The 70,587-nt window shown below is 53.9% G+C and overlaps 1 protein-coding gene across 1 annotated transcript; it reads left to right on the top strand.

Moving 5' to 3' along the window:
• Positions 1 to 15,866: 15,866 nt before the first annotated feature.
• Positions 15,867 to 67,988, top strand: TMEM132E (transmembrane protein 132E). The gene is made up of 9 exons (XM_079135414.1): positions 15,867 to 17,459; positions 55,449 to 56,379; positions 57,202 to 57,348; positions 57,623 to 57,815; positions 58,433 to 58,576; positions 60,691 to 60,896; positions 63,596 to 63,884; positions 64,803 to 64,994; positions 65,867 to 67,988. The coding sequence occupies exons 1-9, from the start codon at positions 17,393 to 17,395 to the stop codon at positions 66,914 to 66,916; spliced, it is 3,219 nt and encodes a 1,072-aa protein (XP_078991540.1). The 5' UTR covers positions 15,867 to 17,392; the 3' UTR covers positions 66,917 to 67,988.
• Positions 67,989 to 70,587: the final 2,599 nt, after the last annotated feature.

The following is a 70,587-nucleotide window of genomic DNA, read 5'->3' as shown; positions in this document are numbered from 1 at the left end:
CACTCGGTTCACATGTCATCCCACCCACGGTAGACCTGTATGACCTATGTTGAAGCACACAGAGAACAATAACAACAGATTTTAAAATATTGTAGGTGGACTAGTACACACACTAGTTAAAAGACCTCACAGAGACCCAATTGTATACTTTCAATCACATGCCACACACACACACACACACACATACACACACACACACACACACAGGGGCATACACGGGCATTTGATACTCATTGACTCAGAACCTGCACATCATCCAGTGATGGCAATGATGCTGATGGTGATGATGGTGGTGATGATGATGATGATGGTGATGATGATGGTGATGGTGATGGTGATGATGGTGAAATGTAACAGGGGATACTGTGCTAATGAGAACCTGGCACTGTTCTAAGTGATTCCATTATACTTTATCTCATTTAATTACCATAGCAACCATACGAGGTAAGCATTATGATTACCTTCACTTTACAGTTGAGGAAACTGAGGCCTGAAAATGTCAGGTCACTGCCCCAAGTTGCACAGTGGGTAAGGGAAAAACAGAAGTTGGCTCCAAAGTCCTGCAGAGTTACACAGACATTGCCTTCTCACCCTGGTCTGCTCCTCTCCAGTAATCTCCGCCTGGCCTCCAGGACCCTTGAATGACACCAGAATTTTTCCATCTGACTCTTGCTCTGGGCCTTTTTCATCGACTCCATCAAAACCTCTTCTCTGGTTTGTACTTTTTTCTAGGCATTCAGGCCTTCCCCTTCATCTAAGGTACAGGAAAGCCAAGGAAACTAAAGCTGGGTTTCATTCCCAGTTCTGTAATTAAAGGACCACATTATCCTGGCCAAGTTCCTGAACTTTTTTGGCTCCCACTCTGTCCATCTGTGAAATGGGAATGACTGTCTCCCTCTGAGGGGTTGTTCCTAGGACTGGACATCTTTGTGAGCATGAATGGCCTTTGTAAATTGTGAATCAGATATTGACAGCAGCTCCAGGGAACTGGGAAATTCACAAAAGCATTGGCTCTCAGATTTTGGGTTCAGAGTAGCACTTGGATCTTTGCTTGGTTTTCTTGGGAATATTCACAAACCCCAGAATTTTTCTGAAGAAAGTGCTCAGGGAAAGACAGTCCTGGGGCCAGAAGAGGCAGGCCTTGGAAGAAACCTGGCCCATAACTTTTTCTAACAATGAAGTAAAATTACATCTCAGTCAGGATCAGATAATTTATGCTTCAGTAACAAATAACCTCTCAAAATCTCAGTGACTAAAAGCCACATGACTTCTTGCCTATATCATATTCCCAGTCAGCAGGGGACTTTGCTCATGGTCATCCCTGGGCCCAGACTGATGGAGCAGATAACTTGCATGCTGCTAGTTCCTCTACCAGAAGGAAAAGAGAGCTTTGTTGGTGAAGTGCTTGACCTAGAAGTGACATTGCTAATTCTGCTCACAACATCATGGTGGTCAAACTAACAGGAAGAACAACTGTACCATTCAGGTAGGTAAAAGGACTGCTGTAAATAATTAGATGACAGAACTCATGAAAGAAGTAATTGCTGAGGCCCAACACCAAGCAAGCACTGTGCCCTGCAGCTGGAGCTCCCAGGGTGGGGACCAGCCTGCAGTGGCAGGTAAGTGTGCCCAGTCCCAGAACAACATTCGGTGGGGATAAGAACTATGAAGTCCTGGAGCTGTGGATTTGAATGCTGGCTTTGCAATTCAATTTTGTGTAACCATGAAATGAACCTATTCTCTCTGAGGCTCATTTCTTACTTGTAAAATAGGATAAACTCCCTGTCGAAAAGGCTTTGAGGAGACAGCAGCTATGAGTGCCTCTCGCCATGCCTGGCACATAGAGGGCACTCCATACATGGAGGTTGATCATTCCCTGAGGGCACAGGCATGGAGGAGGCACCCTACACACCGGCCCCGCCTCCGAGCTGGCATCTCCCAGCTCCTCAGTCTGTGCACTGTCTTTTGCTCTCCCTGAGTTTCTGCAGTCCTTCCAGGCCTTGTTTGAGGTTGGCACATCCCTTGCTGGTGGTTCCCATCCCTGTGGAAGGAGAGGACAATTCTGATTACCTGGAAGAAAGATGATCCAAAGAAAACCTCAGCAATACACCTGCATGCTCATTAACAAGGAAAGCAGTCATTGTTGAAACCCAGGGACTGGAGGATGAAAGAGATATTCCCAGCAGCAATGGATGGCATGCTTCTCTTGATATTTCCTTCCTGTCCAAAACTGGTTGCCACTGGCCCTGGAATCACTGGTGAGCAGCCCCAAGTTCGAGGATCTGGAGAAGAAGGGGGTTCTGCCCTCCTCAAGTCCAACCCTCCCCAGCCTCATCTTCTTTCCCTATTTTTTCCCTGGAGCATGTACACACATCCCCATAGCTCCAGAATCACAGATAAGTACATAACTATGGCCCAGACTTCTTTCTTGAGCTCTGAGTTCCTAGGTACTTCCATGTCCAAGTACAAGACACCCCAAGTTCAGCCTGTCCAAATCTAACTCATCTGCTCTCCTGGCCCACTGCAATCTGGTCTTCCTCCCAGGTCCCCAATGTTAACACATGAGCACTTGAAGTCATTCATTTATTCAGCACAACTTCAATGCATCCTTCCTGGCAGGCCCTGTGCCAGGAGTTGTGGGCGGAGAGATGAAAGCCATGGTCCCCACCCTTGGCAAGTTCTCAGGTCTCAGGGGAAAGAAGAATGAGGTCCTAGCTCTGCAGGGACATGTGGGAGTAGAAGAGGGAGCTGCGGGCACTGCAGAGGCAAAAGGTGTTCAGGAAAACTCCTCAGAGAGGCAACCAGAGGGAGGAGTGCCCTAGGAACAGGTGGGAGGTGGCATTGCAAGCAAAAGGAACACAGAGAACACTGTCATTTAGGGCTAAAACTTCTCATGCAAACCTGGAGGAAAGGAGATAGTCGGGTACTAGGTGCAAAAATAAGCAGGGGACAAATATTTCGGCATCACTGAGCTGTATCTTCTACTAATAGGGACTATTATTGGCAGGAATAGACTCCTCTAATAATGGGACCATTATGTCAGGAAGAGAGTGAATGAGACAGGTAGTCTCACCAGGGAGAGAGGGATCTCTGGAGAATTCCCCAACAGAGCTCTAGTTCCATCATGCTGTAGTTCCTAGGAAGCCCTTTCTCCTATGACTTCCTCTTAGCTTCTGCTTCCTCTTAACCTGTGCTGGAATGACCCTTAAGTCCATGAACTCTTCCATGAACTCCAGTTCTTCTGGAGCCTCTAGTTGCCTGCCCTTGAGTCAAGTGCACCCCAGGTCCTGCCAGCTGGACCGCCGGGAGGCCTTTGGCTGCCCCTGAAAGAGGATTAGCACAGATGATACTGAGGGGTGGGGGATTCTGTGCTGCAGTAAGTCCAGGAAGCCTTAGAGGAAGCACTTGGACTTTCTGCTGAGAGTAATGGGAAGCCACAGGTGGAAAGATGCACTGAGTACTTAGCCATATGGAATCTACCAGAATATCTGGGGAAGGCAGTCCAGGAGACAAGGGCCTCTGGAGCAGAGTGCATTAGTAGGGGCTAGTTGTTAAATAAAGTCCAGTTCCCAAACTTACAGAAAGCAGAATTTACCCATCCCCACTATTTTGTGTAAGTAAATAGCCAGGATCTTGCTCAAGGTCACTGTTGGGTGCCCAAGCTAAGCTTGGGTTCAATCTCCAGTGCAGTGTTGCAGAGACTGTGGCTGAAAGCTGACAAGGGCCACAGAAGGAAAGAAGCCGTTTTCACCTTTGCAAGGAATGGGAGCCCCCACCACAGCTGCCTCCTGCATGCAGCTGTCACCTCCACATCCCATTTTTCCATGGCCAGAGGCAGGCAAAATCACAACTGCACCAGTGCTGTGAGGACCAAGCAGTCGGGAGAAAGAAGTTCCAAGAGGAGCCCTAACATTCTCCTGGTGTGTTAACTAAAGCATCCTACAGCCCACAGCTCAAACACACAGAGTCATGCAACCCAAGCACCCAGGACTGCCTGTGGAGGAAGAGCCCTTCAGAAACACTTTGAGGCTGCACAGGCTTCTCATTCTTCAGCCGGTTCTCCCCCTGGAAACCCAGGTTGGGGTCTGGAGTAGAGACCACGAGGCAGAAGGAGCCACTGGGTCCTGCTCAAAGTCTTCCCTGTCCTCTCTGGGCCTTTTGCCTCTAAAGCTCCTCTGATGTACTCTATCCCTTGCTGCTTTCCATCTTGGTCTCTGTCTCTAGTCATCTCTGTATCTTCATGGATCTTAATGAGTCTTTCCTCTGGGTCTTCCCTGGTCTCTCTGGTTCTCTGTCTTTGTCTCCATGTGTCTATGTCAGTGTCTATCCTGTCTTCTCCTCTGTTTATATGGCTCTTTTTCTGTGGCACCATCACAGACTAGCAGATCATAAAGGACTCCTTAGATATCATCAGGCCCAGACCTGTGCTTGCGAAACTGAGGGAATTAGGGGCCGTACGAAGGAAGGGAATTGCCCACGAGCATCTATCTTGTCTTGTACTAATATGGCTGGAGCCTCTCTTATTTCTCAAAACTGGAATGTTCCTTGCCAGTGTGTGCTGATGCCAACTAGAAGGAGGAAGCAGGGAAGAAGGATGATGGTGATCTGATAGCAGCTAACACAGGAGGCAGAACTGGACCAGCAGAAAAGAATTCAGTTCTAGTGAGGGTTGTCTGTACACATGCCACTTAACTTTGAGCATGTCACTTGCCATTTCTGAACCTTAGTCCTCTTCTGTGAAATGGAGATAACTAGAGCAACACTGCCTGCTTCGTAAGCTTTGGTTGATCTCTTACTTGCAGAAGGGTGTGGTAGCACTTTGGGAATAAATTATAAAGCATCACACAGGACTGGAGGGCAGGACAAGGACAATGACTAACAACTGTAGATAACAATCATCCTGATGATGATAATAATAGTGGTGATGGTGATGATGGTTCAAATGGTGATGGTGGTGTTGGTGGTGATGATGGGGATGACGGGGATGATAGCAGTCGTGATGGTGGTGAGAGAGGTGATGATAATGATAACAATGATAGTGATGATGACAATGATGGTGATGATGGTAGTGATGATTGTGATGGTGGTGATGGTGGTGGTGGTGATGATGGTGATGATAGTGGTTGTATGGTGGTGAGAGAGGTGATGATGATGGTAATGATGGTGGTGATGGTGGTGATAATGGTGGTGGTGGTGATGATGGAGATGATTGTGGTTGTATGGTGGTGAGAGAGGTGATGATAATGGTAATGATGGTGGTGGTGATGGTAGTGATGATGGCGATGCTGGTGATGAGAGTGATGATGATGATGGTGGTGGTCGTGGTAGTGATGATGGTGAGGGAGGTGGTGATGATGGTAATGTGTGATGATGATGGTGAGGGTGGTAGCAGTTGTGATGGTGGGGATGGTGGTAATAGTGATCGTGGTGATAAGAACTGATGATGGCGACTTTGGTGATGACGACGGTGATGATGGTGGTAGTGGTTGTGATGGTGAGGATGGTGGTGGTGGTAATGGTGATGGTATTGATAGCAATCCCAGTGATAAGAACAGTGATGATGGTGACATTAGTGAGGACGATGATTGTGTTCACAACGACAAATGCAATGTCCTGAGTCCAGCCTCCTGGTACTGAGGTGCAGAGCAGTGGGTACGTTTGGAGAGAGAGTCCCCCTCACCGCTCCTCCAGAAACAGCTCTCCACTTCATATTAGACCAGGCCTCCAACACTCTCACTTCACTCTGGATCTCAGATCCAGGTTCCAGCCCACCATCTCCCCCAGTCCCTGAAGGTGCCACTGCACACTGAGCCTGTGTGCATCCCCTCCCTCCCTGCATCCTCAGCACCACCCCCTGACCACCTCCCCAGCTTGTTCTTTCCCTCCACTCCTCCACGCAGGCAAAGAGGACAAGCAGACTCCCTGCAGCTATTTATACCAGGGATACCTCACGTTCCGCTGCCTTGGCCGCCTTCCATTCTGCACCACCCTGCAGTCGCCTTTCGAAGACAAAAAGCCAGGTGGACAGAGCCCTGCCATCTGCCCACACCAAACTCTTCCTCAGTTCCTGGAATGGAACCACTGTGGGATGGAAGAGAGTTGCTCGTGGGGTACCAGGCCCGGCTCTCGACCTTTCTCCCCAACAGGAGAGTGCCCTCTCAGTCTCTGGAGTCTGTGAGAACAGCTTCCCACTATGCAGAGGTGGGGGTGCTGTTTAGTGGCTTCTGAACTGTGCTGCCACCCTGCCAGTCCTCAGCAGGCTGGAGCCAAAGGAGCGAAGCCATAGGTGGGCAGCATTCTCTCTGCACACTGGGTAAACACACTCTCTTCCTACAGCCTCTTCCTTAGCACAGGGAAGGGACCAGGACCAGTCGGGGGATCTGAGGAAAGAGGAGTAGGAAGAGCAGAGCCATCAGACAATAGAACTAAAAGCTGAACTGTGGAGCCCCCATATCCTTGTCCCAGTAATGCCACTCATTTGGCATGCCTCAGTTTCCCCTTTGTAGAAGGCAGAGTTCCCAACAGATTCAGAGGCCTTCTGGGTATCCTCACTGCAGAAGTGGGCAGACCTCATAGCCTCCCATTGCCCTGGCCTCCCCTGGGTCACTCAACAGATCCCCTGCAACTCCTGCTGCCGTGGCTGCATCTTTGACAGGCACCTCTCTGGAATCCATCACTCCCTGCAGAGTCAGGCCCCAGCCCCTGACATTCCAATCAAGCACTTCACTCTGACCTTGGTTGCGTCATCTCGGCTTGGAATAACGTCATCTGTCTTCCCCAGACGGACAGAGCCTACGGGCCAGGCAGGGGGACCAGCAGCCCTCCCATGATGAGCTGGCCTCATCACCACAGGGACACATCTCAGTCAAGGGGAACTGCAGTGCTCTCAGGAAGAAAAGCCATCCGCTTTCCCAGGGACAAGCACTCATCTCTGCAGAGACAAACAGCCTTGGTAGCCACCAAGGGAGCCCCATGTTTCTCCCACTGCCCTCCCCATTAGTCAGCTGTCACCCATCATTTGGAAACTCCAGAATCCAGGTGGCAAGTGGAGGGAAGGGAGATCAAGGTCAGGGTCCAACAGGACTTGGTTAGATGTGGGGGAAGACCCCTGGCAAGGGGGCCCTTGCCTGACAGGGGAGATTCAACCCTTCCATTAGGCAGCCCCCAACCTGAGAGGGGAAGGGGGCTCTGCCCTGGAACTTCCTCCAGACTGATGGGACACAGCCTCATCTGCAGGATGTCCCAGACTGAGCAGGGAGTTCCACCCTTGGGAACCCCCTTTGTGATGGGGAGACTCAACCCTGCTTGTGGGGAGCATCATTTGAGAGACTCAAGCATGATGCAGCCTGTCCATGACCTTGGAGGCAAAGCACCTGCCTTGGGAAATGCCATCTGAAGGGCAGACATGGAGAGTCCCCCACCCCCGCCAGCACCCCTAATATGCAGGGGAAGAACAGCTAAGTCCCTCCATACAATGCTTCCTAGAGGAACTTTCATGATCCTCAGGCTGACCTGGCCCGAGTTCAAATTCCTACTGTGTACCCTTGAACCAGCGATTCAGCCTCTCTGAGTCTCCTTTCTTTACCTGGAAAATGGGAACTTGCCTTGAAGTGAAAATGAGGCCAAGCGGAGCATCTGGCACAGGGAGACTCTCAGTAGAGGTGGAGGGATATGAATCAGGCTGTCCCACAGGCCAGGCAGAAAGGTGGCCAGAGCCAACTCCAAGATCTTGGTCCACAAAAAGGGAAAGAGAGCAGACCAAGTCCCACAGGGTAGTAACCAGCCCAGCATCAGGGAACAGGAATGGAGCCCCCTACCTGCCCTGCCACATCCTCGAGCTACCATAAGATGGCACCGGGACCAGATGCCCAAGAGGAATGTTGAAGTTGACCTGGGGATTCAGACTGTAGGTACAGAGACAAACAGAATTCTAAAAATTAGAATCTCTCACCCTAGAAGCAACAGCAAAATTGCCTTGGACACCCCCACCTCCTAAGAAGTGCTTCTGAGCTGGCACTCTTTCCTTTGGGGGTTATTTTTAGTTTGTTTTCTCAGTAATGATTCTTTTGGGTGGATTTCAGGGTTGTAGCTGTGTGCTCTCTGGGAGACAGGAGCGGTATCCATACACACACACACACAAAAAAAAAAAAAAAAGAAGGAAAAAAGAGGCTTGTTATTCATAGTAATTCAACTGGATTTGTAAAGTTATTATTAAGCATTTGTCACCACAAAAGTTGCTTTGATTTGGCTTTCCTTGGTACTATTCTTCCTGCCCAATTTTGCTTCCCTGCCTCAAACGGCAGGCCCAGAGCGTGCAATAGTCTGTCCAGAGCACACAGCAAGATGGAGATGACTGTGCGGGAAGAAGCACCCTTTGGGGCTTGCATCTCAGAGGGGGAATATGGTAGGATAATCACGGTAACAAGCATTCACACAGCACACGCCACGAGCCAGTGCAGCTCCCAAGTGCTGAGTAACTGTCAAGATCCCCATTTACAGATAAGAAACTGAGCACCAGAGGTTAAATTAGTTGGCCAAGATCACACAGCTGGTAGACAGCAGACCCAGGACTTGAACTTCAGGCCATCTGGCTCCAGGAGTTGGGTTCAGAGTCATCCAGTAGAAGCCCCGAGGAACCACCCAAGACTGGTGGAAACGGGGCCTCCATAAGACCAAAGAGGATCCATCTCTCTGTTCTGAGCTGCAGCCTAGAACATTGCTTTGTATGGCTTGAGGAGAGGAATGGGGCCACAGCCAAGGAAATCACTCTACAAATACCCCTGACTCCCTTTGGGTGTTTCCTGATAGTGGTTTCTGGATTGGTCATTGGAAGTTCCCGAAGATCAGCCCCAGAGGTACTGATAGTTGGATGTGCTCTGAGCAGGTGAATTGAACACAGGCTTCAGAGGCAGATTTTGGATGGAATCCCAGCTCCACCCTTTTCTGGCTGTGTAGCCTTGAGCAAGTTACTTTGCCTCTCAGAGCTTCCTCTTCCTTCTCTCTAAATGGAGATAATGTTTACATGTCACTCGGGATTATAGTGAAGTTTCAAAGGAGTAATGAATAGAGTACCCAAGACAATGCAGGACACTGGCCTCCAAAGTATTGCCTCTTTTTCATTCATTCACTCGCTAAACATTTAGGAACATTTCTTTCATGTATGGAGCTGTGTTCAATGTTGTGGGAGGTTTAAAGGTGAACAGAATATAGTCTTTGTCCTTAAGGATTTTATAAGTGAATAGAGGAAGCTAAGACAGAGATGGGGTGAATTCTAACTATGTGGCAGACAGTGATTGATTTCATCTGGGGGTGGTAGAATCAGGCTTGGAAGAAAAGCCTCTGCAAAAAGATAAGGAAGGAGGAACAGGTGTGTCCACAGCAAATGCTTGGCAAAGGGCTCCAGGGAGAGAAAGGCACAGCTCGTTGGGAAGAGGATCCAGGTGAAGATAGGCTGGGAGGTTGTGTCCAGCCCTTGGTGCAAATCTGGGGCATTTGGAATCAAGCCCGCAGGCAGTGGGAAGGCGTAGATGGCTCCACAGCAAGACGAAGACGTAAGTGATCTGAGAATTAGATTTGGGAGGTGGGGCGGGAACCTGAAGAATTCCCATCTTAAGAGAACGGGAAGGGGAACCTGCTTTTGACTCCAGTTCTGACATGAGAGCCCAGTTAAGCCAGGGGAAGTACCCATTGCTGTGACATCCCCTAACGCACACGGATACCCAGATGGCTTAGAACGACTATCCAGATGTAGAGTGACAGGGCTCCCCCTCCCAGCAGAGTTGGCCTCTTCCACAATCCAGGCCTGGCTCCTCCCTCACCCTCCCCAGCAGCCTTGACTGTCACTCGCCACCCAGGGCTTAGATAGTGCCAACCCTAGGGGCCAGACAGAGTTGGCTCGACAGCTATGTAGGGTCATAGACAGCAGCTCAGGAACCTCTGGGGAGCAGGGAGGCCCAAGCTCATCCTCTCCTGCCTGCACACAGCAGCCAACTAGCAGAAGTCATAGTAATGTCAAGAGTCTGCTGCCATTTAGTGTTCTCTCTCTCTCTCTCTCTCTCTCTCTCTCTCTCTGTTTGGCGGGTGCTTTGCCCTGGAATTAAGTGGAGCTGGAAGGGGGATGGGGTGAGGAGGAACGGAGGGGGAGAGCAGCATCCAGCCTACATGGCCCCGGTCCAAATCCTCCCTTGGCTGGGAGCCCAGGGTGGTCTCAGCTTACTGCCCACGTGTGCTGGAGGGAGGAAGGGAAAGGGAACAGCCAGGGTCAGAGTGGGGCATGGGTGGGAGCTGGAAGGAGTATACTGTCTAAAGAGGAACCAAAGGTGGAGATTTTAATGAAATGAGAGTAAAAAAGACCCGTGAACAGACGGTTCAAAGGGCCACTTATTTTGCAGGAGTTGGGGTGCGTGTGCATACACATGTGCTGCTAAAATGCTTTATAAGCCTCCCAGAGTCTTTGGCCTTTATGTGTGAAGTTGTGACTGAATATAGCAGCTCAGAGCATGCCTGCCAGCCCAGGCAGGTGCCTCTGTGCCTGGGGACGGTGTGTCTGCATGCCTCTCCAGCCTCCTTCCCCAGCTGTACCCCAGTTCCAGCCCTGCTGAGATCCAGCTCCCTCATGCACCAAGCTTCCTGTACCAGGCTTATGAAATATACTCCCTCTTCCTGTACCTCCTCTCTGTTCCTTCTTCTCACCACTCGTCTGGTCAGAGGCAAATCGTCCTTCCCTCAGTGCAACTCAAAAGTCACCTCCTCCAAGAAGCCTTCCCTTGTCCAACTACACCTGTAACCTAGGTTGAACTAGATGTCCATGGCCCCTATACTTCCCTCTGTGGCAATAGTCACTGTCACCACATATACTGTCACCATGTATACATGTGTACCCTGAGTCTGCCTTCCTGTCCCTCCCACCTGCTGAGCTCCCTGAGGCCAGGGCCCATCTCACTCATCTTCAGAGCTCTGAGCACATAGGAGGTGATTGATAGTTCATTTTTCCATGATCATTAACTGAGTTCTAAATAGATGTCAGACCAGGAGCATAGATAGGATGGGGATAACGTAGACTACCGGCCTTCCTGGGTCTCTGCATAAGATTGGTTCCCAAGTCTACAGCAGAGCTGAGCCTGGTGGGGAAATTCTAGGGTGGGCACAGTGTGGGGCAGGGAGCCAGGCCATCCGATGCAAGGTTATATTCCTGTCTGAGTTGGTGACTGATTGTGTGACCTTGGGCTCATCACTACTTCTCTTTGGACTGTGGGTTTGTTATCTACAAAAATAGAAGCAGGGAGATTCTGACCTATAATCCTAAATTGCAAACAGGACTCCATGGGTGGGGGCAGGATTTACTATGTAGCAATGACTGGGTGCTCAAGATGCAGAGGGAGACTGGGCAGAGGGTAATGTACTTGGGGCTTGAGAGAGATACGTTTAAAGCAAGGCTGCAGAAGGAGTGATAGGACCAGGATGTTAGGTAGCCATATGTTCCAGTGTGCCCTGAAAGGCCCACTTAAGGCTACCGTTCCAAGGTAAATATTAATAGCACCCCCTTTGATTCTCAAAATTATCCCAGTTTGGATGATCAGTTATAGTCACTGTTTTGAGCCAAATTGTGTACCCCTAAAATTGACAAATTGAAGTCCCAGCTCCAAATAACTCAGAATGCAATTGTATTTGGAAATCAGGTTTTAAAAGAGGTGATTAAGTTGAAATGAGGTCATTAGCATGGAGCCCTAATCCAATACAACTGGTGTCTTCACAAGAAGAGGAAGAGACACCAGGGATCCACGAGGACACATAAATGACCATGTGAAGACACAGCAGGAGGGCATCCATCTGCCAGTCTAGAAAAGAGACTTTGGAGAAACCAACCTGACAACACCTTGATCTTGGACTTCCAGCTTCCAGAACTGTGAGAAATGAACTTGTTTAAGTCACCCAGTCTGCCATATTTTGTGATGGCAACTGAAACAGACTAGTATAGATACCTCATCTTTCAGAACTGGAACCAGGTGTCCACTTGGAAAACCTGTGTGCTGGTCATTATGCCTGCTGCCCTTAGCTGCTGTCATTCTGACCTGTGAGTCAGCAGTGGTCCTGGAATCTGAGCTGGGAGGCAAAGGTCCAGCAGCAGGGTAGGGGCTGGGTGACTGTTATGCTAGCCAAATGTCTGCACAACTGTGTGCTAAACTGGATGTAGATCTAACGGCATGCAGGTGTGAGTCTGGATGCCAAGAAAAAGAGGTGAGAGGCCAAGCTTCTCAGGTCAGTACTGCAGAGATCACTGCCCTCTCTTCAGAGGCCCCTTGCTGCCAGAGACTCTGTGCTGACCTCCTTCACACATTGCCCTCCCCGGGTGGAATGTCCTGTTTAAGCCTAGAGTTCCATAAGCATGTCCAGGGAGAGATGGTAGCCTTGTCATCTAATAATCCTGAGCCATTACACATCATGTAAAAGTGTTAAGTGGGCTACATCACTGAGCTCTGGAACCACATTCCTCTGGTTTTGAGTTGGAGTGCTACTACTTTCTAACTGCATGACCCTAGGCAAAGGAACTTCCCTTCTCTGAGCCTCAGTTTTCTCATCTGGAAATGCCAATAATTATAGTTTCTATTTAAGAGGGTTGTAGTGAGGACCCAGATAATGTATGTGAAGTGCCTGTCATAGTGCCTGGCATATAAAAAGCCCTCATTAATGTTTGCTATTAGTATTACTAGGTTCTCAATATGGGATTTTTGAAGCTTTTGAACTTGTACCATCTGGGTCTTGGCTGTCTTGTTCAACCTATGCATTCTAGTGCCTAGCACAATGCTTTACACATAAAATTAGAGTTCAATAAAAATTCAAAGTATTTAATAAGGTGACTGAATTAATAGGCCTTTATTTTTGCAGCTATAAAATGAGAGGACTGACTCAGGGCATCTGGAGCCCTCCTCGAGCTGAAGAAAGACCGGGACTCCATAGCGGTCCCAGGAGCATCCTCTTAGTGATGTCCCACATTGGCTTGTTCTACCTTCTGTCAATAGGCATCCTGAAAGACAGGGGTGTGCGAAAAGGCATGCTGTGAAGATCCACCGTGGGATAAGGTGGGCAGGGGAGGAAGTAGGTTCCAGTTTCAGTACGGGCCCTTGATGGGGTCTGGGGGCAGAACTCCGCTAGCTGTCCACCTACTTGGAAGGAGGCTAAGGCTGTTCCAGGCATCCCAGAAGCCAGAAATTGAGACAACCCCTAACCACTGCCAATGCCTCTATCCAGAAAGACTCTCCACCCCAACCAGGAAGGGAAAGCAGAAAGGAGATAATAGTGCCTTAAGTTAAGAAGGTGCTTATTTGGCATGGCTCCTCCCTCCAGCCTGGGCTCCACCTGGAACTGCTTCCACTGAACTGCCCCCTCTCCAGATTCCAGTGGCATGGTGGTTGGGAATCCATGATTAGGACTCACAGGTGAGGCCAAGGGCATCTTTTTGGTCTGGTAGGAAAGGCAGAGGGAACAAAAGACTCCCTCCACAGGTAAAGCACCTGTGAGATGGGAAGAGTGGCAGTAGTTGGCTGTATCCTCCTCATACCAATTGCCTTCTCCCTGAGTCCTGGAATGTGCACTGCCAAAAGGAACAGTTCACAGGGCACTGATGTTGGTATCATTGGTTATTCCAGTTTCTGGGTGGGTACCAGCAGTTCTTTACTTCTCCATGACAAGGAGGAGAGAGATCCAGCATTTGGAGAATGATCGCAGGGTGATATCAGACATAGTCCATGAACAGTTGGTCCATGTAGGAAGTACAGAAAGAACAGGCTGAAATCATGTCCTCTAAAGAGCACAGGGGTCACCCTCACCTTTCCTGATATGGACCTCTGTCTTCTCTATAAGATGAGCAAAAGCACATAACTCCAGGTGTCACAACTGTATTCAATTATAAGCTTAGCATCTGCCTTCCTTCTAGAATGTAAATTCCACTAAGTTATAAGCTTAGTGTCTGCCTTCCCTTTAGAAAGTAAGTTCCCTTCTAAATGTAGAATGGGGACAAGGGCTAGTTCTCTCTTGCTCACTGTTGTGCCTATAATGTTTTTAATGTTGGTGATATTCACAGTACTGTTGTGAAAGGGAAGAAGAAGGGAAAACTGAGTTAGGGGCAGGGAGAAGAAGCCTATGTCTGAGTCCCTGTATACCTTGACCAGAACACTGTGCTCAATTTCCAGAGTGGGCTGAATCACTGGCCCTCCAGCTCCTGTGCAAGTTGCAAAGAATTGTGAAGAAGGGAAGTTTGGTCCATATCTCTGTGGGAAGCAGTCTTGTCTCTTCCCTCTGGTCACACTCAGATCCCATGTCCTTTCCAGTCAGGTGGATGGGCAGGGGTAGAAGGATCCCACTTCCTTCCTCCCTTCTTGGAGCCCTCTCCTGCCTCAGAAGGAGGTTCTCTCCCCCTTTTCACACACACACACACAGCCTGAATGCTGGCTTGCCTCTGAATGAGATGGTTAATAAGCCCTTGGGTGACATTAATTGCCATCAGGCATTGGGGGCCTCCTAATGAGAATCAACTTCTTTGACTACTCCAGCACCTTCCATCCCCAGGGTCTCCAAGAGCCTAGCCAACGCTCTTCACAATGCATCTCCAGCTCCAGACAGATGTGGGAGTGGGGGAGGGGTGAAACTGCTCCTGCAGGCAAGCTGAGGCAGGGACAGACAGCAGCCAGGGAAGAGAAAGCCTATTTTCCAAAAACAACATGTCACTTTACTGGATGAAAAGGAAACTCAGGGTCAAGAGGGCTAAGGGAGATAGGGTCTGGAACTGAGCACCCCATGCAGCATTATTCAGACATATCTTACCCCACACTCTCCATCTAGTTGAATGCAGAGGTATGGAGGGGTAATCTTCAAGACCCATGCCCCCCAAAAGGGGAGTATAGGACTGAAGACCCTTTTCCTCCAGAGTAAAGCAGGATTGAGATCAGGCCTCTGGGGGTTAGGGCATGACGCCCAATGATGCCAAAATCATTGCTATTGATCCAATGCTTGATTGACCGTTGACGGTTGACTTGTCGGGTCTGATCTTGGTTGTGAACTAATGGAAGGGCCCTGATGGTGGGAATGAACCGCCATCCATCCCTCCCCCTCATCAGCAAATGCCTGGGTGAATGTGCAATGGCAGTTCCTCGCCCAATCCCCAAGCCCCTTTAAAGGTTTACAAAACAACCTGTAAGCTGACAGTCGCTCCTCTCCGGCCCCATCCCCCTACTGCCAGCCGACTGGGTCTACCCGGAGCTGCGACCCTGGCACATCCTGGCACGAAGCTGAGCCCGAGAGCTCCTCGCGACTCAAGAGGAGCTGGGCGCGGCAGCTAGGCTGATTCCCACCGGTGCCCTGGAAAGTCCCACACAGACCCTGGTGGCGCGGGTAGGGTGCCCCCTACCCGCGCCTCTGGTAGAACGACTGTAGAACACCTCCGACGCCCGGCGGGGAGCTTGCATCTTTTGAAAAGGGACATCGGCGACTGCGGTGGCATGTTCCGTGGAGAAACGCAACCGCTGCAGTCGGCCAACCTCACTCGGGTCCCAGCGCTAGCCTGCGTCAGGGAGGAAAAATGAAACGTAAACCCGAGGAGAACGGAATCGCTAGGTCGGCTCTTGCCCGAGTCTCATTAAAGAGCCGCGCGCGCCCCTAGGCTGGGAATGCGGAATGGACACGTGGACAGACGAGGGAGAGCTAGGGCGGGGGAGCCTCCGTGGCGCGCGAGCCGTGGGCCGCGCGCTCCAGGGCCACGTGACCACGGGGAATCTGGGAGGGGAGGGGAGAGGAGGGGAGGGAGGGGAGCGAGCGCGCCAAGCTCTGCGCCCGCTACTGCTCTGGTGGGCGCTGAATCCCCGACCCGGGAGGAGGGTGGCGAGCGCGAGTGTGTCTCCCGAGTGTTTTACGGTGGAGCAGCCGGCGCGAGCGCCGAGGAGGCGGTGGCGGCGGTGGCGACGGCTTCGTGCAACTGTGGTTCCCCTGCCTCCTTTTCCTTATTGCTCCTTGATTCTTCTACTCCCCCTACACACGTCCATGGGGAGCCGGCCCCCCTGCTGGCACCTCTCTGCTCGGCCTGATAGGCACCAGCTGCCGCCTCCCCGGCCCGGGGCTGCGCAGGTGCCGTGTGCCCTGGCCGCTGGCTCCGCGCCGATGTCTCGCCACCCGCAACCGGGACTGGTGCGGTGATCCTGTCGCCCAAACTGACTCCCAGAGAGCGAGAACCGATGCCCTGCTGCACGGAGACAGCGGGCGAGCGGGCGTCCAGGGGCAGGGCGGGGGCGGCGGGGAGAAGGAGGCGTCGGAGACTCTGAACCCCGGAAAAGTTCAAGGTTTGTGCAGGTCCCCCCAGGGAAGGCGAGGAGCGAGGCGGGGTAGTGCACCTCTGTGCTGATACAGCGAGACCCGCGAGGGGAGGCCGGGAGCTGCGGTGGGTTGGTGGAGCCCCTCTCCATCCTACAACATTTGTGGTCTGGAGACTGGAGTCGATGCTCTGGGTAGGAAGGGCTCGGATCAGGGCGCATTAGCTGGCTTTCCCGCTCCCTCGTTTCTCTAAGCCCCATCTCATCTCCTATGGGGCAGCCGGTCCCGGCCGCGCCACCCTAGCCCCAGACACCGAGCCGCTGCCGGGCCAGGAGGCGCAGGGCCTGCTTGTGATGAGCGCGGGCCCTGGTCGAGACGTGCGAGAGAGCACTGGAGTCCAGGAGCGAACCCTGCGAGGGGACAAACATCTGGCCACCCGCCTCGGGCATTCGGTCTGGGCGTCGCCTAGGGTGGTAGCGATCCACGTCGCCCGTCTCAGTACTGCACGGAAACTTTTCCTTCTCTGGATGGATTAAAGTTGCCTTGATTTTCTCTGCGAAAGAAATCATTCATTTGCACCCGACCTAGGATTTTTATACTGGGGCTGCTGCAGGGCTCTTGGAGGAAGAAAGCTGCGCTCTCCATGTGGGGTTACCAGCGAAACCAAGGAAAACGGGGCTTCTGTTGGAAATCTGCACCCTCGTGCGAGTTCAGATTCAAGCTGGGCCGCGGGGCCAGGGAATTCGGCGCTCGTCTCTAGGCAGCCCCCGGGACGTCCGCTGCCACCGGGCCCCGGGACTGCACGTGCGGCTCCCCCCTCGCCACACAGATCCTGCAGGGGGCACCAGCTGAGGGAGGTGGAGGCTCCTCCTGCCCGGAGCTGCGCCCCCACCATCTCCGAGGGTGTAGCCGGCGGCGCCTGGGACGCCCCCTCCCCGCAAAGTGTCCCCGAATTGCGCTTCCTGGCCCCCGAAGCTTCAACAGAGACAGCGGGACGCCACTGTCACACTGAGTTGGATTTGACCAAGCCCATCCTGGGGCCAAGTCATCGTCGACTGTTGCCCCCTCGGACCCCTTCGGCCCCGCCTCGGCCATGGCCCCAGGGATGTCGGGCCGCGGCGGCGCCGCCCTGCTCTGCCTTTCGGCGCTGCTCGCCCACGGTAAGTGTCGCGGCGCAGACTCGGGGGTGAAGATGCGGCGGGCGCCACTGGAGGGGGCACAGGGAGGACCGGAGAAAGGAGAACCCCTATCGCCACCCCCCCGGACTCTGCCGCCGTTCCCAGCCTAGCATCTTCGGCTGCAGCTTGAGTTATCGCCGGCCCCTAAGCCCTCTAGCGGGAGCTGAGGCTGGAGATCCGCCGAGGGGACCGAGCCCGGCCCAGGAAAAGGGGTTGGGTGAGGGTTCGTTCCATTCCTCTCCGGGGTAGAAAGAAGGGTCCAAACCCGAGAACCTGGGGGCGTGTCCGTCTACGGTAATCTGGAAGGGTCCGCTAGATCACATTCCAGCCTCCCCACCCGCGGTTTCCCCTGCAGCGGGCCGGGCGGGGGGAGCTGTTGGGATCGCGCGGTCGCATCTTCTCCGGCCGCTGGCGCGCAGGCGGGTGCGGGGCCGCGCGGCCCGCTGTCTGGCTTCCTGCGGCGGTCCTGAGGAAGGGAAGTGGACTGACAGGGCCCGGGGAGCCGGCCGCCCGCGGTCCTGTGAGCTGCATCTAAATGGCCGGCTTAGCGAAGCCGGGAGGTGGGGGTCTGGGCAGCGGGAGCAGGCCGGCGGCAGGGCGCGCGGAAGGAGCGGGCTCCGCGCTCTCGCTTTCTGCAATCTGTTGCGTCTGCTCCCCAGGCTCGCCCCGGGCTCCGCGGGAAAGGGGTGGGAGAGGGAGGGGCCGGACTGGCGCGCTTTGGCAGTGGGACAGCGGGGACACGGGTGGGGACAGAGGATCTCTGAACAGCCCCCCAGCGTGGTAACCCAGACCAGACGGAAGGTGGCTGCGTCGGGCCTTCCGCAAGCTGGAGACGCTCCAAGAGGCTAGGGGCGCTGACCGAAGGGAGAGAAAGAGGACTGAAGGGAGGAGAATGGAGAAAAGCGGCCTCTGCCCCTTCCCAACGTGTATTCAACAGAGCTGGGACACATTTCCCCAACCAGCAAGGGCGGGGCGGGGAAGGTTTCGATGATGAGGGCGAGCCTCGGACAGGATGGAGAGGGACTTGACAAGGGGGAAGTGGCTTCTCCACTTTGGTGAGGGACCCTCCATGTGCGGTGCTCAGCTTTTGCCCAGAGCTACCCAGTCCCTAGGAGCCTGCCCAAGCCCCCCATGAGTGCGCCCAAGGTCTCTATCTAGCGGCCTTGCTCACCCTGACCTGGGTGCATTCACAAGATTGAAAGAATAAGAATGATCTCTGAATCCAAGGGTCCTGGGGCTAGGAGGGGGAGGGGAGTCGGCTGACCGCCCTCTATGGTTGGGGATTGGTTGTTCCCCGAGGGAAGTGATTCCAGGGGCTGTTTTGCCTTCAGTTCTTTATGAGAGCAATGGGCAGGGCAAGGGCCAGCCTTGGGTAGGTGGAAGTGGGTGAGGCCGCTGGGAGTGCAGCCAGGAACCAGAAATCTCTGCCTGCCAGATTTGCAAGACTGAAGGTGGGGAAGGGGAAGAGGTGGACTCCTCCGTCCACTGGAGCTGCATGGGCTGCTGGTGACTGGCCCTGGTGAGCATGGAAATTGGAGTGCCCAGCAGGAGGAAACCTGAAAGCTCAGGACGGAGTTTAGGCATGGTTCTTCCCATCTTTGCATTTTGCTGTCAGACTTCCATCCCGAAATCCAGTTAAGGCCTCAGGACAGCTCAAACACTGTCCTTAGGTCTCCTCTGTCCACCTTCCTAAATCTCGGCACTAAATTTCTTTTCCCCTTTGTCACCTGCCAGCATCCTGGCTGCTTCCTAAGCTCCAATTCCAGGTGGGCCTTGGCTCCTGCCTGCAAACACCTGGGAGTGTTTGCTCTCTGCCTCCTGTTTTCCTTAGGAACCCGGGACTTCTCCCTGCAGGTGGTCAGAGCAGTGGCTTTTTCTTCTGTCAGTCCACACAGCCACTGCTAGCACAGTGCCAGCACTCATGGGGCTCAGGACCTGGCTGCAGGAAGAAAAAACTTGAGGTGGGGCAGGCTTCCACCTCCTGACCGTCCGGCTACCTTTCCAAGCTCCTCTCCTGAGACCCGGAGCCTCTTCCCCATCCCAAGCCTTAGTGTCCTCTTCCTCAGGGGAAGATGCTTCAAATTTGGGGATCCCCCAGATGGGAAGGCCCGAATAAAAGAAACCTCTCCCCCCTAAAGAAAAGGTCCCCTGGGCCTTCCTTCTCCAAGGCTACTGATGCCCATTCTGCCAACCATTTCCTCTGTTAAGAAAGGTACATGAACTTGATTTCACTTCAAGCTAATTCATGGTTGGGTTTTCTGGGCTATCCCGATACTGTGGGGTGAAGGGGCAGTTGCAGTGTTTCAATGCCTGGCAGGCTACTGGGGCTACAGGGTTCTGACTACAGCCAGACTGGAGGCAAGTAGCCTGGGTTTCTGTCTGACTCTGGCACCATTGGACAGGGTGACCTTGGCCTGCCTCCCTAGTGTCCCCACCTTCCACGGGCCCTGTGGTCTCTGGCCCATCCCTCCCCTCCTCTCCTTCTACCAGGACTGCTGGGCAGAGGCACCCACTCCCTTTCAGGGCCCAGCTCAGCTCAAAGGGTTGGTGGTGGGGATATCTAGATGCCCCTACACCATGGCCAGTGTGAAGGCCTCTTCCAGAGATCATCTCTGAAGGCCACTTTCTTGTATGTGCCTTTGGGGAGACTCTCCACCATTTTAGTTTGAATATGCGTTTGGGAGGACCAGGTGGTGGCTAAATCTGTTGGAGAGCTGATCATATTAGTTGCCTTCTCAGTCAGCTTCAGTGGCTCCCCACTGACTGTGGGGTCAAGGGTACACCGTTTGCCCTGGTGTCCCGCATCCCTCTTGATCTTGTCTCGGTCGACATCTCCCTGTCTGTGGTACTCCCCTCTCCATCCTCCATGTACCTTAGGAGGCATCGCTCTGCTCCACTCTCCTGCCTTTCTGCTTTGCACTGCAGGTCCCTCCATCAGGATCACCCTTCCTCCAGAAGTCCTTGCCTACCCTTCAAAGCACAGTTCAGCTATCACCTCCTCCAGATGTATCCCTAGATTTCCCACTGACTGCTCCCCAGCAGCCCTCCTGCCCCAACGGAAGTATTGGAGCTGTCTTGGTGCCGCCTCTGCATATCCTGCTGCCTTTCAGGGACTGAGTCCAGACTGGGCACACACACAGGAAGCATGTGCACAGGCGTGTTTACCTCCTGACTGTCCCCACCTTCTTTGAGGACAGGAGTCCTGTCTTCCATGTCTTCTCTTACTTCAATGCTTCACACATAGTAGGTGCTCAGAAGAAATGGATGGGGTGAGGGAGAGAGCTGGGGCCGAAGAGGGACAGAGGAAAAGACAGGCAGATACACCAGGAAGAGAGCAAGAAGGAGCAGGCCCATGCCATGCCCCTTGAGGGGCACATACAAGACACTTGCATCATGCGTCTCAGGTGTTATGTTATGACATGGCCTCCGGATAGGAATTCCATGTCCCCCATTGCTCTGAGTGCATGATCCTGAGTGCATGTGGTGTCTGGCCCAGCAGCCTAGTTTCTCCTGCAGGTTATGTCCACGCTACCCACTCCACTCTCCTGACCCAAACTGGGAGCCCCTCTAGAGATGCAGAAAGATAGGGCAGGCACAGGCTGGGGCGGCCCTGCTGCTGGGAGCAAGGCATATGCTGCCTCCCTCCTCCCACATCCCTGTTGCTCCTGGCCACATGGAGCCCTGTGCCACCACACAGCCTTGTTAATGTTTGAGGCCAGTAGGTGGGGATGTGTTATAAACTTGGTGGCAGAAAATGAGCTTTATTGGAATCTATTCTGAGGAGGGCTGGGTGCTTGGCTGTGGGAGGTACTGCCCCTGTGGACTCAAGGCATCTCCAGGGCCACTGCTGGGGGCCAGACAGGCCCCCACAGACCCCTGAGGCTGGGGGCAAGTGGGATGCTACTGCAGAAACAAGACCGTGAGAGGTGCTGACCCCACCACCAGGGTCTGGCCCACTGCCTGGGGCAGGGTCTCTCTTTGTTCCCTACACATGATGTAATGACATCCACACACTGAGCCACCACAGAGCCACCGCATCCAACCACTGTGTGGCTAAAGAAATAGATGCACAAAGCCAGGGGCTGATCAAGGTCACCCCCCAAGTTAGTTCTGGAATCAAGACTAGCCCAGAGCCTAAACAAGGCTCATGGATTGACAGCAGGCTCCACCACCCCAGTCATCCTCCCTCTCCTCAGCCTCTTCCACAGCGGCGCTTCTAGTCTTGAGCTAGCCTCTGGTCGAAAGCAGTCGAGGCAATCAATCATGAGTAGCGTTCTTAATAAACCTGACCAAGCACTAAAAAAGAAACACAGAGAGGTTGGAGTCTCCTTCCCAGCTCCCTATCAGGAGCTCCAAGTCTGATTGCAGAGACCAGACAGCCCCCTATTCTTGATATTCAAAGCAGTTTGAAACCACAGACCTCAGGATGCAGGACACCTGGGTTCAAACCCTGACTGTCATCCATTTGCTTCATAGCCCCAGGAATCCCACTCCCCCGAAGACCTCTTTTCCTCCTCTGCCAGAGCCGGGAGGATGAACTCTCCAAACCCAGTCCCACCCTTGCTTGGTGATGGAGAAGCCCCTTCATGACACTCATCTTCCTAGCCTCCCTGCAGCAGATGCTAACAAGCCGAGATGATTCTCCTCCCCGCCCCTTCCCCAGGGTCTTCCTTACTCCTTCCTTGCCCGAGCTCAACACGGAATTTTAATAAGAAATTAATGAACCGGTTGTGTGCGTGTGTATTTTTAAGAAAATAAATGTCTTTTCCTGTTTTCCTTCTCTGTCTTTTTAAATGCAAAGAAAGGCAGGACTTGTTATCAGCCATTCAGCTGGCTCTGCCATTTCCAGCAGTCCCCAGGATGAGGCCCTGTGTCTCGGAGCACCAGCACTCAGCCAGCCGCACACCAGTCTCTGGAGGCAAATGGACAGTCCAGGGGAGGGGGCCCTGCGACAAATGAGGCCAGCGTGGTCACAGGGGGACAAGCCAGCCCTGCGAGCGCCCCCAGCACCCACAGGCTGCGAGTCCAGAAGTGACCTTCCCCTTTCCACTCTCCCGTTTGCCCCCTTCAGCCCCCCCTCCCTCCTACCCACCTCCCCCACACACCCCGGCACACCCCGGGCTCTGCTGGCTAGCAGACAGCCCAGCAGGACAGAGTGGAAAATGGAAGCAATTACCTAGATAATTCAGTGCTTATTGCACAAATGAATGAATGCAAGAATGAATAATTCAGTGCAAAAAAAAAATGGGGGTAGAAAAGATAATTGAAGAAAATCTCATTTTTTTGCCTAAATTATCTAAATAATTATCTGCCTTTGGAAAGTTCTCCTTTTTATCAAACTCGAGTCCTTTCCACTGCATTCTCACCCACACCTATGGCCTATGGGGATGAGCAACTGGAAACTCTTCCATACATGACTTTCCTTTTGAGTTCAAACTGGGAACGTGTGTGGACTGGCTGCTGTGGGGTCTCTCGGCCTATCTCTATTTCCCTGGGCCCATCTCTCATGATCCTAGGGGCCTAGAGAATAATGTCCCCTTATCGCTTCTCGGCCTTTTGGCTAAGATCAAGTGTGGAGAATGATGTCCCCATTGTCACCAGGATGGATGAATGTCTCTTAAAATGATCCAGGTTCCCAGAGGCATCTCCATCTAAAGACTCCCAGGCCCAAACAACATTGGACACTACAGAGCAGCCCCAGAGAGTGCAGGCAGCCAGGACACCCCTTCCCTTACCCTCAGGCCCCTCCCCAGGAACGTAGCCCTGCAGGGCCTTTAAACAGAACCGGTCATAGCCGCACTGGGTGGCCGCCTCTCTGTTTTACTGAAGGAGAGGAGAGGAGGTGGAAAGATGTCTCCTGCCCTCAGGGAGCACCCATTTGACAAGAGGCAGCCTCATCTTCACAGAGGCTGAGGAAGGCAAAGCTCCAACCCTCACAGGTGGCCTTTGTCACCTGCTTGCTGAAGGTCTGAAGGGGAGAGACTACCCTTTGCCCAGAGATTGTAACCCCCTACCTTGCAGGCCTCCTGCCCCGGCCCTGAGCCCTGGGGGCTGTGGGGAGCCTGGCTCTGGCCCAGAAGTGAATGTATTTTTGGCAGCTTGGTTCAGATGATACAGCAGACTTGTCACGGCAGGAGAAAGGTGTCGGTGGGAGCCAGAAGAGAGGCGCATGCTCAGTGCACACCTGCTCAGCCGCGGACACACACTGCCTAATTGAGAGTTCCAACAGTCTCTGCAGTTCAGATCCACTTGATGCTCATAGTGGCCTCTGTGTGATGGCAGTCCTGTGGTCCCCATTTTGTGGGGGAGGCGTACTGGGGATTGAACTTAGGGGCACTCAACCACTGAGCCTCATCCCCAGCCCTATTTTGTATTTTATTTAGAGACAGGGCCTCACTGAGTTGCTTGGCACCTCACCATTGTTGAGGCTGGATTTGAATTCATAATCTCCCTATCTCAGCCCCCCCGAGCCACTGGGATTACAGGCATGCACCATTGTGCCTGGCCTGTGGTCCCCATTTTACAGAAGGCAATGCTGAGGCTCAACAGAGCCCTGACCACACTGCTTTTGAAATCAGGTTTTCTGAGCCTGTACAGGGAGGTCTTTTTACCATACCTGCAAACAGGGACTGAGCACAGGCGTGAGCCACAGAGACAGGGACCATCTCCCTAAACCAGGCACATGCCATGTGGGCCCCTCCAGCCTCACCTTGAGCTCCCCTCCTCTCCCCTGGCTGCTTTTCCTGGATGAATCATACTCTATTCCAGTCAGAACTTCTGCACATGCTGTTCCCTCTGACCAGAACACTTTTCCACCCATCACCTACCCACAGCATGACCACCACCAGAAGGCCATGCTGATTCTCACATGAACAGATTTGCTCTGGTTTTAATGGGACTTCCCCATCGGCCCCGAGCTCACATAGGCGCAGACGGTGCGTGATGGCTTCCCGGTCACTGCACACCCAGGGATGTCTGACGAGAAGTAAGCATTTGATGATCAATCAGATGAATTCATGAACATGCACGCAGACACCCCCACCTGTCAATCAACAAGTGTTCAGCTAGGGTGCTTAGTTGTCATCAGTGGACATAACTAAATCCCTGCACTCAAGGAATCTATATTGTGGGGGAAGGAGAGGCAGAGGTGGGTCATGAATATATTCAATAAGTACATTATATATGTTAGAAGGAAAAAGTAGGGTGAGAGGAATTGGGGATTCTGAGGAGCATGGGTGTTGGGGAGAGCTGTTTAACTTTAAAGTGTAGGACTACTTGATAAAGCATCACTGAACAGAGACTGGAAGGAGGGGAGGAGGTGAACTAAGTGATAGCCACACATCTGCACCCGTGACAGACTGAGGGCGGAGGCAGCAGCCAGTGTCAGAGTCCTGGGGCACGGACTTGAGGATTCAAGGAATAGAAAGGAGGCCAGAGGGGTGGATCTTCCAGGGATCAAAGGTCCTGGTAAGAAAGCGAGCTTTGTAGGCCAAGAAAGATGGGGACTGTCTTGGTGGAGCCCAAAGACCTGCTGTCCTCATCTCTGCAGGGCATTTGGGATGCTAAGCAACTTCCAATTTCTTTCACAGATTTTAATGTCTTAACAAATTATCTCCATTTACAGAAACTCTGCTTTGGGGGGTGGGGGACATACCTATGCTGTGCCTGATCTGCTACCACTCTTATTTGGGGCGTGATGTTCAGGAAGACTAGAGGCTCTTGAGTTCAAGGACAGCAAAGCCCCATTGCCTCTGAGTCCCTGAACAGCCTGTAGTGACTGGGTTACCTGCTGCTGGGACCTCTCTACCTGTCCCTGTTTTACGCCTGAAGGGGTCTTGGTTGGTGGCCTTTCTTCCTGCCACCAGCAGCCTGCTGCTGCATGACCACTGCAGCCCACACCTCATAGCCAAGGAGGTGACCTGCCCAGGGGTGACCCATACTGTTCCCTACCCCCAACAGGCTCATGGGGCCTTTGTCCAATAGGAAGGAACTCTTGGATTGGAAATAGGAAAAATTGCCATTTTCTCAGCTGCCAGCACGGCAGAGAAATGATCTCAATTTTCTGTGGTTGTTCTCGGCAGGAGAAAAACTGCCAGCAGCCAGCCCATGCATGAGAGGTCTGAAAGGCTGGGGACAGGAGGCAGGAGCTGGAGGGTGGAGGGGTGAGAGGCAGTAGGGCTGGCCGAGCCAGGTGGACATTCTCAGCCTCCAGCCCCCGCTAGACACACACCTGAGTCTGAACAGCCATACAACTGTCTAGCTATCTTAATAGTCAATTATTACTGAGTGCCTACTGTGTGCCACTCCGTGCAACCTGAGTTGCACAGTAAGCCTGCTGTGCTCGTTTGTGGTGGAGACATCCATGGCCTCCCCCTCCCCCTTCGCCCTTCCCCTGCGCTCAGCTCTAGAACCAAAATGCTCATCTTCATCCAACCCTGTGTTGTTTGGGGCAAGTTATTTAACCTCTCTGTGCTTCTGTTTTCTCATTTGCAAATGATTATGAAATTATCCCACTTAGAAGGTTGTTATGGTGATTCAGTGTATTAGGACATGCCAAATATTTAGAGTCACACTTAGCACATAGTAAATGTGCAAAAATGACAGTTGTCAATATTATTGTTGTTAATTTTATAAGCACCATGTTGAGTGTAAAGATGAAGGAAACATGGTGCCTGTTCATGAAACGCTTCTAACGTGGCGTCCCAGGGAGGCGAGCTAGGTCTGCAGAGATTGCGGTCAAATGCAGAGCCATAGGCACTTTGGAAGGGGTTCAGAGTGTTGTGGAGGGAAGGAGGGAGGGGGAAGGTCCATAACTGTTAGAGGAATCAGGGGAGGCTTCAAGGAAGAGGTGTCACTCCAAGAACCCATGACTAGGTTCAATAATCCTGCTTTCTGAAAACTGCTCAGTCAGCATCTCCTGTGTCTGATACCCTAAGGAGGACAGAAACATGGGGCAAAAATAGTTACTGGCCTTAGAGCATTCAGAGTCCAGGTTGGGGTCAGCCAGGGAAGCTGGTGGCAAGACAGGACCTGAGGCTCTCTGCCCGGTAGCGGGTTGGTAATTCTTTACTAGATGATCTCTTAAGACCTCTCAGAACTGTGACCTTATGGTCAATGGAATTTTGGGGAGCCCTGGAGGTTGTAGAGGGAGGGGGAGGGAATGACAAGATCAGAGCAGGATTCTCAATAATTATTGGGTCAGGGGTCAATTTGCTGATTGGTGCAAAGCTGAAGGAAGTTGGTGCAGCAGCTCCTCTGGGAATGGGGGTCTCAGAATGGGAAACCATGAGAAGTCATCCAAGATACGACTGCACCACAGCAAAGAGCCTGCTTTGGAACCAGGGGTAGGGATCTGAGTGTGAGAGCCTTCTCTGCCACTTGGCAGTAGCCTGACAGCTCTTCTGCTCCTTGGTTTCCTGTCCAGCAACCTGGATTTCCAGAACAGGGACACCAGACCCCACCAGGAGGTAGGAAGGGTTTGTTCCCACACACAGCTGGCCAGAGAGCTGGCCAGAGAGCTGGGGAGAAGCGAACAGTCAGGTAGAGGGAGAATGGCCGGTGGGGTGGACCAGGCTTGTCTGAGGTGAGTCCTGAGGGCTCCCTGAGGTCAGCAACACTGTGGACCATCAGTGGCCACATACTGAGCCGACTGTGCAAGGCAGGGCCAAACCTCTGCTGCCCTGTCAACAGCCGCATGGGATGGGCAGGCTTCTCTTCCATGTTGACAGATAGGGAAACTGAGACAGAAGAGTGGCATGCCCGTGGCCACCTGTCACCTGCCAGAAATGGAGGAGCAGGCCCTGGGCCAGGACCCTCAGGAGCCAGGCTGCAGGAGCAGGGAGGCCTGGGCTCCATTTCAGAGAGTCCCTATGACCCAGACCTGACCTGGCAAAGGCATGGGCTACCTGTCCCAGCTGTGTGAGCCCTGCCTTAGGGGCTACCATGGAAGCGGGGCAGACATCAGGGAGCAGTGGCTTGGCCATCCAGGTACTGGACGTTGTGGTCCGAAGCCACAGTCAGGGGAATGTCCTCCACCCCAGTAGGCTGCAGAGACACCAGGAATGTGGGCCGAGGCCTGTGGCTGCTTTCTGGGGAGGGAAGGAGGAGGGAGAAAGGAACAGGGGCCAGCAGCTGGCCACTACTCTTAAAATCCAGCAGCACGTTGCTAGGAATCATCAAGGAAACAACAAAAAAAGAGAGATCCCAAACAAAACAAAAACCCAACCACCAGAAAACAGCTCTCCGGGAAGCCTTTGGCACTGTCTAAATGTGCTTCCCGGCAGCGAGGCCTGGCTCCAGGCAAGAAAGGAAGGAAACGAACCTTGGTTCACCTGTCCCTGGAGCAGGCACTGACCTGTGCTCTGGGTGCTTCCACAGTGGACTCTGACCTGGGGAACAGCAGGTGACAGAGGACACCTTCAGCCCGCCACTGCAGAAGGGGACGCTGAGGCTCTGGGAGAGAGACGAGGCAGACAGATGCTCACCACTGGCCCACCCAGTTACACTGTGGCAGGGCCAGGATTGGAGTCTACTGGTGTGATCCCAAATCTACCCCCATTCTCTGGCACGTGGCCTCCTGCAGCCTTCCTGAAGTCCACACCCTGACAGGTCCCTGGGGCAGGTCTGCCCTCTTGGCTTCTGGCTGACTGTGGGGTGTGGAATGAGGAGGGGCAGATCCTGTCTCTCTGCCACTTATTCTGCCTCTTATTCTGCCACTTTCTCCAGGACTCCTGGTTGGACACCCTTGCCCCTGCAGGGTTGGAACTGCCGTGAGCGGTAGGCAAGTCCCTTATGCTCTCCAGGCCTTGGCTGCTAAAATAACAAATGCACTTGCAAATACTGAGCCTCTGCCATGTGGGCTGCCCGCTGCCATTTGCCATCCAGGATCTCAGGGTGGAAACCAAGGAGCAGAAGGGATGTCAGGCCGGAAGAGCTGTCAGGCTACTGCTAAGTGGCAGAGAAGACTCTCACACTCAGATCCCTACCCCTGGTTCCAAAGCAGGCTCTTTGCTGTGGTGCAGTTGCATCTTGGATGACTTCTCATGGTTTCCCATCCTGAGACCCCCATTTCCAGAGGAGCTGCGGCAGCAACTTCCTTCTGCTTTGCACTTCTGGATCTGCTCTGTCCAGAAGAAACAGAAAAGGAGCTGGCGTCTGATTTGAAACATTTGTATTATCACATGAGAAAAAGAAACAGATGACACTGATTTTAATCATTTATTTTAACCAACATTTCTGAAGATTTGTGCTTTCACCTCACATTCCTCACGGGGCCATGTCTTCTCTCCTATTCAGTCCTTGGGCTCCTCGCTTCCACCAGCAGCATGTCTGGGGTCCCGTGAGCCACACTCCACTCCATAGCCACATGGGGCCAGCACTACAGGCACAGGGCTGGCCGCTGCCCGAGACCCTGCCACTGTCTCCCCTGGTGTTGTGAGCTGGGCCCACGCCCCTCCCTGCAGTCCTTCTTGGAAGTCCCCTGCCCTGCCCAGAGCCTGCGCACCCCTTCCCAGGGCTGGTGTGGTTCATGCTGGCCACTGTAACTCCCAGCCAGGCAGGCAGCTGTGTCCAGGGCTGGGGAGGAGATGCCCAGCTTCCCCCTCCCTAGAGACCACATCCCCCCACTTGCCAGGAGATCCTGAAAGCCACAGGTCAGTCGAGCCCCATTTCTGCTCAGACTCTTCGCCTCACAGGAGTGAGAGCCAAAGTCCTTACTCCAGCTCACAGGCCTATATGGGTGTCCCTTTCCAGACTCTGCCTCTCCACCCTGCTGGGCTCCATTCACACTGACTTCTTTGCTGTCCCCAACATGACAGGCACTCGGAGACTTGGTCTTGCTGCCCCTTTGCTTGGCTTTCTCATCTGGTGTCCTCAGATGCGTCTTACCAGGCCAGCCCTGCCTGGACACCTCTGTCCCCTCACTCCTCTCCCTTTTCCTTCATGTGGATATGGGTATGTGTACACTGACCCCCATTGGAATGGAAGCCCCCGTGAGCAGGGGCCACGTTGGTCTTATTCACTACTCTGCTCCAATACCTGAACCAGAGCCCAACACAGAAAAGCTCAGCATGTATTTATGAAATGAAAAAAGTAAATCATGGAGGTGACTTCTTCTCATCCTCTTGCCCTTTCCACCCAGGGAGCCACTATAAAGACAGATTGGTAGCTAAATGGGTGACAGAGACCAGAGGTGAAGAATTTATTCCTGCATTCACTCATTCAGTAGCACTTTGGTCCACCAAATCCTAGCTGTGTGACCTTGGGGAAATTACTTAACTTCTCTGTGACTCTATTTGCTCATTTATATGACGGGATATGAGGATTATGTTCCTCGTGGAGTTGTTAGAATGAATACATGAGTTAATGCAGGTTCAGGACTTGGGACAGTGCTTGGCTTATAGTATGTGTTCAATAAATGGTGGCTATTGTTTTATTTAGTGCATGTTTTTGAACATTTCCTCAACACGAAGCACTGTGGCAATGCCAGGCATGTGGTAATAAAAATCCAGTGCCTCTTGACATGTGGCAAGGATAGCAAGTAATGCCAGTGCAGTGAAATGCCAGGGTGGCAGAGGTGACAGAACACCTGGACTCACGGAGACTTTGGAGTGGGTCAGGTGGGGTTCTTGCCATTTTGCAGCAACCACTGCCAAAACCTGTGTGAACTCCAGCAGCTCCACAGGATGACCATTTTGTCCAGAGTCTTCCTCCTCGGCTTTTGCACTGTGCTGGGAAAGAATACAGCCTGGGAGTCGGGGGCTTCCACAGGGACCCCCCTCAGCCAAAGTCACTTCTGCTTCCTAAGTTGAGATGGGGACTCGATGGGTTGATGACTTGATGCTCAGGAGCCATGATTAATCCTAGCTAGTAGGAGAGAATGGTATGACTGCGTCACTGGAACTAGCCAGTGGAGGGAAAGACGGAGCTGAGCCTCGCGGTGCATGCCGGGTGCTGGGGAACCACCCTGCAGGCCGTCTCTCTGGGCAGTGGCACAGAGGGAGACTCAGGGAGGCGAGGTTCCTAAACTCACACAGGGAAACTTACACAAGGAAGCAAGAAGGGGACTTCACACCCCTCACCTGGAACCATCCCTGTCTTAAAGAGAAGACTAAGCCCCAGAGAGGGGAAGGATCTTAACGCAGGCCACACAGCAGTCAGGAGTTACAAAGCCAGGTCTGAGACCCAGGTTCCTGACTCCCAGGCCAGCCACTAATTTTGAACAACAGTGTTGGGGGCGGGGGGAAGAAAATCACTGGTCACAGGTGTGAGTACACATTCACCCCAGCTTCCCCTGGGGCTCTATCTGGGAGATACACCCCAACAGGCATGGTGTCCTCTGGGGTAACCAGATTCCATCTTCAGCAATCACATCACAATGGGGACTATGGGAAAAGTTCGCTAAACGTGTGACCAGTTTTCTTATTTTTTCCCTGTACTCCCCTCTCTATGACCCACCCCTCCCTTTTGACATCGTGTGCACACACACACAAAATACCTGTGCTCCCCAGGCAGACCTCTGATCCTGCTCAGACCTCTGATCCTGCCTAGCCAAGGCCAGTTATGTCCTTGTCCAGCCTAGAAAGAGCAATTTCTCCTCTCCTGTCCGGGGTGTGGGCAGGGGAGCAAGCATCTGAAGCTGGGGTTCTGGTCCTTGAAGTTCCCCACCCCTCCCCACTGTGATCAAGAGAGGCGGAGCCCTTGGCTCCTTAATAAAAACTGCACATGCCTCATTCCCTGTAAAGCTTCCTAGATGAAATGGGTAATCATGATCCCCATTATCTGGATCAGGAAACTGAGACTTAGAGGGGGAGGTGACGGCCCAGGTCACAGACAGGCAGCGTGGAATGAGACCACACCTCCAGAGACCGTCTTTCACTCTCCCTGGGCTCTAAGCACCTGACTCTGGGGTGATGGGTCCCAAGCCCTGCCGCTGACCTCCAGTGTCATGGAGGAAGTCATACCCATTCAGCCTGGTCCCAGGGCCATGCGCTTTGCCCATGTAGGGTGCCCCAGACACAAAAGGAGAGACTGAGGCCTGGAATAGCCAGTTTAGCCAGTGGAGCTGGCTCCCTGCTCCATGTCTTAGTCCTCTGTCTAATACATGCTCCCGCTGATCCCTTTCCATGGTCCCCAGCTATTCCTCCAGTCTCCTAGCCCTGGCTTGTGGGGGGCCAGGGACCACAGCCCTGTGGCTCCTCCTCCCCCACCCCTCTGGGAATCTAGACTCCTTCCTCGTATCCCTGCAAAGCTGATTTGCATAAAACCATCCCTGGGCCCTGCCTTTAAAAGTCTTCATCTTTTCTCTTCTCCCTAAACGGCCCCTAAATGATTTCTGTAAATTGCTCTAAGTAGCTCAAAAAAAAAAAGAAATAATAATAACTCAGCGACGGGCTGCCTGACCGGAATGTCGATGGCTCTCCTGCCGCCTGGCCACAGCTCCTGGCTCCTTCCCACAGGGCTCCTCTGCTCCAGGGCCAGAAGTGGGAGATCCACCTCTCAGCCTGAGCCTGGCCTCCTCCCTTGAGCAGGGGAATGCCAAGGTCAGGGCTGTGACCTCCATCGGACACAGGGGACTCCTGGAGCAGGAACATACCCGCTTCCCCTCCGCCTCCCCCAACACACTGGGGACTCCCAGGGACGGCCGCACCTGCCCTATCAGTCTGAGGACTCCTCCAGAGAAACCTGCCTCTCTCATCAGACTAGGGGCTTCCCAGCAAAGGCTGTGCTTACCCCATCAGTGGGGGATTCCCTGCAGGGCTTGGGGGACAACTGAGACCCCTCCTTCCTCGTTCTGCATCACAAATTACAACAGAGCCGGTTTCTTCCATCCAGTTAACAATCTAGGTCCTGACTGCTAGACTGAGATCTCATTCATTCATTTGTCCTACAAAGCTTTCCTAAATACCTACTGTGTGCCAGACTCTGAATGAATATGTGTCTTTCTGCGGAGATGGTCCCTTTGAGGAGATCCTGCAGCCAGTGATCCCAGACTTGGCTTGATTCTCCTTGGGGCTGGCACTGAGCACCCCCATGGACAAGAACCCAGCCACAGCCCTGGCCACCACCAAGATCTTCTTGACCATGACCTCTGTTCAGTGTGGGCTCTGACAGAGGCAGGAGAGTCCCACCAGCTCTAGGGACTATGAGACTGCGTCCCAGCCAGGGCTTCACTCTCCACCCCCACCCTGCTGTACGCTGGCTATGGAGTTCCGCCATCACCTAGCCACTGGGGGCTGAGATGAAGAGACCTCTCCGCTAGCAGCCCAGCCCCTAGAGTGACAGTGCAGCCTTGAGCAAGACCCTTCCCCTTTCTGGGTCTCAGTCTCCTTGTCTGAGATATGATAGAAGTGGATGAAAGCAGTAATTTTTCTAAAATATTTTTAGCCAGAGAAATATATAACATATATAACACATCATTATATATTTATATAATGCACATAGGTCATATAAACCATAAGTGATACAGATGAAATCAGAGCTGTTGGTTGAAGGGAAAGTGGAGGTACCACTTTTCCCTATTACCTAGTAGCCTTTGAGGCACCCCCAAGGAGCCCAGCTGGCAAATGCTTGGTCCCTCCCCCAGACAGCCACTACTATGCCACTGAGGGGCCTGGGTGGTGCTGTTGATGGGGGCAGGCCCACACCTCTCTGCCCACTATTCCCTGGGACCCCACTCTGTTTTCAGTGGGGGTGAAGTCCAGGAGAAGAACTGGCTCTGGTCAGGCAAACCCAACCAGCCCCCAGAAGGCGGAATCGTTCTAGATGAGGAAGAGCCATTAGTCATACTCCGTGCACTTGATTTGATGTGCCGGAGGAGGAAGGAGGAGAACAAACAGACACAGCCCAACACTCCCTCTCTGATTTAATTGGAACCCAATTAAGTGAATAATTGTTACAAATGTGAAATTACCTTCCACAAACTTGGGGAAGTGGGCCTGTGCTCAGCATGATGGCTGACCTGGGCTGGGCCTGGACTGGCAGCTTAGGGTTTTCTGGGGGTGGATGAGTGTTGACCCGAGGGGCTCTGCACCTCCCTCTCTGTGCTGGAAGGTTCAGCCAGCCCCTCAGCAGCACCTGCTGCTTCAGGAAACGTGCCTTCAGGCCTCCAGGCTCTACCCAGATCCTGACATCTGCAGCCCTTTCTCCACCCTGAGTCTGTGCTCACACTATCCAGAGCTAACAGACGATGGTCCAAGGAAGCCCATCTGAGCCCATAAGTGGCAATAAGTGAAAATAAGTGGCACACTTATGAAATAAATGGATGCACAGACAGGGATCCCAAGCAGAGACAGACAGAGAGACCCAGCTAGAACACTGCCAGCCTTAGGCAAAAACCTAGATGGAATGGGAGCAGGTCCTCGGGCTGTCCAGAGCAGGTCTCTTCTGAAGAAAGAGAGATGGGGCTTTCTTCACAGCAAGAGGGTGTGTGGAGAATCAGAGCATGGAAGATGAATTGCCCACATTCGGGGGCATCCTAGAAGCCTGCAAAAGGAACACCCAGCATGATGCCCACTGACATGTCTCACCAACCCCCACTTGCTGGCCAGCGGTCAGTCACATCCTCTTGGAGTGTGCCATGTCCTCTCTGGGGTGGTGGGCTTATCTGGTGGTGACCTCTGCACTGTGGCTGTTAAGATATAAACCCCTCTTTGATGGCCCATGCAAAAGGAACGACTGCTGCTACCGCCATGTCACAGGGTGGGCTGGGGAGTTTCCGAGTCTGGTGATCTGTGGATGGAGGTGGAGGACAAGGCGATACTTATTGTAAGAAACAGAACAGGTCGGACAGTGATTCTCCATCTTGGTTGCATGCCGAGGAGTATCTTTTAAATGCTGGGGTCTGGGTTCCGGCCTAGAGATTCGGAATTTGCTCCCAGATGATCCTCATGGGAAAGCAAGATGGAAACCCACAGCCAGAGCAAGGCTGTCCCAATACTGCAGAGCAGGTACAGTGGGACCCACACAGGCCTTCTGAATTAGCATGGGGGAACCCTGTGACTGTGGCACTGGGACAAGTCTAGGGAGGTTCCCTGATGCTGGGGACTGCACAGGGAGGAGGACATGGAGACCCCGGGGGCCAAAGCATAGGACCATGGGAAGAAGGAGGCAGGTCTAAGGGTGCTGAAGATGGGCCTGTCCTAGTTATAAATGATTTGGATGGAAACTGTTCATTTCCTGCCTCCTCTGCCTCACTTGGTCCCCTGCTCTGGGACCCAGAATTCAAAGTATTTCTCTTAGATCCCAGATCAGTCGCACCATATACAAAGTAGAGGATCAATAAATATTTACCAAATTATGGGTAAATATCTGCTTGGTGGGCTAGTCTGGGAATATAAATACTGGTAACTACCACAGGTCGAGCATTCTTAATCTGAACACCTGAAATCCAAAATGCTCCAAACTCTGAAACTGTTTGAGCATGGACATGACAATCCAAGTAGAAAATTCCATGCCTGACCTCACACGTTGGGTCATAGTGAAAATGCAGGGGCACTGAAAATAATTGTGTAAAATTACCTTCAGGCTGTGTGTATAAGGGCCTGTAGATGAGCCATCAATAAATTTCATGTTTAGGCTTGGGTCCCATTCCCCAAGATACCTCATTATGTATATGCAAATATTCCAAAACATATGCAAAAAAAAAGAAAAGGAACCAGAAAAACACTTCTGGTCCCAAGCATTTCAGATAAGGGATATTCAACCTGAGCTACTACTGATGACTCCTGATAATATTGTTTCTGTAAGGAAATGTGTTGAAATGTGTTTCCAAGTTCTAAGAGCCAATTTCCAATGAACTTTTGATAAGCAGTCCGTTTATAAGTGGAAGTAGGTGCGTGTAGAATGTGGAGTGTATCCCCAGCACCGCAAAAAAAAAAAAAAAGAATGTGGAGTGTGTGTGTGTGTGTGTGTGTGTGTGTGTGCACACGCGCGCGCACGCGCACGCCCGTGCACACATGCGCGTGTGACAGAGACAGAGATGTTCTGCATTCAATAAAGCTAGTTAGCAGGGGTTCCACCCTCAGGAGCATTCTCTGTGGTGCATTTGGCACCTGGGTTGAACCTAGTACAGCATTCATGGAGATGGCCAACTGCCCTGTTGTCAGAGGAAAGAGGGGAAGGACCACAGAGAGAAGCAGCTGGGAGAGGCCAGAGAAGGGCTGAGAGGGTAGGACAGTCAGAGCAAAGCCCAGGAGACATGGGTTGGATGTCTCTGGCAGAGCTGGAGCCAGATGGAGCTGGGAAGTGCACAGAGGACTGGGCCTTTGCACAGGGCTCAGAGGAGCATGCAAGAGTTCCTGGAAGATCAGATTCCAAACAGGAAAAAGTTGGGTGCCACTGGAGAAGGGAATCTATGGGGCAAGGCCATGAGGTCACTGGGAATCTGATCTGGCACCCAGACTCAGAACCACTCACCAAGTGCATTCCATCAGTGTTTGCTGTGGGAAGCAAGAAGGTGTCCACCAGGCAACAGGCAGGAATCAGAAGGCCACTGGGGTAGACAGAGGCCCTCCTGCCCTCTTGAAGTGTAGACCCTTGGCAGGAATAGCCGACAGGAATCCTATGGGGGAGTGTCACCAAGATCCATTGAGGCTTGCAACCTTCTAGGGGTTTTCAGGAGGTCCCCGTTGACCCCGCCCCAACATTGGTAAGGAAATTGGTGAGGAGTTGAAAGAGGGATGCAGAGTAGCTCAGGAGGCCCAGCAAAGTCCACCCTTTTGTCCACCTCTAAAGCCCAGGAGGTGGACAGTGTCTCAGTGGAGATCCTATGGGCAGTGCCACTGTGCTCCGGGGAGTCTCTCTCCCAGAACTGCAATTGAACTCAGAATGAGGGGCTCAAAGTCCTAGGATGGGCTGTCAGCTCTAAGGGGAGCTTTGGCCTCTGGTCAGAGGCAGTCTTTGTCCCCAAAGCCCCAGCCCTACTTCCTGTAGATGGAGGACACCAGAGAGACTGCCATTCACAGGGAAGATGACCCTGATGGCCTTGGGGGAGGGGGCTGTCCCTGACCACACAGGATGACAGTGATTAAATGGACCAGCAGCTGGGCCATCGGGGCCCTTCCTGCTGCTAATTTGGGTCAATTAAACCAATTTGTCTTTGTTGACTCCAAGTCCCTTCTCCATAATGGCTCTGGCCCCTCTGGGGCTTAGAAGGGAAGAAGGAGGGAGGCAGTGCCCAGGCTACAAGGCTACCTCCCCACCCCCATCCCAAAGCCCCAGGCTCAGGAACCTTCCTGAACCTGTGACCCCTCCTATTGTACTGGGGGCCTCCACAGCCGATATGAGCAATAAGGACCCCTTCAAAGAGGACACTGCTCCAAGTTAGCAGAAGAGAAAGGATCTGAACCCAGCCTTCTGACTCAGGGTCCAGTCCTCTTCTGTGGATACCATTTGGCCTCAACAGTTTCTGCAAGGCACTGGGTCTTGGATCTGACCCGGGTAACCCTGCTACCACAGCCTCCTGGAACATGGTTTGAAAAACCACCTCCCTAACTGGGCAGTGGTATGTGCCTGTAATCTTAGACTGGGAAGGCCAAGTCAGGAAGATCACAAGTTTTAGGCCAGCCTTAGCAACTTAGCAAGGCACTGTCTCAAAATAAAAATAAAAAGGACTGGGGATGTAGCTCAGTGGTAGAGTGCTCCTGGGTTCAATCCCAAGTATAATAATAATAATAATAATAATAATAATAAAGAACAACCACTTCTTTATCCCATCAGGCCCCACCTTGCACAAAAGAAAGGGTCTTTAGGGAGAAGCTAGTTGCCTTCTGGAAGCAACAATAGTGCTTCTAGGAAACTAGGCCTACTCTGGAGTGTCCTCTGGGCTGTGGGACCCTAGTGAGACAGCCCCCTGGCCTGCTCTAGTCCATAAAGTGTTGGTCAAGCACAGATCAGAGGCCAGACTGACACATAGCCCTGTATTCTCTCATTGCGGGCTTGGGGGACCCCTTCACTTCTCTGGGCCTCAGTTTACCACCTCTAGTGCATGGGGGATAAAGAGGAGGCTGGGCTGGGATCCTGCAGCTCACACATTTGAAGAGTTGGTGGAGCGGGAAGGGCTCTCCTCTCTTCCACACCTAGGAAAGGGAGCCTCCCTCTCTCCCTCCACCCTGGACAGGTGAGAGCAGGACATGCTGTCATACTGGAAGACTCCCAGGGACCAGGAAGATCCGTAGCTTCCCCGTGCCCCTGCAGAAAGCTGCACCATCCCATGGAGCCAGACTGGCAGAGGGAAGGCATCTTCTGGACAAGCTGCGATTCTCGTGCAGAAGAGAATCTGGGAGCGGCGCACAGTGGGCTCAGGGCTCCATGCTTCCCTGTGAACCCCACAGGATGGCTCCCTTAGTCCTTCTTGTGATCAAGGGCAGAAGACCAGAAAGCAAAAAGGGGGTCTGAGTGGGATGGAAGCAAGATGTTTGTCACTGCACAGAGAGATGGGATTTGCTTCTCTGGAAGTCCTCCTGGTAGCATCCATCAGCCAGCTGTGAGTGAGTGGTGGGTGGTGGCATGGCCTCCTCGGGAGACCTTCCTGCAGGCTGTGTTCCTCAGCCTAGGCTCCCTTGCGTGGGCTGGGGTGGCCTCCCTGTGTGAAGTCTCCTGTGTGATCACAAAGCAGACCTTGATGAGGGAGGGTCAGGCTGTGGGATGGTGATGATATAGGAGACCCTTGCCCCCCAGGCTTCTCTCCTGGAGGATGCACCATGTTTCAGGTCAGATGTGTGTGACTTCACATTCCCCAGCTGTGGGTGTTGGGGCCCCAGAGCAGGAGGCTGGAGACTGGCAGGTTCACAGGCCACAAGAGCTGCCAGGGCTACAGGGGACCCAAGGAAAGTGCTGCTCAGCCCCCTTCCTCTTATTACAGGCGGAGACTCTGAGGCCCAGATGTCCCTGGTCCCCTATGCACTGAGCAGATGTGCTCCGCAAAGGCCAGCAGATGACTTCCAGGCTCAGCCCAGCATTGCCTTCTGGTCACAGTAATAAACCTCTGGTCCGTGCCAGGTGCCAGGACAAGGAGATGGGTACTGTGGCCACTTCTGCACCCAGCAGACAGAGCCACAGTGGGACCCAGCCTGCCTATCCTGGCCTGGTCCCTGGAGGGTGTGGTCTGCGGCATGGTCCTACTCCAACCCACTCTTTCCTGGGGGTGTCCCAGGTCCAACCCTGCCCGCCCAGCCTCAGGACAGCTCCTCAATGCCCGCTGTCCCGGGTGAAAAGCCATGGGCCTCTCCCTGGGCTGTCTCAGTCACTCATCCACCATCTCCTTGGGTTATTCTACAGATCCGCAATATGGTCATCAGCAAGACCCTCAGTCCCCGCCCCCTCACTCCCCAGGCCTGGCCCCTCCTGGCCCCCTGCCTTACATGGTGAAGCCACACTCCTTCCACCCCAATGCCAAGCAGGAACCCTGCCCACCCCCCTGCACCGCTCCCTCTCCCCCCATCTCCCCACTCCCTGGCCACCAGGTAGCTGATCTGTGCTGCCGTGAAGTGACAGCAACAGTGGCCACCTTGTACCAAGCACACTCCCGGGGCCAGGCGTCAGTCCAAGGGCTTCGCATGTTCAATCCATTTAATCCTCACAACAGCAGCACTTTGCAGGCCCAGAGAGGAAGAAACCCACCCAAGGCCACACAGCCCTGGTAGGTGTGGCGTTGGCTCTCAGGACGGGTGCTGGCCTCCTTACTGTCGCCACCCTGCTCAGCCCTGCCAGCCTCCCCTGGACCATGTATGGCACCCCAAGTGCCCATGCTGGTCCCGGTCTCCTCCCTGCAGGCCACTCCCCAAGAGAACTCTTCCTGAATGAAAACCCGACCGAGTCATCCGGGCCCCCCACCGGCACTTGCCGATGTGGAGGGGCAGACACTCCGAGCTCCTCATGGCGGCATCCAGGGTCCTGTGGTCTGGCCTCCCCATCTGTGTCACCACCCACTTCTCCATTCTCCCCCCAAAACATGCACGCACACCACGCCCACCCCACACCATGACCACTGCTGCCTAAGCTCACTGAGCCCAGTCACTTTAACCAGGTTCTTCCTGGTCAATTCCTACTCAGCTCCCTGCTGAGGTCACTGTGCTTCCCGGGTGGGGTCATCTGCCTGCCCTGGGTGCCCCCACAGCTCTGTTAGCTTCTTTCAAGTCTGTTTCCCCTTGGGGGCCAATTGTGACTTCTCTATGCCCCACACGGCACACAGTAAGCTCTTGGAGGACCAGATAGAGGAATGAATGCAATTTGAGGAAGAGAAAGTCTGACATCTAATGAGAATGATGGGTGACTAATAGCACTGCTAAGGGTTATGACAGCACTGATTCTGTGCCAGGCCCCGTGTGTGGCACTCACCATCCCTTCCTCAGGCAACCCCATGAGTTCAGCGCTTTAAAGGACAGAAAGCTGAGGCTCAGCAAGGTTAATCAACCTACTCAAGGTCACAAAGCCAGAAAGAGGCAAGACTGGGATTCAAAACCAGGTTGATCTAGAGGCTGCTCCCAGGGCTGCTGAGGAACCAAGCGGGCCATGCTGGAGGATCCTGCAGACTTGCTGGCGGCACTAAGAGGAACGTGTTTGTCCTCACTGCCTGAAGACCTGCTTGTATTTCCTTATGTAATCAGTCGTGAAGTCCTAAGTGAGCAGACTCAGGTCCCTTGTCCCCGACTGTCACACGGGCAATTGGGGCCCTCAGAGCATGAACCGTGTCATGAGTGAAGCTCGGCCCAGCTTCAAGATCCTCACTGTGCTTCAAAGCTAGGCCCAGAAGAGCTGTCTCCGGTTGGAACAAGGGGGTTAGGTGTCCTCAGTGCCCTGGCCTTGGTGTGTGTGGTCAGGCAGGATAAGGCAGTCCCTTCCAGACCTTTCCTGGCCATCCAGAGCAAACCCCACTGAGCCGGCCTGCCCCTGGTGCCCCCAGCCTCTCAGAGGCCTGACCTGGCCTGCTGTTCCACTTGGCTGCCGACAGACAAGGAACTGCCCTGTGGCTTTGCTAAGCTGTGGCCTTGCATACTGGCAGGGGATTGGCTGCAGGGACCCCACAGAGGCACCTCAACATTGCTGGATTCCATGCACCTTGGAAAGATTTATTAGTTCTTGACGTGAATATGCCACATAATCCACCCACCCACCCCTGCCACAATTCCATGCCCTAAAATAATGAGTATTTTCTTCTCATGAGGCTGTAGGTGCCTGCAGCTTGGTTATTCCAGCCTGTCTGGCTGACTGGACTCCCAGCTTCTGGCCAGTCCTAGTCTGTGCACATTTCTCCCTTGTTGACTACACCAGACCCTCCTGGAGGAACATTCGTCTCTTAATAAAAAGGGACAATTGTGCCCAAAAGAGGGCTCTTTCCATCCTCTGTGTATGTCCCATTGGCTAAAATCTCTTTAGCTTAAGCCAGGCATGGGCAATCCCCAGCTCAGGAGAAGGCAAGCTCTCTCCCACTCTGAGGGCCGTGCTGACTGAGGCTGTGTCCTGCTATTGCAGACACTGAAGAACTGAGACCACTGGTTCAGTCTGTCACTCAGGAATGGGTGGCCCAGAGATCAGGAGTGGAAGGAGCTGAGAGGCCACGGACATGGACACTGAGGCCCAGGGATGTGAAGGGACACCTACCAGTCACACAGCAAGGGCTAGGCAGAACCAGAAGACAAACCACATGTACTTGGAGTTCTAGATCTGGTCTGCCACACAGTTCTTCCTCTCCCTTGACTCTAGGACTGCTAGGAAGCCTGGTCCCTGGGAAAGGGATGCCCAGCCTCTGTTCCTGCTGGGTCTCCTGCCAAAGAAAGGACAAACAGGGCCATCTGGGATTGAGGGCAGTGTCTCACCCCTGTGTTAGTCAGCTTCCCATCATTATAACAAATACCTGAGGTAACTGAGAGTTATTTTGGGCTCCAGTTTTAGAGGTTCCTATCCATGACTGGACAGATCTATTGCTTTTAGACCTCAGGGTAAGGGATAGCATGTCATGGCAGGAGTGTATGGCAGAGCAAAACCATCCCCTCAAAGGCAAAAATGTGAAAGAGGAAGGGGCTGGGTCCCAGAATCTCCTTTGAGGACACCCTCCCCCCAATGGCCTACCCTTCTCCCATTATGCCCCACCTCTTAAAAAATAGCAAGTTGGGGGGCCAATTCTTTAACACAGGGGTAGATACCCTGATACCATGACCTCCCCTAAGAAGCAAGGACATGACTGTCAGAGTTTCTTCAGCTCCAATCCCATCTTCTCCCTGGCTGCACCTTCCCTGCCCAAATGAAGCACAGGGGTCCCTCTCTCCATTCCATCTTCTCTTCGTCCTTCCCTCTCCTCTCTCCTGACCTCTTTCCTTTCCTCCTCCACCCTCCATACAGTAAGCAGCAGTGCCAGCCTATAGAAGCCTCCCAGAACCTCCAGCCCAAAGGGCATTGGGCCCACCTCCACCCATACAGAAGGCCCGTGTAGCATCCCTCATGGAGACTGCCAAGCTTCAAGGGCCTGGGATCCTCCCAGGGACTGGAACTCTGCCCTACAAGGCAGCCTCTTCTATTGCTGGGCACCTCGGACCCTGAGAAATTACTAACTCATTTTTAGTTCCCATCTGCTCTCCTCCAAATTCCATTCAGTGATCTAGTTCAACCACTCTTTAGGAAAATTTTACACCAGCTGGGGCTGGAGATAGAGCTGGGAATCCCTGTCTACCTCCTGAAGGGCCCACATGGCACAGGGGAGACAGATAAGGACAACGTGGGTAGGTAGAGACAGGTGCTCGGGTCAGGAAGGAGGAAGAATGGTGGTAGTCCTGGAGAGGACCCCCAGTCTTCCTGGGACAACAAATGAATCTCTTCCACAAGAAGACTTCATTTCTCTGTCCACAACACCTTGACATCAAATGTGAGGGTTTGTTTATTTTCAACAGCAGGCAATTCACCAATTCTCTACAGATGCCAAATGAGTGTCCTACAATTCGATCCATTTCTGACACTACCTGCTGGGCATTCCTGCAGGGCTTATGGGTTAAGGTCCCATCCCACGAGATTGGGGTCTACCTCAGATGCGAGGGCAAGTACCAGGTGCCCAGGGTACCCACACTTCTTCCATCTTGGCTACTGTGAGCCTCTCCTCATGTTCTATAATTTGCTCTAACAGCTCAAAGAACTCAGGGAAACCCTGCTTACCACTGTGAGTTTATTAGAAAGGATATTGTAAAGGATGCAAATGAACAACCCAAGGAGAGGCCCATAGGACAAGATAGGGAAGGATCTCTGTCCCCAGGGAGTTGAAGTGCACTCTCCTCCAAGCCCTTGGGCATATTCACTACCCAGAAGCTCCCCGAGTCCTGCAGGCTAGGGGTTTCATGGAGGTTCCTTACAGAGGCAGGATGGATTACGTACTTACCCACTGTTGATCAACTCAAGCTCCAACTCCTGACTCTGCCCAGAGGTCAGGGGAGGGGCCAAATTTCCAATCACATCGTCCTCCCCCAACAACCAGGGCATCCTAATAGAGTCAGCTCGTTAGCATAAACTCAGGAATGGGGAAAGGGGCTTATTATGAATATCAAAAGAAGGTCTTCTCACTCTATCACTTAGAAATTTCAAAGCTTTTAGAAGTTGCAGGTCAGGAACAGGGGACAAAGACCCAATGTGTTTTTCTAATTATGTCGTGATATCGCCTTTCCCCAAGATACCCCCCACGGGTGCTTTGGTGATAGAACAGGGTTTGAATTTTGGATCTGTGATCTCCAGGGCAGCTGAGCTGCTGCAGTGTCTCTGTGTAGACTTGAGACCACAGGTGTGTTCTCTGGTGGCAGAATGGAGGAAGCTCTGTGAGTGGGGGTGTAGCCTCTGTACTGTTGTTAAGGACACGCCACAGGATGGAACTAGCATTTAGCATCCGTCAGTCATATGAAACTTTGACCTTCTGAGTGGGACCTTCCCCGCCCCCCAGGTTGGAGTCTTCAGAGAATTGGGAATCGCACTCTGTAATCCACTTTCCCGTCTCTCCTTCTTGGAACCAAGGCGTGGAGGTGCTTGGCAACCAGACCCAGCTGTGGGCATTTCAGAACACATAAGAGTTATCTTTTTAGTAGAGACAGGGGAGCAGGTGGCCTTAGCGCTGAAGAGGATGTCATCTGCTTTTGTGTGGCCTCTTCCAGAATCTGAGGACTGTAGGGAACTTCAAAAATGTCTAGTTGAATACTCCAGCTGATGTTTGGAGTCCGGAGGGTGAGGACAGTGGAGACACGGCCCAGAAGTCCTACTTCCCATCTGGCACTCGCAGCTGAGTGGTTAATCAGCTCTGGCTCTCCTCTTGCCCTGAGCTGGGACTCAGTTCCTGAATGGCTCTCATCTCAGCCTCCTTGACATGAGACACAAAGATCTCTAAAGCCGCCTGGCTCCCTGCTACCTGGAGGAGGTGGCATTTCAGCATCTTTTTAAATGGACACGCCCAGAGGAGGCATGTCCTAGGAGCTGGTCGGGGGCTGCCTGGGGAGGGTCCTGAGCTCAGCTGTGCATGGCACCCCCGGACTCTGCTCTCCAAGTACCCTCAGAGGCAGGGGCTCAAGTCAGGTGTGAGGCAGGGGAGGGAGGAGAGGAGAGAGAGGACGAGAGTGGAGTGAGATGAGGACAGGAAGAGGAAGCAGAATGCAACTGTGACCAGAAAGAGCCCTCGGGGAAGGAGATGCCCCTTCCCCTCAGGCTGCCCAGCCCTGGGCAGGGAGCTTGTTTCTCAGTAGCCAGGTCAGCTGGCCAGATGTGATAATTATTGAGACAACGGAAGCTCAGGAAATTAATTATAGCAGCAGCTTCTCAAGCTAGACACCAGCAGCTCCTCCACTTCACCCTGTGATGGGTGGGGGTGGGGCACAGGGGCAAGTACCAGCTCACAGTGTCACACCCTCCTCCCCCATTGCCATGGCAGAATGCCGTGGACCCACCAGTCCTTTAATAGCCCACGTGAAAATCCGGACCTGGGGCCTCTTCACAGAGCTCCTGGGCTCCAAGGAATATTTGAGAACCTTTGGAATAAATCCACACACTACAGCCAGGCCTTCAAAGCCTTGGCCCTCCAGGGGCCACCCTGCCCATCCAGTCTCATCTCTCTGCTTTTCTTATTTTATGCCACTCCATCCAAACCTGTCTTCCACGCCTGGTTCCCACGTGCCATCCTGTCCCTTCCACCAGAAATGTCCCTGACCTCTCCCACCCCAGGGGCTGCCACAGCCAGCCTGCGGCTGAATTTCCACCCACTCTTCAAGACCCTCTGCTCAGTGACTGCTCCCTCTGAAAGTGCTTCTCGCGTGGGTGGCTGGCTCCTCCTGGAGCTCCCAGGGATCTCTCTCTTCTACCAGGGCTCACTGCACTGCCCACCTTTTAGCATGGTTATTTATGTACTTGTCTGGTCTCCCTGTTAGCTGGCAAATTCCTTAAGGGCAGAAACTATCTTCTTTATCTCTCTCTCCCTGGCAGTTCCCAGCAGGGTCTTTGTAAAGAAAGGCTGAATAAATATTTATTTGTTGAATATCTTTGAGCATCCGTGACAAACCCTAGTACTGTCCCAGGCACCTGGGCTGCATGAGCAAAGGTCTGGTCCCTGCCCTCAGCAAGGATCCATCTGACAGAAAACACAGCAGACACAGCGATAGTCAAAGCTCAGAAAGGACAGACCATGGGTGCGGTGGCTTAGACACCAGGGCCTAAATTAGCCCTGTGGAGCCATCAAGAAAGTCCCCCCATAGAGGAGGTGACACCTGGGAGACGTCAAGATACACAAGACACTAACCAGGTGGAATGTGCTGGGAACAGCAAGGCTGGCAGAGGGAACAGCATTGCAAAGAAATAGCAAGAGATGTCCAGAGAAATGGGTGACCGGGGAGTGGGAAGGGAGGACTCAAGAGCAGGGAGGGGCAGACAAGTTAGAGCTCTATGGAGCAAACGAGACACCCGACACTGGGAAACCTGGGGCTAGGGGACAGGAAGGTAAGCATCCCATGGGGAGAAAGAATGGGCAGCAGTGAGGCAGAGCAGGAGCCAAGGAGGAAGGAGCTGTGAGATCCTGGACCTGCAGGGTTTTCCTCCTCTGGACCTTGGTTTTCCCATCTGTAAATTGGTGGTTTGAACCAGAGAGTCTTGGAGCCCCTTCCTGGCAAGAGACACCTGCTACAATAAGGCAGTTAGAGTGGGGCCCCGCCAATCAGGGAGGGCTCCCTGGAGGACACGAGGCAGGTGGGGGTATCACAGGAGAGCATGGATCCCGCACCTCACAATTGTGCATGGGTGGGCTTTGTTGGCCCCATTTTGCAGATGGAGGCATCGAGGCTCAATTTCTCCCCGAGGGCCCTGTGTTTGCTGCAGCCCTTACCCCTGCCCAGGGCTGAAAAGACCCCAGAGCCTCCCAAGACCCCAGAGCCTTCCAAGGCTCAGATCTAAACCCACCCCCATTCAAGGCAAGCATGTGCTGGTGCTCGAGCACGTTCTCTCTCTCTCTCTCTCTCTCTTTCTCTCTCTCTCTCTCTCTCTCTCACACACACACACACACACACACACACACACACACACACTTTCCTTTTCTGTTGTTTGCGGCTAATTGCTTATTAGGAGATGCAGGCGGCTGCACCAGTGGGCAGGCTCAGCTTGCTCCGCTATAATTAGGATAATGCACATTCGTCATTTAGTGTAACTCATAGAGCGCCCCTCCCCCGCACTCCTGCTGCCACCCACCCCCTCATTCCCAGGCCAGAGCCACCGTCTGCACAGGTCTTGCCTGGCTCCTTCCCTGGCCCGCCCCTGCCCTGGCTCCCCGCCTCTCCCTCCCTCCTCAGCCACCGGCTGGCCAGCCCAGCATGGGGCTTCCCTGCCTCTTTCCCTCTCTATAGCCTCACCTCAGGGCTTCTCTCTACCTCTCCCCTCCCCCCTTCAGCCTCAGCCTGGCCTTCTTTCCAAGCTCTCCCTCCCCTTCCCCCAAACCTTGCCCCATCCTGATCCTGGGGCAGGTCAGGTTTGTCAGGTTGGGTGGGCAGGCTAGCAGAGCCAGTCGGCCACCGCCCTGTGAGGACAGATGTTGGTGGCAGTTCTTGTCTCTGATCGCCTGACAGAGAGTCCAGACTGGCTCTGGCTGTTAGAGTCGCCCTCTTGTCCTGCCCTCCTCCCACCCTGAGGCCCTGGCGTGGGTAAGGACCAGGCTGGCAGACCACTGTCTCCACAAGGCCCCTTGGCGAGCACATTCCTGCGCTCCACTGCTCTCTTCTCTGATTCACCCATGGCCACCCCAAACCCAGGAAGCCTGAGTGCTTGAATGGAGGTGGAACTCCCCTAGTGCTGGCTGAACAGGAAGCCCTTGACTTCATGATGCCTGGCATGGACAGGGGAAGCTGGTGGTGGGGACACTTGGGAACAAAGGATGATTAAGACAGTTTCCTTTGACCTCTAAACCCACACCCATTGGCCAGCTCCAGACCTGGGGACTAAAGAACCCCTTGGCCCCTCTTCCTCCACGAGGGGCTCCCCCACCCAGCCCTTTCAGATCCCTTACAGCTGGGCAGACTGAGGGCTGGGGCTGATGGGAGGTCACTGCTGGGGACAGGGTGAGAGATGGGGCCCCTCCAGATTTGCAGAAATCAAAGCTGTTTCTGGGAGTGAGGGACTGGGAATACAAAGCTTTCTTGTCTTCACAAGCCTGAGGTCACAGATGCAGAGGGACTAAGAGACATAGGCCCCTACTCACAGAGCAGGCATGTGGGAAGACCCAGGTCACCATGCCCTTAGAGGGGCAGGGCTTCTGTCCCCACAACAGATACCTTTCCTCTGCCTGAACTTCTCCTCTCAATACTGGGCCTCTAGGCTCCAGGAGGCTCCTGTCTTGAGACCCTCAGCCCAGGCGCAAGCCTGAGCAGTACCTCATATAGGCCCTTCCCACTGGAGGTCCACCCCACCCCATGGCGCTACCCCTTCTCATCCTCTGTGCTGTCCCTGCCCCTCAGAGACTGGAGGGGATGGCAGGGACCCTGACCTAGCTGGTTTCCCAGGACCAAGGAGCCTTTTCTTGGTCTGTCCTGCGATTGCTTCCCTTCTGGTGGTAGGGCTCTAGGGACCAGCAGGAAGGGGCCCCTTGACTCCGGGAGAGGGGAACGGGAGCGCTAGGTAGGGTGCTGTGTACTTTGAGCAAGCCTTCTCTCCCTAGACCACGATTTCCCAAGGAGTACTAGATGGCTGCTCTAACCGGGGGCGGGGCGGGGAGCGTTGCTAGCAATAGCTTCTTGGCGTCCTGTGGCCACTTGTCCTTGTGGCACCCTGGCCCTCAGGCTCACAGGGAGCAGTTCCTGCTCGCCTCATTCTTTCATTCTGCCGCTGGTCCTCCCCGCCTCCATTTCTCTGCCGGGTCCTTTGATTTCCTTCCTTAGTCCCAGAGATGAGAGAGTCACAGTGAGCCACAATTTCTAGGCTGAGAGCACGAAAGGAGTGTCCAGGTAAGGACAGATGACCCAGGACAGGGGTAGGGCAGGGGTGCCTGCAGGGAAGCCAGGCAGGCTGTGCATGAGTGTGTGTGTGTGTGTGTGTGTGTGTGTGTGTGTGTGCACGCGCGAGCTTGCTCACGGCACATGTGTTAGCAGGCACAACCTCCCAGGGCTACCCCATCACTCCCATTCACTCATTCTACAGCCCTTTATTCAGCTTTGACCACGCACAAGGCTCTGTGCTAGATGCCAGACTCCAGTGATAAAGACAACAGTGGCCGCCCTGCCCTTAGCAGGGGACATTTCCACCAGCAGTTGGTGCAAATTAGTGCTGGGGCTCCTTCCTAGGTGGGGCAGTCGGCTGCCAGGTCTTGGAGGATCTCTGGACCTGACTCAGGAGGCGGTGGGGAATTCAGTTAATGACGATAATAACACTCAACTCAGAGCTAACATTTAAAGAGGGCTAACTGTGCGCTAGGCAGGGGGAACATTTCGTGGATAACCTTCTCATAGAGGCATTGGTTCTCAAAGCGATCCAGTGAAAGAGGCATCGCCACCAGCTCTGCAGTTGAGGAAGCTGAGATGGAGGGATGCTAAGCCAGTCCCACCCCAACCCTCCTGACCCAAAGGTTCCTCTTCAGCAAAATGTAGGGGAGGAAATTGACATCCCTCTGCTGAGAGGTAGGGAGTTCCCAGGCAGGTGGCAGCTAGCCAGTGCTGCTGGGTAAGCCAGCAGGTCTCCTGGGAGGGGCTTAGAGCAAAGCGGGGGAGGGGCGTCCCTCCTGTGGCCTCCTCCCAGCCCACTCGTCCAACCTTGGGCTGCAGCCAGCATGGGGGTGGGGCGGGTGGCAGCCCTGGGAAGCTGCCTCTCCAGGATTTACAGCCTGCCAGGGGGCCAGCCAGAGTCATGGGGCTCTGGGCTGCTGCAGGCTTCAGTGGAACTTCCCCTCACCCACCACTTGGGGCGTGGCCACAGGTATGTGGGGCCCTCAAGGTTGGGGAGCAGCACAGGAAGAGAGAGGATGCCCTCCCGCCCTGTAAGAGCACCTCTAGGGTCCTAGAGGTGGGGTCTGCAGCCTCACTGTGGGGGGCACGAGTTGCTTTGGAAAGGGGCAGTTTGGAGGAGGGAGGTGGGTGGGGTGGACTCTACACCTATTCCTCTGCCTCCTACCCGGGCGCCTTCTCATCTCCTCTCCAGCCCAGGATGGTCTCCTGCAGCTACAGCCTCCAGTGGGCGCATGCCCTTAGGGACTGGTCTCTGTGGAAGACTCTCTGGGCAACTTAGAAAAACCCAGAAATGGCCCTACACTAGACACTGGGAGTGGCACAGAGTCAGGCTAGGCTGGAGCCTCACCTGGAACAGGCACTGTCCACAGCAGGAGCCCCTGTCCTGGCAAGAGGGGAGGCAGTATTCTGGGCCCTGCCATCGTCCCCCTGGGAACAGCTGGACTCTGCTGGGTGCAGAGGCCCCAAGGTGCCCTGCACACATAGCCCCTGCCCACCTCTGGGTCACCCTTGTGGCATGCAGAGCAGGGGTTAGACTCTGCTCCCAGACGAGGAGCTGAGCCCAGAGAGGAGAGGGGACCTGACCAAGGTCATGAAGCAGGTCAGTGGCAGAGCTTCCTGGGCTTGCTTCTAGGGCCTCCAACAGAAAGTACTCCCTCCAGCCTCCCTGCTTCCTTCAAGGCCCTTGGGACCCAGCTTTGTGCACCTGTCAACTCTGACTTGTCCTATTTAACTTAACAGACATTGACAGAGGACCTGCCATGAGCCAAACAGTGCACCAAGTGCTGGAGAAAAGCAGGTCAGCACTTCCCTCCTCTCAGAACTAAGCAACCAATAAGAGTCCAGTGAAGGAATAAAGGAGCAGATGACATGGAGCACTAACTCTACCAGGAACACCAAGCAATTTTCTTATTTAATCATGGCAACTTTGTGAAATAGGTTCCCTGATCCTCATTTTACATATAAGGAAATCAAGGGTCAGAGAGGTTAAGTAACTCCCCCTGGGTCACACAGCTAAGAAGTGTCAGAGCTGGGATTTGAATGTGAGTTTGTCTCTCCAAAGTCAGACAGCTTCCCTGTTTTGGTTTGTTTTAATTCCTTTTTTTTTTTTTTTTTTTTTTTTAAATTCTTGGAAAAGCTTCAAACACTCTCATTTTTAAGGACATTTATTGTTTTCTTTGTAATTTTACAAGCGATACATATTCATTGCAAACAATTGGAAAATACATAAAAGCATAAAGTAAAAATAACAATCACCCGTCATCCCCACCCCTCTGTGATAACCACCATTAGCATTGTGAAGGGGTTCCTCACCATGTCTGTATCTTTTCATAGAAGACCAGTACCAGGCCTTGGTGTCCTTCCTTGTCAGTTAACATTGTTTTGTGAGCATTTTCTCCACTGAGTAAATATTTTTAAAAAATTCTTTTGATCTATAATGGATGCACACGTCCTGTTCTTGTGCACTTGCATTTATTTAACTCAACCTTACATTTGAACATTTTAGGTTGTTTCTAATTTTTCACTAATAAGCATGACATCACAGTGAACATCTTTTCACATAAACCTTTGAGCAGATTTCTGCTTAGGAGATCCCCACAGGAGGATTTACTGGTCTAAGGAGCATGAACATTTTTAAGGCCTTTAAAACATATTTTGAAATTGCTTTCGGAAAACCTACCCAGTTTACCCTTTACCGATGGGGTGAGAAAGAGCCCCATTTCTTAAGCCCTTATCAAGTACCACTCATTCTTTTCAAAAACCCAAGAAAGTTTCTAGGGTTTTCCCACAGCAGCACTGCTCTGCAAGGTCTGCTGGGTTCCATTGGTTGTGAAGCCCCGTTTGCCCACAGGGAAGCAGGGCCCAGAGAGCAGCAGTGGACAGATAGGTCAGACCCTCTAGCCAGCCAAGGAAGGGCAGCCTGCCACCCAGGCACCCTTCCTCCCAGTCCAGAGCCCTCATCAAAGCACCCCAGGCCTCAGCTTCCTGCACAGTGGCTCTCCTGAGTCAAGGTGTTTCCCCAAGGCCAGTCCCTCCCAACCCCTAGGTCATAGCACTCCAGTGGCCCTCCAGGTCAGGGTGGGGGAAGGATTGCTGGGCATAGGCATCCCTGGCTGCCTGGTCTTGGACCACGTGACCCCTAGGACCCTCACCACCTGCGTTAGACATAGTTCTTGTTCCCTTTCATTGGTTCATTCATTCATCCATCCATTCACACACTGACCAAACAAGACATGGCGCCTATCTGGTCAGGCACTGTTCCAGGCTCTGGATATCTGTCATCATTACCCATCGGCCTAGCCACCAGGCACTATGCAAGTCCCAAACTCTTCAGCACCTCCACCAATCCTCCCTACTGAGTGCTGCTTTCCATACTTCTGTGATGATACAGCTTCTGGGATATGTGCTAAACACACAGATGATGGGGACTGTGCTCTAGGAATTCTGAAGTGCCCACCTGGATCCGTCCTGAGGCTTTGTTTGCTGTTGTGTTTGTCCCAGCTGATTCTTAAATTCAGGCAAGGGCTGAAGGATCTGCAAATACTGACCTCAGACGTGGAACACAAGGGAGCAGGCCAAGCCTTCTCCCAGTGCAGCCCAGCACCCCCAATCCCAACGGGCATGCCCCGCTGTGCCCCGCAGACTCAAACTCACCAAAACTAATTATATTTTTTTTTTCCTGATTTGCAAGTGATTCGTTTTAATTTGGGGACAATTAGAGGTAGAAGCAGGAGGTATCTGATCTTGATTAGAAGCAGGGAGATGGCCAGGGGCACCAGCCTGCCTGGCCCCAGCCTCTATGAAGATTCATTTATGTGCTCAAGAAGGTGAGGGAGGGGCCTGGCCTCCGCACCTGGAAAAAAGACTGTGGGGGGTGGCCAGAGGGCCCCACTATGCTCCCAGACAACTAGGACCAGCCTGAGATGAAAGGGGAGAGGACTCTGTCTGCCCACGGGCCCTGAGCAGGTACCCCCAGCCTCATAAATGGATGCAATTAACATTTATTAAGCACCCACTGTATGCCATACCTGGCGCTATGCACAGCTTATTCAGCTCCCCACAGTCAGTGCTGGCCACTCATTCAGACAATGTCACTCTTTCAACAAACACTGACTGAGGGCCCACAATGCGCGAGGCCCTGTTCCAAGCACTGGGGCAGAGCAGGAGCAATCCTGTGTCTGCGATCCTGGTGGCGTCATGTCTAGTGGACAGGAACCACATGGGCTCACTGTGGAAAGTCAGGTGGCAATAAAAGCTATGAAGAAAATAAGTCAAGAAAGGGGACAGAGAGAGACCAAGGGGACTGGAACATGCTACTGTAGATGGGACAGCCAGGGCAGATGGCCCCTAACAAAGACTGGAGAGAGAGACCAGGAGAGAGATGAACACTAGGCGGAGGGGACAGTACATGCAGTGGCCCAAGGCAGAAACATTTGCTCAGCAGATTCTGAGAACAGCAAGGGCGCTTTGAACGATCCAGGATCTTGGTTGTGCCAGACCACTTCTCTCCCCGGGGGGAAGATGGGGACATGCAAACATGCCTCCCCAATCCCTTCCTTCACGCCCCTCTGAGTCCGGTGGCCATCTGGTGACCTCTGCCCCCACTGTGCCTTCCAAGGGGTCCAGATGGTCTGCCGTGAAGTTGGGCTGATGAGAGGCAAATGGAACTAAGTGCCACTTAGCAGCTTCTGGGGTCTCCTGGGGACGGCTACCAAGGGCAGGGTCACTGTTCCGACACTCCACCCTCCACCTCAGCCTGTCCCACCTGCCCTGCATACTGACCACTCACATTCTCCTGACCACAGCAGCCCTCCTCGCAGCCCAGAGGGACAAGCATGGTGTCCCGTCCCTGCCTCGGGCCCAGTACTCAGAGGCCCTGGATATTCCCACCACATGATGCCTCATTCCCCCAGGGCTGCTTTACAGTTCTCAGAGCATGTCCTACCCCTGGGTCTTTTAGCTACTGTCAACATCTCTGTGAGGTGGGTGGGACCCATGTCACCAGTGAAAGTTTAGAGATGGAATCCGAGGCTCCAAATGGGAAGCAACTTGCCCAGGACTCTGGCAGGGAGAGGCCTTAATGATCCCACAGCCTATTCCCCTGCTTCCTGCTGCTTCCAAAGCAGTTGATTGGCTGCTGTGGCCTGACTCAGGACACTACCCTGGATATCCATGTGCACACTTTGAGGCCAGTCCCCCCAAGCTGTAAGGACGTGTTCTGAGATTCCAGGTGCCAATCAGGAAGGTTTTTCTTATCTCTGCAAACATCTTCCTGACCCCATCTTGGACTCCACTGCCCGCTTCCACCCCAGTGACTCCTGGCTCTGCCAGCTGCAGGGTGTCTGTCGTCAGGAAAGAGTCACCTGCAAACTGAGGTCTCTTGGGAATATGGTGAGGCTGTCTGTTGGCAAAAGCATGGGCTACCCAGAGGACCAGGGACCAGCATGTTCCCAGTGGGTCCTCAGGGCTGCTCAGGAGGAACCTTAAGGAGTGGAGAGACCAAGAACCACTCCTCCTACAGCAAGTGACCCCAAGGGCCTCCGCTCAAGCCAATTGCCTTATTTTGTTGAATGAAAAAATGAAACAGCAGATTTTTAAAAAATAGGATGGAGACACTGGACCCTCAGGTGAAGGAATTTTTAGTTCATTACTTTCATGAGGAATTAAGTATGAATGTTTGTGGAACTGTCAAAGTTCCAGGGAGAGTGATAAAATGATAAAAATGCATAAACGACAAGAAAGTCTGGCGCTGGCTAGGGGTCTCTCCCTTGAACAGAGGTATCTGCAGATGGCTCAGTGGAGATCAGCAGGGACTTGTTGAAGCCTTGCTTGATGCAAGCCGTGTAGATAACCAACTTCCACCCAAAGCAGGATGTGAGAGGACCCCAGAGAGAAGGACAACGCTCTGAGGGAATTCCCAGAGCTGAGGCACATCCTGAAGGCTTCCTGGAGAAGGTGGCATTGGCACTGGGCCTGGAGGAAGATTCAGATTTGAATAAGGAGAGGGCTGGATGCAGAGGGTACAAAGGAGGGGCCATCAGCAACACCAGGGGGCAGTAAGGACAGTGAGTCTCCTGGTCGCCCTGCAGGAAGGGCTCAAGAAGAGGAGTCCTAGGGGAAAGAGGGTCCTGGGACCACAAGTAGAGGGCCCTATGAGGTGGGTCTGGGCTTTATTTTGTAAGCATACTACAGGAGAAATTCCTTAATGATACCTACCCACACTTGCATTGAGCTGCACAATTGATAGGGGGTCTCCTTACTAGGTTCTCAAACACAGAACAAATAACAGCATGGCGTCCGGTGAACCAGCATTGTTATCACCCAGATCTTAAAGTTGATGAATGGGACTCGGAGAGTTTATGTGAAGCTCCAGAAAAGAATCTCAGACTTTAGGTCTCCACTGTGGGTCCTACCTGTCCCCTGACAGTGCCATCATACTCTGAAACAGGTCACTAAGTTCTGGCCTGTCCGGGAGAAGGACCTCTCTGGCTGCTGTGTCAGGGGAGCAGGGAATGTCAGGAGCCAGAGAGTAGGTGAGAGAAAGTGAGGGGGGACCCAGTTAGGCATGGCGACAGGAGTGAGGCCTGACCTGGGGCTGGGTCCTGGGGACAGAGGACAGCCCAGGACAAAGCAACTGGCCAGGAGGCAAAATTGCTAGAACTTGGCAGCTTCCTGGGTAGGTGGGGCAAGGCTCAGAAGGAGGAAGGAACCAAACACAAGACCCACATTTATTTCTGGGAGACTGAAGATAAAATTCCCTGTTTATATAGTGTATGATAAGAGGGAGTAAGGGAAATCAGGGGGTCCCTGGGGAACCCAACACCATCTGAGACTACTGATGCAGGAAAGGACTGGGGTTTGAGAGCCAAGTGGCTTCAGGTTCATATCCTGCTCCTGACCTTTTTGCTCACGTGACTCTGGTAAGTTATTTAAGTGCCCCACACTTCAGTTCCTTTATCTGTAAAGTGTAAGTGTAGGTACTCAAAAAAGAAGTTATTGACAGGAAAGTGATTGAGTGGATGGTGATCATAACATGCCCACCTCCAAGGACAGAACTGAGGATCAAACAAGCTAACACTGTCTGAGCGCAGGCACTGAGCACAGAGCTCAGCATGCGGGGAAGAGTTACACTTCTCAGCCGCCAGAGCTGCTCAGCCCTGTGGGCACCCGACTTCAGAAGGTTCTCACCTGGCACTTTGAGGCAGAAACAATTTTGAGGCTCATTTGGCAGGTCTTGAGGTTTCAGGGCACCAGGGGATGCAACCTCACCAAAGCTTCACAAGGCTTTGTGATGGGATTGGCTTTACCCTGCGGTTGAAGAGGGAAAAAATGAAGAGAGGGTGATCGGGTCATTAACACCACAGCCAAGGTGGTGCCAGGCTGGGTGCCCCACAGCAGGGCCCTGAACCACCAAAGACGGTGGACCAGGCTGAGCCGGGGTGCCTGGGGAGCAGAGGCCCTCTGTGGGGGTGGGGGCAGGCAGCCAGGGACTGGTGTGAGCTCACCTCTCCTGACCACTCTGGGCCTCTCTGGTCTCTGTCCCCAGCCTCCAGCCGCTCCCACCCCGCCAGTCCCAGCCCACCTGGGGCACAGGCCAGCCCGGTGCTGCCTGTCAGCTACCGCCTGTCACACACGCGTCTGGCCTTCTTCCTGCGGGAGGCTCGGCCACCATCGCCCACGGTGGCCAACAGCTCCTTACAGCGCTCCGAGCCCTTCGTGGTATTCCAGACCAAGGAGCTGCCGGTCCTCAACGTCTCCCTGGGACCCTTCAGCACCAGCCAGGTGGTAGCGCGGGAGCTCCTGCAGCCATCCAGCACCCTGGACATCCCCGAGCGCCTGACGGTCAACTGGAAGGTGCGGGCCTTCATCGTCCGCGCCCGAGTGCCCGCCTCGCAGCCCGTGGCGCAGGTGCTCTTCTATGTGGCCGGCAGGGACTGGGATGACTTTGGCGTCACCGAGCGACTGCCCTGTGTCCGCCTGCATGCCTTCAGGGATGCCCGAGAGGTCAAGAGCTCCTGTCGTCTCAGCGGGGGATTGGCCACCTGTCTCGTGCGGGCCGAGCTGCCCTTGGCCTGGTTTGGACCCCCAGCCCCCGCAGTGCCCCCGAGCGCCCGCCGCAAGTCCCCAGATGGGCTAGAGCCGGAGGCTGCGGGGGAGAGCCAGCAGGCTGAGCTCTACTACACCCTCCACGCCCCGGATGCGGCGGGGGGCTGCGGGGGCTCAAGGCGCGCACCTGGGCAGGGGATGGGGGCCCGCGCTGAGAGCCCTACTCAGCACCCCTTGCTGCGCATCGGGAGCATCAGCCTCTTCCGACCGCCACCCCGGAGGGCGCTGCAGGAGCATAGGCTGGACAGTAACCTGATGATCCGCCTGCCTGACCGGCCGCTCAAGCCTGGGGAGGTGCTGAGCATCCTCCTCTATCTGGCTCCCAACTCCTCCTCGCCCTCCAGCCCCAGCGTGGAGCATTTCACACTCAGGTAATGGGGTTATGGGTCAGGGGTCTAGTTTCCCTTCCAAGGTCAAATATATCCCTGACACCTTGTCCAGGTCCCAGCTGGATCCCTGTCCAGCATCCTAACCTCAGGTCTCCCACCTATGGCTTGAGCAACCTCAGGAGACAGTGCACTAGGTGAGCCCCCTGCCCCCACGTTCTTAACCCTTCTGAGAGCAATCAAAACCTCTGCCTCTCCTTGGTCTCAATGGAGTCACAGTCACAAGTAAAAGGCATAGCTAGTTTTCACAAACCTAGATAGAGGTCTGGAATGATGGGATGGAGCTGAAAGGGTCCAGGGACATCAGCTGTACAACTCACCCATTTTACAGATGAGGAAATAAAGGCCAGGGAGGAGACATGGAGATCAGAAAGCACCCCCTTGGCTAGTAGCCATAAGACCAACAGGTATAAGTGCCTGTTGGGACATTGGTCCCAGTCCTCGGGTTAAGAGAAAAAATTTTGAGTGTCCTGCTTTTTCTACACCTTGAGAAAGACGCAGTTCATGAATTCAAAAATGCTTAGATCATATCGCATCCCCACAAAACATGAAATTTCCCACTAGAAATGCATGATTTGAGTCATGGAGGGTGATTCTGACATAAAAAAGACCCCATAGACATGCCACCCCACAAGAGCAATATGCAGCTATATGGCGCCAGATTCCCAGACCCTTAAGTATAGGACTCAGGATCTCTTAGCTCACCTGTTCCTCCACCCCAACTCCAGCCTAGAGGTGGTAGCCAGGCAGGCAGCCTTTGGGTCCCAGCCTGACCCTCTCCCTCTTCTTCTTCCCCTTTTGTTCCAGGGTGAAAGCCAAAAAGGGTGTGACCCTTCTAGGTACCAAGTCACGGAGTGTCCAGTGGCACGTGACCTCAGAGCTGCTGACTGGGGCAAAGCACTCAACAGCCACTGTGGATGTGGCCTGGGCCCAGGGCACGCCCCTGCCCCCCTGGTGAGCTCTAGCTCTTTGCAGAGCAGACACCTAGAGGGGTAGGGGTCCTCAACGCAGGAGGCTGGGTTTGTGAAGGGATGGGACTTGGTGGATGGGAAATCTGCCGTCTGGGCCCCAAAGTGGGATCTTGGGGCCAGGTCACTTCGGGAGGGCTGAAGAGGCTCAGGGCCACAGAAGACAGCTGCTAAGGAGGGACGGGTCCCCACTGAGGGCTTCAGAGCTCTCAGACTTCTCCCAGCCTGTCCTCGTTCCCCTTCCTTCCCCTCCCTGGCAGGGAGGGCCAGGGCCCTCTGGAGATTCTGCAGCTAGACTTTGAGATGGAGAACTTCACCAGCCACTCCGTCAAGCGGAGAATCATGTGGCACATCGACTACCGTGGCCACGGGGCCCTACCTGACCTGGAGCGGGCAGTCACGGAGTTGACAGTCATCCAGCGAGATGTGCAAGCCATTCTGCCCCTGGCCATGGTGAGTGACTAGGTGACCAGGCTGGTGGATGCCTGTGTCTCTGTGTGGGAAGGCATGAGCGTGGCTGAGTGTGTGTGTGCTCGTAGGAGCCTGCCTCCAGCATCCAGGTGCGCACGTGTACAAGGGTGCAGGTGTGCACTCCTGGGAGGCAGACGGTGCTGGGGGGCAGAGGTGGGAGAAGTCACCCCGCAGGGGCTGCTCCGGGAGGTGCAGGAGTGGGGATGTGAGCAGTTGCTCCAAAGGAGCCATGGGTTTAGAAAGTGCAGGGGATGGTAAGGGCGGGGCGACTGGGACCAGCCCAGGGCACCTCGAGTAGCCAGGTGAATGCCTTGTGTATTACTGAGCATCCCGTGGGGCATGGAGGATGTTGGAGAGAGGAGGGTAGAAGGCTGGGGAACAGAGCCAGGCATTCCTGAGGCTCCTGCAGCAGTGAACAGACCCTCTGAGAAGGAGCACGAGCCTGGGTGGCAGCCCATCTCTGCCCATGTGCCCCAGTGTCCCCACGGGAAGGGTATGCCTCTGAGGAGTGGCAGCAGCCACAATCCAGGGCCTTGGTGGACATACCCTGGGAGAGAAAGGGACTACCGACAGAACCCCCTCCCCCTCTCCTCCTGCAGGATACAGAGATCATCAACACAGCCATCTTGACGGGCAGAACAGTGGCCATCCCTGTGAAAGTCATCGCCATTGAAGTGACAGGCCTTGTGCTAGATGTCTCCACCCTAGTGGAATGCGAGTCTGACAACGAGGACATCATCAAGGTGAGCTTCCTGGAGGCAGGTCCTCTGGACGACGATGGCGTTAGAGCTTCTGGGGGAGTGGAAACCCCAAACCAGAGTCGAGGTGGCTTATCTCACTCATCCTTAAGGACTGCACTTGAATCCTCCCTTCCCCTTCCACAACACCAGGCTCATGCATACTGAGTGGCAGCAGGCCTCTCGGAAACAGTCCATCCCCAAATCTCTTCCCCTCTGGGAGGTTCCCTCCCTCAGCCCCTGAGTACTGCCCCAGTCAGTCCTGGAGGGCTTCCTGGAGGAAGAGGGAGTTGACTGCTTGGCCATCCTGAAGGGAAAAGGCAGTGTTGACAACTCGAACTCAACACAGCAAGTCATTACTGAGCCCTGGGGTGTGGCACACTCTGGTCGAGGCAAGGGAGACAGGGGAGGTGGGCCCCTCATGACTGACCCTGAGCCCTGGGGCAATGGCACTCAGAGAGGAAGTCCTCAGAAGGTTGTAGACGAAGGTCCCCACTCTGCCACACCCCCTGACCCTGCAGGCCCCTCCCAGCTGCAGCTGTCCAGCAGGTCCTCCTCAGCCCAGAAAACAGGACACTCTTCTGACTTGGGTGGCCACTCGGTCACCTCCCTGTTTGCAAAGTTGAGATGGGGAGGAGACAGAGGAAGGAGGCAGGGGTCCTCTCTGCTCACCTGGGCGACCTGGTGCTCACTCTTTCCATGCCACTGAGTGTGCGGATCCTGGTGCTGCCCTCCATCCAGACCCTGGCAGAATGCTCTCCAGGGCAGTCAGAGCAGAGGCTCCGCGCCACACCCCATGGCCCCTGGCAGCAGCTTGGAAGCCTCGCCCCAGGCCGTGGGGCTTTCCGCCGCTGGCTGGCTGGAAAACCAATAAAGACACCTGCTCCCAGAAGACCTCGCCTGGCGCCTTTCCTTTTGCCCAGATTCCCCTCCCCTGGTGATAACTTTAGATACCGAAGGGAATTATCAAGGATTCTAAATGGGATTTGTTACGAATCTCGATGCAACACGCTCTGGTTCTTCATGGACTTTGCCAGCATTCTAAATGGAATCTGCCAGCCTGCAGATGGGATTCTCTGCTGCCCAGGTGGGAAATGAGCATTTCCGGCAGGGTTACTGTCCCCACTTTCCTCCACCCACCCTCTGAGATGAGGAAGGGATCTGGATGGTCCAGGGGCTCATCTCTGAGGATAAGCCACAGTCCCAGCACCCTGCCCTCACCTGCTGCAGAGACTCTGAGGATCCTCCACCCAATCCAGGTAGTGCATTCAGGGCATGTACCAGCAGGAGCGCCTGGGTGCCATGCACACAGGAGCCACTCCAGCATGTGCCAGGTGTGTGCGTGGGCACACTGAACACACACAGCCATCTGCGTTTGCCCTGAAGTACTGGCAGCAACCTCTCTGTGAGTGGGCACTGGTCTCCAGGAAGGATGTGCTCCTCAGGAGGCAGCCAGTTCCATCCAGGGACTCTCTAGGAATGCAGGTTGCTACTCAGGTGGGCATGCATTTGCCAAAGCCACACACTGGTGGCAAACATCCACAAGTCTGCATTTGGGCTTCTCTGAGTCGGATTTTTCCTCCCCGGTTTCCTCCCCTCCACACCTGGATAGTGCAGTTCCCTCACCTGAAATTAATCGATCGCCCACTCTCCTGGGGCAGCTGTGCCGCCGCACAAGCACAGAGGAGGTGTGGACCTGCCCCTCACCACTATCCCTTCCACCTCAACTTCCTCCTGCCCAGTGGATGGCCCTCTGTGCAGTGGAGGACTCTACCTGCCAGACACTTGGTTCCCCAGCTGTCAATCATAAAGGGCCCTGTGCGGCCCCTTAACCTGGAGCCTCCTCCATGGTATGGTTCTGCCAGGTCAGAAACAGCCCCTAGCAAAAACATTTGCAGGCTGGGCCCTATCAAGGAACAGTAGTCACAGAGGAAGGCTCTTTGGAGAAACAGGGAAGAAACTGGCATGTCCCAGTGGAATCAGTGCCTTCCCCCACCTGGCCACCTCCGCTTCTCTCTGCAGCAGCCCTCTGTGCCTTGCTTGCCACATGCAAGACCCCCACACTGCCCTGCAGGAAGACTTGCCAGGCAAGGCACATGGCTTTCTCCTCCTCTCCCTAGGTCTCCAGCAGCTGCGACTACGTATTTGTGAGTGGAAAGGAGTCTCGAGGGTCCATGAATGCCAGGGTCACCTTCCGCTACGATGTCCTCAGCGCCCCCTTGGAAATGACAGTCTGGGTCCCCAAGCTGCCTCTGCACATCGAGCTGTCAGATGCTCGCCTCAGCCAAGTGAAGGGCTGGAGGGTACCCATCCTCCCTGACCGCAGGTACAGCCCCTGCACACACAGGACTCTTGAGATGCTCACGGGCCAAGCTGCAGATGTGTATAGGGCCCCAGGTGAACCCATTCTGTGGGGCAGCTGTGAAATCAACAAACTTACTGAAGACCTACTGTGTGGTGGGTACTGACTGGTGTTTGAGATGTGGACCCTGCCAAGCTCTCAGTCCAGCAGGGAGGGCAGGGTCATGGACATGCCACAACACGACACTGCATGGGAAGCCCTGTGCACAGGGCATCAGGTGGCTCGACAAAGAAAACCTCTCCCTCCAGAAGCCAAGGCAGGCCTCTAGAAGTGTTGATCCTTGAGTTAGATTTTTTTTTTAAATTTATTTATTTGTTTGTTTTTGGATACTGGGGATTGAACCCAGGGGTGCTTTACCACTGAGCCACATTCTCAGCCCTTTTTATTTTTTTTATTTTGAGACAGGGGCTTACTAAGTTGCTTAGAGCCTCACTAAGTTGCTGAGGCTGGTCTCGAACTTGCAATCCTCCTGCCTCAGCCTCCCCAGCCACTGGGGTTACAGGTGTGCACTTGAGTTAAATCTTAAAGGATTTTCATCTTGCCCCAATTAGCATGTCTATTATCAAGAGTACAAGCAACGATAGGCATTGGCGAGGATGTGGGGAAAAGGTACACTCATACATTGCTGGTGGGGCTGCAAATTGGTGTAGCTACTCTGGAAAGCAGTGTGGAGATTCCTTAGAAAACTTGGTATGGGACCACCATTTGACCCAGCTATCCTACTCCTTGGTCTATACCCAAAGGACTTAAAATCAACATATTCCAGTGACACAGCTACATCAATGTTCATAGCTGCTCAATTCACAATAGCTAGATTGTAGAACCAACCTAGATGCCCTTCAATAGATGAATGGATAAACTGTGGTATATATACACAGTGGGAATATTATTCAGCCATAAAGAAGAATAAAATTATGGCATTTGCAGGTAAATGGACAGAGCTGAAGAATATCATGCTAAGTGAAATAAGCCAATCCCAAAAAACCAAAGGCCAAATGATTTCTCTGATAAGGGGATGATGATATATAATGGGGGGGGAGGCAAGAATGGAGGAAGGATGAATTATAATGAGGGGTGGGGAGAGTGTGAGGGGAAGGAAAAATAATAGAATGAGACAAACAACATTACCCTATGTACATGTATGATTACACAAATGGTGTGACTCTACTTCGTGTACAACCAGAGAAACAATAGTTGTACCCCATTTGTGTACAACAAATCAAAATATAAAAAGAAGGAAAATAAATACCTTACATCACTTATTCAAGAAAAAAATCTTGAAGGATGAGTAGAAAGGAGCTGGCTGGGGAGACAGGGTGAGAGAGCAGCCAAGTAGACCAAGCACAGCAGATGCACCAATACAGGACCACAGGCACCTGTGCCCAGCTGCCCCTGCCTGGCACACTGAGGGCAGATTCGTGAGCACGTGGACACAGGCACCATGATGCACGCCCGGCCCTCTTGATGTGGTGCAGGCTCACACACCTGAGTGCCCGTCTGCAGGGTGTGGACCTGTGTCCTCACCACGCTCCACCCACTCAGAGCTGCAGCAGAGAAGAGCCCAGCAGGAAGAGAAGCCAGGGAAGTGGCAGGCAGCTGGAAGTGGGGTGGAGAAGAAGCAGGTGGTCAAGGGAGACCAGGGTTGAGTTCAGTTCTGCAGAAACTTGCAAAAGCAAGGTCATACAGACCAGAGGCTCTCAAACCTGAATGTGAGCATGCCTCACCAGGGCATCCGCTAGAATGCAGCTGTGGATGGGGAAGGCCTGGTGAAGCCTGGGACTCTGCATTTCTGACCAGCCACTGAGTGATGGGAATGCTGCTTCGAGTAGTGAAGATAGAACGAACTCTGGAAACAGACAGCCTGGCTTCAATCCTGATTCAGTTATTTACTAGCTGTGCAAACTTGGGCTATTTACTTAACCTCTCTGTGCTTCATTTTCTTTACAAAATAAGCAAGATGATACTTCTCATAGGGTTGTTGTGAGGATTAAATTGTTAACATAGATGAAAGAGCACTGTGTGTGAACGAACACTTGAATTGGTTGATTCTGACAAAGTTCTAGCAAGCGTTCTCTCTGGAGCATGCCTTCCTGGCAAGGAACCTACTGATTTGAGCATCTTTTTCAATCTGCTAAGTTGAGAATTCCCCAAGTCATCAGGTCCCAGGTTCCCTTTAACTTAATGGCTTGTCAATTTGTTTCTCTCTTCTCACGTTTTATTAAAAGCAGCAAGGGGAAACCAGGCTGTACCTTCCAATCCTTACCTGGAAATCTCCTCAGTTAAGTTTCCAAGTTCATCGCTTGCAAGTTGTACACGATTCAGCTAGGCCTTCCAGCATCTATAACGAGAATCTCCTTTGCTACAGTTTAGAGTAGAGCACAGTACCAGGCTCATGCTTAGTGCTAAAAAAAGGCAGGAGTCATTACTGGGATCAAGTGCCCACTATTCTGAGGCTTGGGTTAGGGAGAAAAAGGCCAGAACTCCTGGACCAAACCCAGAGATGAAGGCCTGAGCCAGGAGGAGGTGCTGTTTGCAGGGCATCCCCCCCATGGGAGCTGGAAGAACCAGCAGGGCAAGGGTGAGGGTAGGGACTTGTCCAGATCAGATCCAGGGTGAGGTCTCTCAGCCCAGCCAGCCCTGACCTTGGTACATCCCCAACCCAGGTCAGCCCGGGAGAGCGAAGATGAGGAGGAGGAGGAAGAGGAGCGGCGGCAGAGCGTGAGCCGAGGCTGTACCCTGCAGTACCAGCATGCCACCCTGCAGGTCTTCACCCAGTTCCACACAACGTCGTCTGAGGGCACTGACCAGGTGGTCACCATGCTGGGCTCAGACTGGTTGGTGGAGGTCACTGACTTGGTCAGTGACTTCATGCGGGTCGGCGACCCCCGAGTAGCACACATGGTGGACAGCAGCACGCTGGCTGGACTGGAGCCAGGCACCACCCCCTTTAAGGTAGGCATGAGCTGTCTGAGCACAAAGGGGCAGTGCCAGGAGTCTGGTTTACCTGTGGGTGGAGAGATTGGAGCCCCACGAGCAACCCCAGCTGGTCCCCAGGACATGCTTCCTTTCCAAACTTTCACTCTGCCTGAAATTATATGACCCAAGGTCAAGGTCTTTCAGCTTCACCTTGGCAAAGGCTCTTACTGAATGTGGCATCAACCTCTGTCCAGCCCCCTATGGGGACAGGGGCTGCCCAGAGCCCTCCCTGACAGCAGGGGGAGGAGGTGTGGGATCAGGGGAGAACCAGCAGGTGCGGCGATCTGGAAACTCGACTTTGACCTTCCCCTCTGATCACTGGGTGTCTGGGTAGAAATCATTGATCTAAGAGATTATAAATAGTGACCCATGGGCTGGAATCTGCCTGCAGTCATATTTGGTTTATAAAATGATTGATCCAACATTTCAAAATTGAGAGGTTTTCTCATTTTAAAAAACAATCTAGATTTCTGGTTTTACAAAAAATGAATCTGGCAAAATTGAGCCTCTATCCCCACCTGGCCACAATCAGCAAGAGCCAATGAGTGTCCCCATTCGGTGAGCATGCGTTCTCTCTCCCATTGGCCACCTCTCCCTTTTGTCTCCCTGACATGGAGGCCAAACATGAGTTATTATTTACCACTACACAAGGGTTATTTTCCTCAAAATCAGCTCACCTCTCTCATCCATATTCCTCACTGGCTCCTGCGAGCCCCCCACCTCTTGTGACCCGCAGACCTCGGTTCCTGCTTGCAGACCTTAGGCAGAACCAGGTGCCTGCCCTATCACTCTGGACTCCTCTTCTGGCATCGTGGGGCATCCTCCCTGGGGAGGGACCTAGTGGGGGTTGCTGCTTTCCTGGCTCTCTCCTACCCCCACCCTGCTCTGCCTCAGGTGGTGTCCCCACTGACGGAGGCAGTGCTGGGGGAGACACTACTGACAGTGACAGAGGAGAAGGTCAGCATCACACAGCTGCAGGCCCAGGTGGTAGCCAGCCTGACCCTCTCCCTGCGGCCCAGCCCTGGGAGCAGCCACACCATCCTGGCCACCACAGCTGCACAGCAGACCCTCACCTTCCTCAAGCAGGTAACTTGCTGCCTGACCCACCAGCCAGGGAGTCAGGGCTCAGGGGCTCTGTCATGCCTTTATGTCATGAGCCCCCTAGTTAGGTCTTCAGGTGATGGAGGCTCTCTCTGCCCTCAGAAACCTACATGTCTGCCCTACCCCCTCCCTGCCCTGCACAGGGGTCTGGGCATCCTCTCCTGCACTTGTGACCCTGAGATCTTCCTATAGAGGCCGTCCCTCCTGGCTTCTCAGGAAGCCATCCCCAGGAAGTATCCCCAGCCATCTCTGGAGCGCCCTCTGTACACCAAGGGCACTGGCTATAGGACAAAGGTGGAAAGGTGACAGGCGGGAGCACAGGGGAGGTGAGAAGGTGGGCATCAAGCATGGAGCCAGGAGTCAGGATATAGGGGTCCTCTACCCCAAAGCTCCGCGCATGACCCAGGCCCATGGCTTCTCCCTGGGCTCTGCATCATCTGCAGGAAGGGTGATTCCCAGAAAGTTGTGACTTAGCAAGGAGGAGGCCTGGGGCCTGTATTATCATGAGCCAAGGGTTCGATGGGGTACCCCCAAGGTCAGGAATGGAGGTACAGGGCTATTCCTGCAGCAGAAGAGCAGACCTGAAGGCAGAACTTACCTTCAATTCAAGATGACAGGAGCAGTCTCTGGGGTAGTACCCGGCCTGGATGCCATGACTTGCCATTTACCCTCCACACAACCTGGGACAACTTGCACCCAGGTAATGACTCAAGTGCCTGCCACATGGCAGGCACAGTTTCCACTGGGAAGGCAACAGGGGCCAAGGACCCTTGATCGTTGCCCTCATAGCAATCAGGGCCCAACTAGGAAGCCCGTGGATCAGGCTCCCTGACTCCTGTCCCCTTCTCCCCCTGCAGGAAGCCCTTCTGAGCCTCTGGCTATCCTATAGTGATGGTACCACGGCCCCACTCTCCCTTTACAGCCCACGGGACTATGGGCTGCTGGTGAGCAGCCTGGATGAGCGGGTGGCCACAGTCACCCAGGATCGCGCCTTCCCGCTGGTGGTAGCTGAGGCGGAGGGGGCCGGGGAGCTGCTCCGCGCGGAGCTCACCATCGCTGAGAGCTGCCAGAAAACCAAGCGCAAGAGTGTGCTGGCCACGACGCCCGTGGGGCTGCGAGTGCACTTTGGGCGGGACGAAGAGGACCCCACTTATGACTACCCAGGCCCCAGCCAGCCAGGACCTGGCGGAGGTGAGGACGAGGCCCGGGGAGCTGGTCCACCAGGTACAGGGGGTCCTGCGCTGGCAGCCCCTGGACTGGGCACCTCTGCGGTGCCACCCACAGAAGACTTCTTGCCGCTGCCCACGGGCTTCCTGCAGATGCCCCGGGGTCTGACCGACCTGGAGATCGGCATGTACGCACTGCTGGGCGTCTTCTGCCTCGCCATCCTCGTCTTCCTCATCAACTGCATCGTTTTTGTGCTGCGCTACCGGCACAAGCGCATCCCGCCTGAGGGCCAGACCAGCATGGACCACTCTCACCACTGGGTGTTCCTGGGCAACGGGCAGCCGCTGCGGGTGCAAGGGGAGCTCTCGCCTCCTGCCGGCAACCCGCTGGAAACCGTGCCCGCCTGTTGCCACGGGGACCATCACAGTAGCGGAAGCTCACAGACCAGCGTCCAGAGCCAGGTGCACGGCCGCGGCGACGGCTCTTCGGGCGGCTCCGCCCGGGACCAGGCCGAGGACCCCGCCAGCTCTCCCACCTCCAAGCGCAAGCGGGTCAAGTTCACCACCTTCACTACACTGCCCTCGGAGGAGCTGGCCTATGACTCAGTGCCTGCTGGCGAAGAGGACGAGGAGGATGAAGAGGACCTGGGTTGGGGCTGCCCGGATGTGGCGGGTACCAAGCGGGCGACTCCGCCCCCTGACCTGCACAATTACATGCGCAGAATCAAAGAGATTGCTTAGAGGCAACAATCGGGGTGGCAGGATGACCCTACATGGTCTGCTTGGGTGGGACCCAGCAGGGACCCCCAGTTCACTCCGCAGGGCGGGCGGGTTGATTTTATACTCCCTGCCCCTGCAGCTTTGCTCTGAGCCGGTTGGTTGGCTCCCTACTCTGCCCGCCCCCCAACTTCCCCGGTTACCCTCTCCTGCCCCCTGAGCGTTGAGGGCCCCTTCCTCCTGTGGCTTGCAAGGAGGGAAGCAGTCCTGGCTCTGTTCTATCCTTTCCAAGCTTCAGCCGGCCTAGGCAGGCTGCCTGCCTCAGAAGTAGGGCCCTGAGGTCCAGCGTGGGGACCGCGGGCCCACATTGTGCTGGGCCCTGTCTCCCACTCCCCTGTCCTCTCCCGTGCCTGGAGGACCTGGGGAATCTTGTGTCACAGACTGCACAAAGACTTTTCTCAAACCAATATTCAGGGATTTCTGTCCTGCAGGGTGGGGAGGCAGGGGCTGCCTGCCTTGCCAAGGATCTTGCTGCAGACAAAACATTGGGGGGTCGGTGGACAGTCATGGCATCTGCTGGCCTCTGGGTGCCTCCCAGGGCCTAGAGCTGACTCTACAGAGGGGTCTGGTGCCAAACCAGCGCCTTCCTGGGTTCTCCTCAGGACTCCCTCCTGCCCCAAGGGCTGTGGACAGGGGCCCAAGCCAGAGGAGTCCCCAGTCCCTCTCTGACCAAACCAGATCCCAGAGCACTGTGGTCAGCAGGGCCCAGGGAGACCTGGGTGCCCCCTGCCTCCCCCACTGCAAGGTCAACACTACTGCGCCTTAGCCGCCTCTGCTCTGCTCACCACCCTTTCCCTCTGCACCACAGGGCAGGCAGCCACCACCACCCCACCCCCAGGAAAAAGCAATCCCTACAGGAGGAGATGAGGCCCCTGGGAGCACTGTAGGGGGCTGAGGGGCCGTGGAGGCTGAGGGAGCTGGCGCCTCCCCTGCCCCATCTCACAGCCACTTTTCTCTTGGGTTCTACCCACCACTGTGTTGGATTTTTCATAAATAAATGGAGGCCATCGGACTGGGGTGGGAGCAGTAACTCCCAGCAAGCAGACAGTACATGGTGGCTGTTTCGTTCTCTCCCTCATGTGTGCGGGCACAGACGCACACATGCACACACAGCACACCACATGACGTGAGGCCACATTGGCTGGCCCAGGTGCTGGTCCTGTTCTTCCTGCCCCAGCTTCCTTAGGCCCTCGGATGCCCTGTGGGTGCCTCCATCAAAGGACAAAGGATCCACAAACTGGCAATGTGCCTTACAAAGAGGTGGAGTCTGCCGTGGTTGGCTCTGTGGAGAAATGTCGTTGGGGGTGGGATGCCAGCGAAAATCCGAGATGCCAGAGGGTCAGGGTGCTCCCTGAGTGCCCTCCACTGCCTCCAGAGGAAGCCCCTCCCTGACACCACTCTTATGGAAGCCTCCCTTCCCTTCCACATGGCATTGATGTGGAAAGTGCCAGGGTTTCCATGATAATTAAAAAACAGACGTGTTGGGTGTCCCCTTGTCCAACCAATGGACTGTGGTTGGCCCACAGCCCCTCGTACTGAGAGATCACCCCCCCACACAGGCAGCAACCCCAGGCCAGGGACAGGGCACACGAGGTACAGGCAGGCAGGGCAGGAGCTGGCCCAGCCTTCTATGCCCATGAACAGGTGAGTACAGCAATCATCTTGGAGAAGGGAAGGACAGTCATCCACCCCTCCCAAAAAGGACCATCAGCATGGTGCCCCCACCCCAACTTACCTAGCATGTGAAGACGCTCCACCCAGGCAGCTGCCCTACGGGTGTTGTGAGGATTCCATGAGGTGCTGTGTGTAAAGTGTTCTGTACAATGCCCGGCAACAGACAGGACGCCAGGACAGACCCCTGCACAGAGAGGCTCTCAAGCAATGGACCTTACCCCAACCATTCTGAGCTTCCAGGTGAGGTGTGGGTTTGAGGGGCAGGCTAAGGATGGACCAGGATGTGTTTGGAACAAGGGTCCAGTGGAGTGAGGGGAAGCTGCTGGAAAGTCGTACACAGGGCAGAACCCTGGCGTCTCCTGTGGGCTCTCCTGGAGTTCCAAGAGCACCAGACACCTGCCATTCAAATCCATCCTGACTGTGAGCTGCTGGCAACCTTAGAAGGACACAGGTCAGAAGGAAAAGGGCCCCAAATCCATGAGTCTCCACCAATGTGTGCTGACTCAGTTAAAGTCCAAGTGCAGACTATCAATGGTCTCCGTTATCACCCTGTGTTTGGGATTTTCCAGACTCTACTATCTAATTAGTTTAGAAAATCATAAGTGATCCAAACCACTCCCTAGAGATTCTCATAGGGGAGAGAGATGAGGACAGATGTGACTGAAGGAAGAACACCCCAGGTCCCAGGGCGCAGAGGCTTCGGGCAGTATGCATGAAGCCATTTGTCCATTCAGCACCTTAGGCTCCTGGTATGTGCTGGGCCCTGCCAAGGAGTCTGGGAAGCCCCATGGGCCTGTCCTCAAGGAGCCCCTCAGGGAAGACAAGTAGGTCAGCTGTCCATTGTCACCTGGGATGGCCATCGAGTTTTGCCCTGGGGTAGGGGGCACAGAGGAGTGGGGGGACATGTTCAAACTGAGCTTGCCAAGGACATCCTGGGAACTGGGGAGTGGGCGTAAAGGCCAGAGGTGACCGTGCCACTCCTGCACTTGCTTATGCAGTGAAGTCACTGCACCTTCTCCCCCTCTGCCTGGAACGTGAGCCTCTGGCAGTAAGGAAACACAAAACCATTTGTACAAACGTGGGGGCTACTGTCAGTGTGGTGGGGCTGGGAATGGTGGCGCATGCCTGTAATCCCAATGACTCCGGAGGCCGAGGCAGGAAGGTGGCAAGTTCGAGGTCAGCCTCAGCAACTTTGAGGCCCTAAGCAACTTTACAAGACCTTGTCTCAAAATAAAAAATAAAAAGAACCAGGGATTTAGCTCAGTGGCAAAGCCTCCCCAGGTTCAGTCCCCAGTACCAGAAAGAGAGAGAGAAAAGGTATAGTGGGCCCAGCATGAATTTGGGAATCAGGCTTAAGTTTGAGATTCAGCTCCTTCCTTCTCCCTGGGTGAAAGAAGACTGGACAGCATGAACGAGGGTGCTCACTAGGAGGATGCTGCAGAAAGGATGCGGGTCATGAGCCTGGGCAGGAGAAGCAGGCTGGTGCATACAGTGGTACTCAGCAGGGGAATTTACCCTGGCTTTATCCCACATGGAGATGGTGGGAGGAGAGAAGAGCTGCACCTGACTGCTGAGACCTCTTTGCCAAATGAGTCTCAGACCAGGTCACTGCCTGGAGGGAAGCATTTGCCAGCTTCTGTGCCTTCGCCAACCAGAGACGAGGGCCCAGAGAGGAAGAGCTTTTGACTGAAAGTCACACAGCACACCTTAGAACATGGCCAGAGACATGCATGCTGCCTTGTCCTGTAATGTGTGTCCCTTTCTCTTCATCCCTCACTCCCACCAGTCCACATGCCAAAACTCAGGAGCAATTGCTAGAAACAGCAACGCCTGACCCTGGCCGAGTTCAAGCAGGAGCAGACTGGGCGGGAATGAGGTGGGACATTAAGTTAACAGCCCCTCTGGAATGGCCCTGGCACTGAACTCCTCTTTAAAAATTTGTCTTCAACTCTGAAAACGAA

The sequence above is a fragment of the Sciurus vulgaris genome (genome assembly GCF_902686455.1).
Source record: "Sciurus vulgaris genome assembly, chromosome: 3".
Classification (NCBI taxonomy): Eukaryota; Metazoa; Chordata; class Mammalia; order Rodentia; family Sciuridae; genus Sciurus; species Sciurus vulgaris.
The sequence above is the reverse complement of the archived record's forward strand: the minus strand, read 5'-3'. Positions and strand labels throughout refer to the sequence as shown.

Excerpts from the sequence above, each read along its gene's own strand:
- TMEM132E (XM_079135414.1), top strand. The coding sequence starts at position 17,393 with ATGGCCCCAGGGATGTCGGGCCGCGGCGGCGCCGCCCTGCTCTGCCTT. Across the intron at positions 56,380-57,201 it reads GTGGAGCATTTCACACTCAG|GGTGAAAGCCAAAAAGGGTG; the intron begins GTAATGGGGTTA and ends CTTTTGTTCCAG. Across the intron at positions 63,885-64,802 it reads CAGGCACCACCCCCTTTAAG|GTGGTGTCCCCACTGACGGA; the intron begins GTAGGCATGAGC and ends GCTCTGCCTCAG.